Source organism: Mixophyes fleayi, chromosome 5 (genome assembly GCF_038048845.1).
Source record: "Mixophyes fleayi isolate aMixFle1 chromosome 5, aMixFle1.hap1, whole genome shotgun sequence".
NCBI classification, from domain to species: Eukaryota; Metazoa; Chordata; class Amphibia; order Anura; family Limnodynastidae; genus Mixophyes; species Mixophyes fleayi.
This window is the reverse complement of record NC_134406.1, coordinates 129,186,178-129,252,700: the sequence shown is the minus strand read 5'-3', so window position 1 is coordinate 129,252,700 and position 66,523 is coordinate 129,186,178. Positions and strand designations below refer to the sequence as shown.

Genomic DNA, 66,523 nt, shown 5'->3' with positions numbered 1-66,523 from the left:
GGGTAGTATGTTAATATAATGTGTGAGAGAAGGGGGGTTCTTAATATAATGTGGGAGGTAGGGTATTAATTTAATGGTGGATTGCAGGTGTATGCTAATTATTTATTGGGTGCTATTTTATTTGTGGAGTGATGGTGGGGCAATTTAATTTAATAGTGTTGTCTATCAATTTAAGATGGGGTGATTGGACCTATAAATTTAATGCTGGTGTGGTTTGGAAGCTCATAAATGAATGTAGGGCTGTTTGGGGATAATTAGGTCTTTTTATTAAATGTGAATATGAATTATTTAATGCAGTGGATGGTTGTGGGAAATGGTTATATTTTTTAGACATAAATGCCATTTAATTTATTGATAGGGCAGTTTGGAGGGAGGGGAATGTGTTTATATATTAAATGGGAATACTATTGTTTTAATGCTGGGGCTGGTTGGAGTTTTCAAAATTTCATATACCCATTTTTTTTTCCAAATAGGGCCTCCAACATTCCAGGATCCAGACAAGCAGCAACTGAGCTAAAGACACCAGCATTCACAGGTGGTGAAAGTGATAACAGGTAGGAGAGAGAAGGACAGTCTGCCAATTGTCCTGAATCTGGTCCGGCAGTCCTGAACTCGTATGTGTCTCGCGTAGTCAGGATTGGGTCCGACTACAAGGACGGTTGGGAGGTATGTCCCGCTTCACAACATACTGCCTGTAAAGACAGAGCTGCGTGTACCTAACAGTAGTGCACACAGTATTTCCTGTGAAATTGTCTAAAATAATAACCATGTTACATCATAGGGGCCCCCCTGTCTAAAGTGCCCCGGGCCCCCCAGAGCCTTAATCCAGCACTGCAGGCAGCACAGTGGCCTAGTGGTTAGCACTTCTGCCTTACAGAACTGGGGTCATGAGTTTGATTCCCGACCATGGCCTTATCTGTGTGGAGTTTGCATTGGTTTCCTTCCATACTCCAAAAAGATACTGGTAGGTTAATTGGATGCTATCAAAAATTGACCCTAGTCTGTTAGGGAATTTAGACTATAAGCTCCAATGGGGCAGGGATTGATGTGAATGAGTTCTCTGTACAGCGCTGCGGAATTAGTGGCGCTATATAAGTGATGATACTGTTAATAGGAAAATCAGCCATTAAACCTGGGTCGTATTCTCCTTTTTTATCTCATCTCTACTAGGTTCACCATAGTTTTAACCTAAGACCCAGCTATTATAGTCTATATAATTTATTGAATTGAGTATTATTTTATTGAGTTTTAGTACAAATAAAAAGGGGCATGTACAAAAAAAATTAGATAAAGAAAAAGACAAAACGTAACATTGCATAACAAGCGTCAGCCGTTTATCAGAGCCCTAGAATGAGATCACTGCGGGTATAAATGTAGATGTAGATATATAAAACAATTGGGGGATCAGCGCTTCCCACGTGAGTGTGAGATTGGGCAGCCAGGGGAACAGGGGGATAGGAGTTGGTCTAAGGCTCCTAGGTAAAGCAAAACATAATATACATGGTTCCTGAGCGCAATACAGAGTGAAAGGGATGTATTAGTAAATGATGCAAATGTTGAAATATAACTGTATTAAATGGCAAAACAGGCATAAAAACCATACATAAACAAGAAAGGCAAGAAATTTAAGAAGCAATGTTTTTATAGACAATAATCATGAGAAGTATATGATAAAACCAAATGGGGGCTAAGGTGTAGGACTAAAGTCCATAAGTCTTATGCATCCGGTATAAACACACTGACCACTGGATTCCAATTCAGGGACAACAAATAAAAGCAATTTTGATATCTCTTATCTGGGAAGGGTAGGTAGTGCACTTACCTTCCTTCCCAGGTAGCCACGTCCCGCTGCTGTCACGTAGACAGTCCCGACGTTGCTACCTGGGAAGGAAGGTAAGTGCACTACCTTTATTGTTTATGTATGGTTTTTATGCCTGTTTTGCCATTTAATAGTTATATTTCAACATTCGCATCGTTTACTACTACATCCCTTTCACTCTGTATTGCGCTGAGGAACCATGTATATTATATAAATGTAGAAAATATAAATGATATAAAATTATATGAAATGGCCCTGCAATCCTACATCTGGTTTATTGCCCGGATGGAACAGATTACATACCACCTGCATGATAAGGATGATAAATTTCACCAGGTTTGGGCTCCTTGGCTTTACTTATAAGCCCTTACCTCCTGTACCATCTCCTTCCTCCTAAAAAGACTCCCTAGGTTCATAGGTGGCCTGACTCTTGACTCTCGATGCGGTTTCCCTTCCCAGAGAATCTAAGTAGTAATCTCCTCTGAAACTTTTATTGCCCCTCTTCTATTTATTTGCTTCTCCTCTTAAAAAGGAAAGATATGGTTAAGGAACTATGTGGATAATTAGGAAGAATGTTCTTTTTCTTTCAGTCTTGGTGGTGACCAGTGCCCCCCTCCCCCTCCCACATTATATTGTTATAAAATGTTAGTTTCTTGAGTATTCTGGATAACAATTGTATACTTCTGTCTATTAAATAACCTCTGGCTATTTTACATATTTACTACTCAAACATTGTCAGCTTCTTTGACTTATGCCCATCACATGTACTGTTCTGTTTTTGTCTTTTGCCCTGCAAATGTACTAATTGTTGATACTTATCTGTACATGATTGCTATTTTTCAAAATAAAGTTAAAAAAAAAAAAAAAAATTATATGAAATGAAAGGTGCAGATTCAGATTTTAAATTAGACAAATACATACAAACATGAGTGAATGCATGAATATTATGCAAATACCAGTGTCAAAGGCACCACTTGAAATTGCAAAGTTAATCAGAGCAAATTTAATAAAATTAGTATTACTTAGCCCAAACTAGACGGGACACACTAACTGTATTACCTAGAATCCTGACCCACCCTTCTCCGTCTAAGCTTAGATTCGTACCATAAGGACCATATTTCATGGCATTTGTGTTCTGCCCTTCTCAAAGTATAAGTGTATCTTTCATGGTCCACAGTATCATTTACCAAGGCCTTTCAGTTGTGGTAGTCTGGATTTACATTTGCAAGCCAATTACACGCTAAGATAACTTTTGCTAAAGTTAGTGCCAAGAAAACAAATTTGTACAGAGGTGTACTTAGGTTATCCTCTAGTGATATCTCAAATATGCACAACTTAGGTTCCAGAGGAGGGATTCCGGGTACAACCCCAACAATACATTTCCACACTCTTTTCCCGAAAGTGTGAACCACCTGACAGTCCCATAGCAAATGCTAGAAATCGCATCCTGGCTGACTACACTTAAGGCAATTAGCGTTCCGTGTCCTGTCTATTGTTGCCAATGACTATTATAGTCTATATATTTTAATAAAATATAACTACAGTATGTGCATAAGAAAAATAATATTAAGAGGGAAAGAGAAATGAAATGAACAAAAACACAATTCTGTTTTGCCCTAGTTTATCAATATGGTAAATACTGGCTATAATGTATGCATACTTACACAAATGTTAATAGAGGGTTGCCACTAGCATTTTCAAAAGCAGATAAGAATTCCCTAACTCTGCATCACTTTTTACAGTGCTTTGTGAAAATACAAAATGTAGGATGACGTTTCTGATGAACCAAAACACCAATATTTCTTTTAAATACAAAAAAGAAACAATATTAGAAGTGCACATCTGTAATACACAATTAAAAATATATTTACACAAAGTCATGTTAGAGTTGACCAAGATCACTTCACAAGTAGTTATTTTTGCATGTAAATGCCATAAGACCATTTATGACAATGTATATTTGCATAGGTGTAAAATGCTTTGTGATATACTGGAGGTGGTGTACTCTTATGTTGAGCTCTGCTTTAGCGCTCCCAATGCGATTGCTTTACACACGACTAAGATCCCTTGTAGGGAGACAGTGCAGTGAGTCTGCAAGTTATTATTTCTAAAGTTTGAATTAAGTAGTCAGTTTGCAACATATGTAAAATGTCTCTATGCTTTCTACTTATTTAAAGTAATGCCTTCAGAATACACTAAAAAAGTCACAATGCTCAATAGATCATCAATTCTTAGTTAACACAAACGTGGCATCTATAAGTCTTAACATTTCGAAAGAAATCTTGCCTTTTCTGTTTCGGTAGTTGACCATTTAGCCTAACACAATAATGCTTAACCGTAAAACAAAAGTATTACAAACTAACTTTGATTCACTTGGAGTTTAAAAGGTAGACACCCAAATTAGTACTATTTTATACGTTTTGTAAATGTCAATTAAACCCAAAATTTAGTCCTAAAGGAAAATGCACATTGTAATATTCACAAATAGATATGTAAATATACACATACATTGAGTACATAGATCGATACAGACACCCGAACATCGGACATGACAGTCTGCTAAAGAGGAGCTGCCAGCTGAGGTTGAAATTGATCGAGAGCGGGTGGCGGAGTGTAACAATAGACAGACATCCACAAATATCTGCTACACTTACTTACTTTGGGAGGATCTGCCAGATAGAGCACCATCAGAAGACTGACATAATGAGTGCGAATGATTTGATCCCTGCCTGAAGCTACTATGCAATAAAATATGTAACTATATGCGGAAAGTATTGTGCAGAAATAATAATCCGGATTATTATATATTACTTTTCTTCTGTTTGGGACACTCTTGATTATATATCTGACTGATAAAACAACATAACTATTTACCAATCTATGAAAAAAATCTGAATTGGAATATATACACGGGACTGGATAACTGATAACAGCACTACACACTGAATTTCTTGGCATTTGAAATTATCAATTCTGTTTAATAAATCATAATTGTGGGCACACATAAGCAATATACTGCAGATACTAGATCAAAAGACTGCTGATTGAATATTTCTATGTAGATTGGACCTGTTTGATCACAAGATAGCTCTACGTCAACATCTAGCTGCTGGATATGGTTTTATATATTACGATCTATACACATTTTTACATGTGAACATAAGAAGAGAGTTCTTATATTTTAACTGATGAAAAGTTATTGTTTTATACTTGTATTAGTGATTAAACAGATTTGAGGACCAAGTTTATATTTATATATTTTATTATTGTGTGTGTGTTCCATAGATTGTTCAACTTATTAGTGCTGCAGGGGCTTGTTTGTATTTTTATTCAAACACATTAATGGTTTAAAAAATTGCAGCTGTTTGTCATTGCTATCACTCTACCAGTCATTTAAGGCTCCTATAGAAGTCTAATGTGTAAGAGATAGAAAATTTTCATCATGGCTCAGGGCTACTATCGCATTTGTGTGTGTGTGTACACATGCCTTTTTTAATATTGCTAGGTTTAATATAATTTTTAACCATAAAAAAACCCCTGAAAAGCTCCACATAAAAGGTTTCCCAAAGCTGCTGAAAATTACTGGTGCTGGATGTCAATCTTTGTTACCCTACCCGTAGCAAGAGTCCCAATTTGTGCCACAAAAGCAATGCCACACACAGAACACACTGTGGCAGTTGAATACACAGACTCAAACAGTATTTTACCAGATTCAGTTTCTCCCATGTGCAAGAAACAGCAGGCCATGTTTTTTCAAAGTCATGTGTTTGTCCCTTATCCAGCTGCAAACACACAAGCTTTCCTTGTACTAAAAAAAATAAAAGCAAGATTGTGTTGAATTGTCAGTTGTGCGTTCTGAAGTACCTCTTTTAACATCCCTGTTACACCTAGTTAGATAGTTCACTGAATGTGACCAGTCTTACGCTGCACAAGTTGGGTCATGCTCTATCAGCCTCATTCAATGCTCTACCACCAACCAGAGGGCACCATTGGTCAGATGTATTTGGATGGTGTCACATTCTTAGAACACCCATGACATTGTAGGATGTGAAAACCCCAACAGTGTTTCTATTCCTAATACAATGCTGTGGAGACCAGCGTTTACTACAAATGCAACATTCAGAATAACTTGACTCTTGCTTAGACTATTCTACATCACCATTTGATGTGGTCACTTATTAAATAATAGATTGAATGGGAATAGCAGGTAAAGCGTTCCATTCAGTTAATAAATGTGAATAATATTAATAGCTCTTTCATAGTCAGCAACTTGTATTTTAAAAGTAATTGTCCATTAATATTAAATAGCGGTTTGCAATGTTGCAATAAGCCTAATCATAGCTGCTAAAGTGAACCTAGCACTCGGTGGGAGGCTTTGGTATTTTATTACAATCAATAGAACAATAAGTATTGTGGCAAACAAAAATCCTTCCCGGTGTTCTAATCCCCTCTGACTCTCCATTGTGTGGGAGAATTTCCTATTCTATTATTTTTCCTGGCTCTAAGATTATGGATGTTGTTATGATGCATCACAAGCTGTCTCATTCCATTTCTTTAGGATGTGTGTAGATTTTAGTTACTATATGGTTTTAGGATGTAAGATGTTTTGTTTGTAATGTAAAACTTGCAATAAAAAAAAAAAAGACTTGATTTGAAAAAACAAAAATCCTCCCATTCTCACTCAATTTGATACAAGGAAACAGTTTAAAGTAGCAGAGCTCACTAGGCAGGGGTGGTACAGCTCGTTGTATTAGCATAAAGTTTAATATTAGCATGCACATGTGCTAAATCGAGACACCTCATACAAATCGCTTATACCTAGTACTAACAATCCCATGGTAAAAACATATTCTACCACAAAAAACACAATACCAAAAAAACAAACAAAACATATACATACACGCTTTTTTTTTTTTTTTTTTTTTAGACCGTGTCTAAATTATTACACATATTTAATAGTTATGGTTTGTACATAAGTGATGTATAATTGAAAGACTAATGATGAGGTTTCTGTTTAAACTGAAGTCCACAGTATCCGCATGTTCCTGTTTTTGTTTCTTTATCCTGTTTGAAATAAAAGGAGATGTTATAACGGATTATAGCTAAGAATACTTGTTTCAAGATAATCACCATTGCAGCTGAAGGTATTTTGTGATACAAACCAGATATTCAGACTCATTTATCTAGTATAGTTGTGTGAAAGTTTAAACTACACATGTTCAATATTCAAACCTTATACACTACTAATGCAATGTACCGGGGAGAATAGTAGAAATTTTTAACATAATATATTGACCATGCAATGATTCATTCCAGAATGAACTCACCAAGTTAATGTAGACTTTAGGGTGACCCAAAGCTCCACCTCCTCCATCACATGACACAATTCTACTTTTAACTTCACTAACTGGTTGCTCAGCAATCAAGGTAATGGCAAACTGCTCATTGACCTGAAAAGACAATGAGTATATGCATATTTTTTTAATTTAAATAAAAAGCACACATGATCTTCTACAGGTAGGTAAAAACAATAAAAAAAATTGTATCACATAATATGGCCATTCAAATTTTAAGTGTCAGTTCAAAAAGAATAAGAAAAAACACTTTTTTTGGTACACATACATTTGCCTTGCACAGAACTAGATCTCTAAACCTAGACTTCTTACAGTATAAAAATTACTGTTATTGAAGTTAGTAAAGCCACTAAAACAGTCTCTCCATTACATTAAATGCAGCACTGCAACTCAAGTAGCTTCCGTTTGCTGAGCATATGTCTTTCTGTCTCCTTATGGGGTATTCTTAATAGGTGCATTAAAATGATGTACTGTTTCCATCTGCTCGTGCTGATGGATAAGACGGCTAACCGCACATAGGCTGTGTTACAGTTTAAAGTAATGTGATGTCTCAGTGACTGACAACACAAATACCTTCCAGGTTACTCTGGCAGACATCAAGGCACCGACTGTGGCAGCTGAAAGACCCCATCTACCTACTTTGTGGGATGGCCATGCGATGCCTTGACACTTCTGAATGACAAAAAGGCCATACTGCTGTCACTTAATGCACGGCTCTCAAGGCATGGATGACCTTATTATTAATGCTTGGTCTCTGAAAATCAATCCTACTGCAGAATTACGCACACGCTCTTTCTAGTGGATAAATGAACGGATGGAAAATAAAACATTTGCTGTGTTTCCAGAAAAGTACAAAGTGGACAACAATTAGAACTGCACAGTCTATGCATTGTGATAAAGCAGCATCAGTTATCAGTTTCTGCTTTGGTCTTTTAGTTTGGGTTTCAGGCCTTGCAATATTTGTTGATAATGATCAACGTACTTACAACTATTACTTGAAGCAGTGCGGCAATGGAAACTGAAATGTCAGGAAAAAACAAACCACAAATGCAAAACAAATCATTTTCAGTTACAGCACCATTCAAAAAAACAAAATAAGTGAAAAATAAAAATGTAAAATACAATCTAAAAAAAAAAAATTAAATGTAAGGAAAGAATAAAAAAAAAAAAAAAAAAACGCCTGCCTTACCTTGGCCAACATTCAAATGATTAACTGACAATTGGACAAAAAAAACCCCAATCTATTCAAAACCTTGCATAGAATAAAAACAACACTTTATTAGACAAAATATGTTAAAAGTCTTGAGATGGCACACTCATCTACCATGTTATAAAAGACACTTTGTTCCAGACTGAAGACAGACTATATGCCATTGCAGTAAAACTCACTTCTAGCAGTCAGACTCCAAGCCTCTCAGCTAAATGTGAACTGTTGGCAACGGTGTTTGGTACCACTCTGACTCTGGCTTTACATGCCTCTACTTACATACTGTACTTTGAGGCCAAATTTATCTGAGCACTATTTCAAATATAGTCTGGGGCATCTAAAATATATTGGTCTTTTATCCATTAGAATTGGATGGCGTTATGTGTCATAATACATTTTTTCACGTAAATGCTAAAATATGTATGATCAGTGTTCCCTCACATTGAGTCAAAACTACATTTTTACACCCTCGATGTCACAATATAAACCATCACTGCTCCCTCATGCCCATTATGCAAGGGTGTTAATGAAAAGCCATGTACCAGTACTAGCCAAGTATTTACACGTGAAAGCAACTCAAGTCGGAACCATGAGCTTGTGGGCCCAATATTATAAAAACAAACAAAACAAAAACAGTGCGATATACAGGTCAGTCTACCGAGAGCAAGTGGAGTTTAAAAAGCCATGGAAGACAAAGATATGACTTACAGGACACCAATGGACAACCTTGCCACATATTAACAGTGGATACATCTTCAGCTCATCAACAAAGAGTGCACAATCAGCTTATCAGGTTGAAAAGCCCACCCTATTTCTCATACTAGATGGCAAAAGGCTGGAGGTGTGACTGCTAGACGTCAAGGTCTCTCTAACAAAGTCATGCCATGTTTAATGACAGCTTCACAAAACAAGCAGGGTCAGGGTAGCCAAAAGATTTTGCAGGTAGGTAAGTCCAATAAATAAAGTTATTATAAGGGTTATAGGGGAGCTAAATCCAGTCGATAGGTGTACATAATTATGGTTGGAGAACATTTCTAACACTTTATCACTTTGTCCAGTGAACTACAAACCACTACACAGGCCCTCAGTGCACTTGAATAATAACTTCATTATTAGAAGGGGAATCAAGGGTGTTTTCATTGAGTAAAGATTAACTGTAATGAGTGATCACCATTTCTGTAACACCCCCAATTCAATTAACACCAGGATATATCACAGATATTTGGAGGGACAATTGGATAACTAGCTTGTACTGTTTGGAAAAGGTAAGTAGATTGGACCATGTTGCTGCTCTGCAAACCTGTTTTATAGAAAACAGACATGTCATCTGCCTACCAAGTAAATACACCAGGAGTGTTTACCAAGTAAACAATCCTCTTAGGAGGAGTCTTCTTCACATTCATAGCTGATACATAGGACATGCCTAATCCATCTGCCAATCATCATCTTAGATGGAAAGCTTCATAATTTTTTTCCATTGAACTGAATAACTGATCTTGCTTACTCCAGTGTTCCACAAACATTAGATATATTAGATATTGTAGGCTTCTCCTAAAACCAAGTTACTGGAAAGACCTTTCTGCAATTTGTGATTAGTAAAAAAACTAATACAAAAAGTAAGATAGGATCACCTTCTTGGCTCTATTGAAATCAGAGATCTCACTTTTGGGAGGAAAAATGGTTCTAACCTAAGTACAATTCTATCATGCAAAATTGTAAGGCATGTGTGACTGGAAGAAAAGGCCTGTGTCACGTTCTGTCTGCTATTTGCGCAGCCATGCGAGGAGGTGCGGAGTCTAACGCACCCAACGGTGTTCACCAGAGATCCCCGCTAGGGAGTTTGGGCTTCGCTGCAAGGCGTGCGCAGGTCGCGGTTCTCCAAGACGGCCACTAGCGTAGGAACAGAGTGGATGAAGCATAGTCAATCCAACCGGGTCAGAACCAATGAGCTGCGAGGTACAAAAGGAGAATCCAAACAATAGTCAGGGACAGGCCAATATCAGGAATCCGGAGCTGCAGGCGAGGTACAAAGGAAATCCAATAGGAAGGTCAGAGAAAAGCCAGTTAAGAACAATATCAGGAACAGTGCAGGTAAACGCTGGAGCAGGGTGAAACCAATACTCTGGGTCTCTCCTGATAGGAGGCAGAGTTGCGGCAGTTAGGGACACTGAGCGCCGGAACCGCGAATGCGTGCGCTGCAACCCAGAAGTAGGGGAAAGCGTCCCGTTGCTTAGACAGGCGGCAGGAAAAGGCGACCGTCTCTCGCACCAGTCAGTGCGGAGGCGAGGCCTGGCAGCCTGGTTTTTCATACTCAACTAGTAAATGATTTCCAGAAGGGAGGCGGTTTTGACTGAGAGCAGTTTAGTGGGGATGTTCAATGTAAGAGTCATCAATCAAGGCGGCGGGTTCCGTTTACATAGTGAAACTGGCTGTATTAAAAATATCTGGATCCAGCTAACTAGCCATAAAAATCTCTCAGAACTGCAGTACGAATCTTTAAAATATAAAAAAATGAGTCCAAAAAACAGATTTCGAAAGTAGAACAGATTCCAAAAAATAGAAATAAGCAGGTTTCTTCTGTATAAAGACTATTCTCCCTCTGTTAATAAAATCACAAGAAATAGAAAGGTAATCAGCATGACAAATGAAATCTATCCCTCCAAAAACAACATGTGAAGAATCCTTCGGCTTCCAAGAAGATAGTCCCCTCAATCTCTGTATTCCTCATATATTAAGGAATGATTCCTAATCACAGGCAATCTTTGTACTCTCTGGAACCGGAGGTGTGCATAAAAATTAAAGAAGCACAGAAGCAGTATATGCATTTGATTCTAATAAGATGTACAGAAAATGCAGAGAAGAAGGGATGGACATGTGATATTGGGCACATGAAGATGAAGTGAATATATTGTCTGAAAACTTTGGAGGCCTTAATCAAGAATTTGAGCTGAAGTGGCTTTTGGGCGAGTTAATTCACAGTGGGTGAAATAAGTATTCAACATTTTTCTCAGTAAATATATATTTAATGTGGCTATTGTAATGAAATTTACACCAAATGTAAGCAACAAGTCTTGCAATCCACACATGCAAAGAAATCAAACCATAGATGTCCATAATTTAAGTTTAGAGTAATAATGTGAAATGACATAGGGAAAAAGTATTGAACAAGCTTCCTGAAATTTATTTAATACTTTGTACAAAAGCCTTTGTTGGTAATGACAGCTTCAAGACGCCTCCTGTATGGAGAAACTAGTCGCATGCATTGCTCAGGTGTGATTTTGCTCCATTCTTCAACGTAAATAGTCTTCAAATATTAAAGGTTCCGTAGGCTTCTTCTATGAAATCTTTAGTTCTTTCCATAGATTTTCAATTGGCTTCAAGTCAGGTGATTGGCTGGCCATCCTAGCAGCTTTATTTTCGCTCTCTGAAACCAACTGAGAGTGTCCTTGGCTTTGTGTTTGGGATCATTGTCTTGCTGAAATGTCCACCCTCGTTTCATCTTCAGCATCCTGGTAGATGGCAGCAGATTATTATCAAGAATGTCTCGGTACAATTTTCCATTCATGCTTCCTTCAACCATATGCAGTATGCAAGTACCGTGTGCAGAAAAACAGCCCCACACCACGATGTTCCCACTTCCAAACTTCACCCCAAGAACACCATACCAACAGTGATGTGCAGTGCCATTTCTCCTCCAAACATGGTGTGTATTATGGCATCCAAAGAGTTCAATTTTGCTCTCATCTGACCACACTATATTCTCCAAGTATTTCACAGGCTTGTCCAAATGTTGTGCAGCTAACTTTAAACGAGTTTCAACATGTTTTTTCTTCAGCAAAAGAGTCTTGCGTGGTGAGAGTGCATACAGGCCATAGCGGTTGAGTGCATTACTTATTGTTTTCCTTGAAACAATTGCACCTGCTAATTACAGGCCTTTCTGAATCTCTCCACAAGTGGTCCTTGGTTCTTGGACAACTCTTCTGATAATTTTTTTCACTCCTCTGTTAGAAATCTTGCGAGGTGCACCTGGTCGTGGCCGGTTTATGGTGAAATGATGTTCTTTCCACTTCTGGATTATGGCCCAAACAGTGCTCACTAGTACATTTAGCAGTTTAGATATACTTCTGTAACCAATGCCATCAGTATGTTTTACAACAATAAGGTAGCAAATGTCTTTAGAAAGCTCTTTGCTTTTACCCATCATGAGATGTTTCTTGTGTGACACCTTCGCAATGAGACACCTGGTAGGATTGCTTTCTAATTACTGATAGATTTCAGCTGGTGTATTGGCTTTTCATGCCTTTTTGTACCTCCCTATATTCATGTGTTCAATACTTTTTTACCTGTGTCATTTCACATTACACAAAATGATTTATTTGCATGTGTGGATTGCAAGAGTTCTTGCTTACATTTGGTGTAAATTTCATTACAATAGCCATATTAAATATATATTTACTGAGAAAAATGTTGATGTGTTCAATATTCATTTCACTACTGTATGTGGTTTTGAAGACAAAAATGAGAAATATTTGCATTATCCTTCGGTAAGCAGCGTCTCCATTTGGGTACAATAAGACAACAACTCTGGCCACTAATGTATGTTAGTATATATGGGTTTAAGTTACAGAGTATATGACTTTGTTATCACAGCACACGAAGGGCTTGAGATATGGTTTGGGACAGATTTGTCCTTATTTGCCGCATTAATATGACTGTCTATTAGCATTACTTTGGTTTTCGCTAGGAAGTGCTATTTTTCTTACATGTATGTACAAACAAGCTTTTGGGGTTAATGTTACCTTTTTATATATTACTGTGAGACAGTATGTCATTAAGACACTACTGTGCTCCTCCGATGCCCAACTTTATTGGTTAGATTCCATTTATCTCAAGTTTGTCTATTCATATGTATTCATTCAATTACGATATTAGTTCCTATATTTAGGAGACAACGTTTGTTTCCCTTTTTAATACATTTGCATGGATTTGTTTCGGTTTAAAACATAAGAGGGTCATGGTGACTAATTAGTAACTGCTGTGATGGAAGCTTTCTATAAAATCGTTCATTTAACAAGTTAAGATAACTTAAATCAGCTTTTTATATTGTGGAACTGTCTGGTGTTATAGAGAAGGTCATGGAATGGAATAATTTAATATGTGGATATAATATCCAGATGATACAGCTCGTGCCACTGTCTCCTTGAGAAAGACTATTTAGTTAAAATGCACTGTTGGATTTAAGGGGGAGCAATCCTAATCAGATTAGACTCCCTAATTTAGGACATATATATATATATAAAATTAGTTGTAGGTTTTTATCTTTGCACAATTTATCAGTAGAGAGCAGCAGCCTGATCCATTTTTAATATTGGTTATAGTCCATTACAGTCTGTTGTGGCTGTTTTAGGTGTCCAGGCTGCACTCATTGTGCCATTTGGGTATATTTCTTTGTTTTTGGTCATAGAATCTTTAAAATGCTGGGTTTGGGACCTTTAACCAACAGTGTTAGTACGGTCTGATAGGTTACTTATAGTCTTACCAAATAGACAGACAAAATTCCCAAGTAGGTTTTGAATGTAACAGATTTTCTGCTGTTAAAAGTACTGTTGGAATGACCTTACCTAGAAGGCCATTTACTTTAAAAGCCACCTTTCAAAAATCCAGGAAGGTAAATTGAGTTTACTTACAGATGCAGTATCAGTCTCAAAAACAAGAGATCCCCATCGGCTAGGAGTATCCACAGGTCTCTCCGTTAATTGCATTGGAAGAGCAAACCACACTCTCTCTTTGACCAGAATGATGCCGTCAATATGATCCTTCCTCGTCTTCCCTTATTTTCCACAGTACTCTTGTCATGGTGGCTAGTGGAGGAAATAAGCTAGTGAATGACTCCACTTCTGTAGTAGTTTCCTCTGAGATTTAGGGAGCCGAATCAGTGCACAGCTGATGCATAGTGGTATTTGTCTCCTCTTTCAGATTAACTGCAAATGTTAATATGATATACTCTGCCTCACTGAATATTTTCACGGTGAGATTTACTAAAAGGAGGCCTTCTGGTGCCTTCCCCTACTTGTTCAGATGAGCTACTATTACTGTTTTACCTTTTGCAAGGCCTTCCAGAATGCTACAAAATCACTGTAGTTTAAGGACCAACCTGTCTGCTCCTCTGTACTTGGCCTTTAAGTTGGAGGAGCTTCAGAAAGCCTGGACAAACAGACGGTCTACACCATCTTGCGTACAGGTTAGTTTAAGCCAATGTCTTGCTTCAAAATTGAAAATGGGCCTCAAGACGACTTGACATTACATTAATAGGACTCCCATTTAGGGAGGAATTCAATTGCCCCCAATGTTCCTCGGTACACAAACAACCCCCCCCACCATCACCACATAAAACAGGGGCACAGTGGCTGCTACAAAATCAGCGAGGATTCCCCCTCTGCTCCTCTCAAAATGTACCCCCCCAATCCCCTTCTCCACATACCTCTAGCAACTCTCCTCCTTGTTTTGAAATTATTTAATTACATTTAAAGCTTCTCTTCCTTACTTTTTTTCAGTCTGCTGCTTCTTTCTTCTTGTCATCTCCTGTGCATAAGCTTAACGTTTGCTTATGCCTGCTATTCTATTACTTCTTATCCTCTTGGCTCCTTTTCACTGACAGAGTTGAAACATAAGCAATGCTGCAGGTAGCCTGATCCGGGCGCCATTTATTATGTCCATGTGTGCCCTTTCATATATGCAGATGCTGATCTGCGGTGGTGCTGCCTTGAAGCATGCACTGCATTCATTTGTACCTGGGGGGCTGGGTGCTTGAGCTTGGGAAAACATTGGGTCGGCTATTATAAATGCACCGCCTCATTATGGCCCTGCCCTGAAGTCATTCAGAGACAGGATATTTTGTTTCCTCAGATGTGGAGATGCTTGACGTGATGCTACATAAAGAGTTCTTCATTAGTAGCAGATGTCACATCCAGAAGATTATGCTTTGTGAAAGCGAGATAATCAGCTACGATGTTCTGATCGCCTGCAATGTGAAGCGCAGAGAGAGACAACAAACTGCCTTATGTCAAAAAATTGACTGTCAATACTTATGACATAGTCCTGCTCCTGGTGCTTCCTTGGTGGTTTAAAAAGACTATGGTAGGGCTTTTAGAAAATATTTTGAGATGTTTGTGTTGTAAAAGAGGATGAAAATGCTGTATTGCATTTCACAATGGCCTCATTTCCAGAATGTTTGCATGCAACCTTTTTTCATTCTGGGACCAAGTACCCTGCCTGAGAAGATCCAAATGAAGGTCCTACTTTGCCCAAGGGAGACCTGCCTTTGGTGGAGAACACCCTCACCGCTACCAAGGACAAGTCCTCATTGGCATTTGGTTTTGAGTCTGAACTCAGTGCATTAGACATTGGATACTGGTAAGTCTTTCTTCTGTTGAAGACACTGTATTTTGCAGTATCTATCTGTAAACCAAAGAAGGTTGCCAAGAAGGCACCAAATGACTCATATTTTTGAGCCTTGTTCCTCAATAAACTAAATTACCTGAGCTCTCCAGACTCTCTTTGTAGCAAGGCCAAAGTGAAGGTGGGTGAACTGAAACTGGCCAAGAACAAAGAACCTGAAGCATTGCTGGTGTTGAGCTACAACCGAGATATGAAAATAAACCTCCTGAAGATCATACGGACACACCTTGTGTGAATAAACAGAATCCAAGATGGTTTGAAAATCCATTCAGGAAGCTTTTCCTGGTAAGGAAATCCTCAAGGGATTATCTTGGAAGCCTTCACGGCTGAAGGAACAAGGGAGATTACCTGAGCGTTCTGCAACACTTGCAGATTGATATATAATGCTTCCAATTCCACTGTAGAGAATGGAATTTAGGATTTGACAAAAAAGTTTTATCAGGGTCTATGATCTTTTATCCACTGTTGACAATATGATTCATCATCATCATCATCAATTTATATAGCGCCACTAATTCCGCAGCGCTGACAGAGAACTCATTCACATCAGTCCCTGTCTTATTGGAGCTTACAATCTAAATTCCCTAATATAGACACACGCTCACACACAGACACAGACAGACAGAGAGGGAGAGACTAAGGTGAATGTTGATAACATATTTAACCCAACAATCTTGGGTAATGTGTGTTCATGTTTCTACATAGTCTGCAATTCTGCCACCCAAAGGAATTAATGTGGGTCAAGTTGGAGATTCCACTGAGAAGCCTTCCTTCTATAGCTCTGAAAGCCCAAGTCTACAGCTCTTGCTTTGCTTGAAATTAAGTACTCTGTATTGATCTGTAATTTAATAGAAAATGTGGATGCATATATATTTAATATTTCCACTTCCTGTTCTTTCAGGCAGGTCTATGACCTGGAGGTGCTAGCATGAAGATGTGTCACAGAAAAATAAAGCATTAACAAAACAAAAAGAAAAACAAACACACATAATCATTTCATTCCAATTCTAGAAATTTCCAGCAGGTCTGGGCACATTAGGAGCCATTCATTTTCTAATTAAAAATTAATTCTCACATATTTGTATATTAGGAGCTCATCAAAAAAGTAACAATAGTTAAATAATTGTTGTAAATGCGAAGTCTAACTTCAGTGCCTTGATATAGGGCTATAAAATTGCAAACTATTCCTTATTTTTATTCTACCCTGTAAGGAATAAACAATCGCTACTTGAACTCAGCGGGGGAAAATGGAATACAAGGAAATGCACCTGCACCTGTAAATAAATGCTGTCAAATTGTTGCTGCATAACTAATAGATGTCAATATCATTTTAACATACAAATTTAAAAAAGTGCAAACATACACAGGACCAGATATCCTACCACTGGGGGACACTGCGTTACATTGGGGTATAGTAGGTGGGACTGGAGTTAGGCACTTATAAACTTGTTTGTTACCCTGACTCCTCCCCCACTATGCCCCTCCTCTGTAGCTGACTTCAGTTGTTGTAAGTGCCTTCTGGATAAAGGTCACTTCTGTATAGGCTCCTTCCTATACTTAGTTTAGCAGTAGGTTTTCCCGTTTTTATTTTTCTTTCCTTTTCAGGTGCATCGCTGGACTCGTTGAAAAGACCCAGAGGAGTTAATAGTTCCGGGGATTCCTTCACTCTGAGTTCCAGCGCAGGTAAGCAGCTCTTCAGCACGCTTCCCTCGCACCTCTGCCGGCAGTCTTCCCCTACAGAGAACGAATGGGCCATGTTTTATTTGCTTTAACTATGCCTTCAAAGGCGACCTTTTCATTTGGGGCATAATTTAATATATATTCGGCCATATAGACGGCCGCGGCCACAATCAGACATGCGGGCGGGAGTGAAGGTGTCTCAGCCTCTCTGCCCGCAGACTTGCCGGCAGCCTCCCCCCCTTCTCCGCCCCTAGACAATGAGCAGTGGGGGAGAAGGACAAGCATCGTGCTCTGTGGAGGCGATGAAGCCGTCGGTGAGACTGCACGCACCCTGGGCATGGCATCACGGTGGTTCTCATTTTCCCCGGCTGTAGCCATATTCTGTATATGGGCTGAGCAGAGGCGGACATGTTAAGGGAGGGGAGTACACCTCCCCCTCTCTCTCCCCCTAATGGCGCGGATGGCGGCCATCTTGGATCCGGAGGACACACATCAGTGCATGCTGTTCCCGACTCTCTCTTCACCTGGTAATGTTGGATTGTTTTTAATTCTATTTATAAACGATTGTCAGCCTGCTTGCCACACAGTCAGGACTTTTATTTCAGGATCCTGTGACTGATGTATATATCATAGGATTACCTATTTGACAATATTGGTAGTTTCCTATCCTCCTGTGACATATTTTGCTTTTCAGGCAGATATACATAGATATGGGAATACATATCTGTATATTATTCCATATGGTGACTGTGGATGGACTTTTTCCATAAGTCTGGTAAAGGGCGTTCCGTATATATACAATCCCTTTTTCTACGTATAGCCTGTGTTCCAAAGTATTGTGGCTGGTTAACTTTTATACAGTTTTCCAGATATGCGGTATGTCTCAGGAATTACCTAAGGGGTAATAAACACGCTGTTTTATATGCTCTACATTATTTATGTGGCACAAAATGAATATACAGAGTTATCCCGTGGTAGGCTGGTTGGTCTGTATTGCAATGTGTATATGTGTGCGTAAATGTATATATGTATGTGTACATCAGGAGCTGTGGCTCAACTGATATATACACTGTTTTGAATACATGGTGTTGTGGGTTCAGTTTCCCTAATAGCACATATATATTACCTGTTTAAAAGACAGATTTATTCTGTGTCTTTTTTCTTGATGTTGTATCAGGTTACATTAGGTGAGTCTTCCAGGAGTAGAATACTCGCTGGTTGGCACACTCAAAATATATATAAATATATATATATATATATGTCTTCAAAATAATTGTTACTTTGCCTATCATTTCCTTCTGTTTTCTAACGGATCAACTGTAAAATAGGAGTGACATTATATATGTGTGAACTGTAATTTTTAAATTATCTTTTCCACAGCCTAGCCCGAATGCCTCGGCACAGACTGCGGGGCTAGGGTCTACAAACAGGGTGCTCCCATTTCGGTGTCAGCTGTTTTGCAGAAACAGGTGTGGTCTAGATCACTGTTGCTTCTGGTGGCCAAACACATAAAGGTGATTTTTAAGTTGGAAATGGTACGTGAGTATACCCTTTTTCATGGTTCTACACATGTTTACACAGTGCTGGTTAAGCTCCCACACAGCTTATATCTGTCCGCTAACACAGAAGCGGCATTACGCTGTTCAGGGATAAAACCATCCGGACAAAGATGCTGTTGTTCACCATCTTCCACAGATGGACAGGATTTTATCTTTGACTGTTGTCATAGTCAGAATAAGGATGTAGTTCATTCCTCGCCAGAGGATGTCTATCTCCATCTTGTTTTACTATCAAGAGGAGTATTCTTGCTGATTACACTCACGGGGTGGATAATCCCAGCTTAAACTGTACACTGTTTTCGCATTTGCAAAACAACAGTCTATACTTGGTTTTCAATTTTCAACCTAAGCCTTAGTGACACCCTAGTTGGGAAAATGTTTTTCCTCATATCTTAGACTCAGTGTCTGTCTTTTGACAAAGACCAGGTAAACAGTAATAGACTGGCTATATTTTCACCTCCCCTAACTCTCCAGAGTCAATACAAGGGAAGTAATTCCTGTTGGTGACAATCCTGTGGCTCTTCAGTTCTCTTATTCTGCTGTCCCCGGCAGGAGCAGACAAAGAAGTCCTCCTACACAGAGCACGGGCTGGTAAAGGGTTTTATCTAGCGGCTCTCGGACAGAAGAAGCGCTCTAGCCTTTATTTACATTAAGGGTTAATGAGGTGATTTGTATTCACCCAGCAGCGTCATAGCTGGTAGGCATACAGCTTTTCAGCTATGATAGCAATAGTTAGCCACATACTTACAGGACTACGTTCCAATATCGGAACTCTCAATTTGCACTATTACAAATGAGTATCCAAAGGCTTCTGGCGGTAGGTGTGCTTTCTTTTGTTTAGGTCAACGATATCAGGCCATGATGTTTACGTGTTCAATCCGTTCATCCTCTCTGTTGATCTGAGGTCAGGGTGCCACATCCCGAGTCAGGCTTAGCCTTACAAGAGTATAACCACCCTTATTACATAAAAGTTTATGTACAGTGGCAGTTAGGTAAACATTCATAGGTCTGGGGACATTCCCCGGAGGTGGAAGTTATTTATTACTCCCAACGCTTAGCTTACAGCTAGACGTTTTCAGCCAGAATATTATACTTGCAGCTTCTCAGCAAGCAGTAGGACTGCATTATTGGGTTCTCAGGTGGTCCCTTTGAGCCTATCCAGCTCTTCGCTTATTCTACCACACTAGAAGCTTGGCTTTTGCCTTATCTTCTAGATTGGAGTTGTCAGTATCTTCCTACCGAAGAACATGCTCAGCTCTCTTCTACACAGTTACAAAATGCTCCTCCAGAATTTCCTTTCCGTAACAGGAGTTTCTGTTTTGCAAAATAGGATACCAAGGTTCTAGTTGTATCTTTGGCTCTCCTTATTCGGAATATCTCCCATGTCTCTACAGGGAGATTCTCATCAAGGGAAGCTGCTTTCCTTGTTTTGGACGTGCATAGCATCCCTCTGCCCCGATTCACTAGTTTACCTTTCTGGTGGTGCTTAGTCACAATGATTTTTTAGTGGGTCAGTTGTCCTTCTTGTACAGGGGGTCAGAAAACCTGTAGAGATTCGGTCTCCTAATGCAGGGCTGTTGCATATTTGTAGCACTTATGGAATACCAATATCCTAATTGCAGGATAGGGGTCGACCTGTGTATGGTTGGAGGGGTGTGCCTTGTGCCATACTATGGGCCAAGTTACTCCAAAGTATTATTATTGAGGGCCGAATGCCTTAGCAATCAGTCATTTACCAGGTAAAGTGGATCTCTTCAGGGTAATACCTTTGTGCCCTCCTGGTTAGGTCATAGGGCTCTCTGAGAGGGAGCCCAGGTTCTTTTCACATGTTAACCTGTTTTCTCTATCGGCTCTCAATCTAATTACCCTCAGGTGGATTTGTGCATAGCCAAGTCGGGTCTACCTACAACTTAGGGGATGTACAGGTGATTTACAGGTCCAATTTCCTCGTGGGGGTTCAAGAGTTTCTAGGAGGGGGCGCATCCCAGCTAGTCTGGTGGTCCGCCGTGTGTCTCGCAAAGCAGTGTTCTACTGGTTTAGGGGACTAGAGTTGTCGTCCCTCTTTTCCAGGTTCCAGAGCGGCCTCATCTCGTAGTTCGCCTCTTTTTGTTTTCATCATCTAGTTTGACGCTGTGGCGTCGGATGGCTAACCTTTTCGGCTAGAGAATCCTTGCAGGGAGATGGTTGCTACCTTCAATTCAGTCATAGAGCTTCTTACTCAGCTGTTTTCTTTGGCCTAGAAACTATATTCGGTTGGTGTAAATTCACAGAATTTCACACATCCCACTCAGGAATCTTTAATGGGTTTTCTTTACCAGCTGTCTTCGATTGGGTCTCCGCCCTACTTTCTTCAGCGTGCAGCTTCCGTGGCTCTCTGTCTAGCTCAGCGGAAGGTTGTTTTGCTTAAGGGGTTTCTTTAGGCTCAGCCCACCTTTGGTTGGTTGTAGATTTCCAGGGAGTCTAGTTCTTGTCATCAGGGGGCTTGCTTTGGCCTCCGGTGACTCTCTGAATTATTTAAGCTGTTAGCTCATGATATGAGTGCTTCCTGGTATATAAGTCGGTCTTATGTTGTTAGCTCTCTATACGAGTGCTCCCTTAGATATCGCTGAGTTAGTTAAGCCGTTTAGCTCATGGAATGAGTGCTCCCTTAGATATCGTTGAGTGGCTTAAGCTGTTGCATCAGTGTATATGGTGATCCTTTGGAGATCACTGAGTGGATTAAGTTTTTAGCTCAATGCAGGCTGCTCCCTTGGATGTCACATCTCGTAGGGGATCTGGGGCGAGAGTGTGTATGGCTCTTCCTCATTTTATTTACCAGAAACTTAGTGGCGCGTTGTACGAGACATTATTGGTTATGACAATTAGTGCCTGCATTCCACTGACACAGAGATTGCAGTTTATCATTCTTGTGCCTCTTCTTTTTGTGTAACGTTTCTCCGACGGTAGATAGTTTGTGCTCTTGTTCGCACAGTTCCTGTTTACGAATTGCATGCCCCTTTAGCGCTAAAGAGCGTAGGAGGCGGGGCAGGATCCAGGTGGTCTCTTGCCACTGCGTCACGACTAACATTCTGTCTGTACCCCTCTGCAGGTTCCAATGACTTTTACAGTGCACTTTCCAGGAGGGTTGCAGCTTTTTGTACGCCACAACAGCGTCATTCAATGGCGCAGTTGTACAGAGTGGCAGCGGCTGTTTCTGCTGCATATTGGTTTTTTTGTTGCATGCCTTTGCATTCACAAATGCAGGGTTTTGGACACAAAACATTGCGCACAGCTGTTTCAGAGCATTCCCGCCCTTGGACACAGCTTTGGTAGCTCCCCAATGTAACGCAGTGTCCCCCAGTGGTAGGATAGAGAAAAGAGGATTTTTACTCACCGTAAAATCAATTTTTCTTACTACACTGGGGGACACTGCGCGCCCTCCCTTGCTCTGAAAGTAGTGCTGTCTTTGGTGTTGCTTTCTGAATTGCTTTTTCTCTCTTCCTGGCTTGGTTATACAAAACTGAAGTCAGCTACAGAGGAGGGGCATAGTGGGGGAGGAGTCAGGGAATCAAACAAGTTTATAAGTGCCTAACTCCAGTCCCATCTACTATACCCCAATGTAACACAGTGTCCCCCAGTGTAGTAAGAGAAATTGATTTTACGGTGAGTAAAAATCCTCTTTTCAAAACTGTTTGTACAGAAAAAACAGTTGCAGACATATTTAAAAACATTTAATGTGGAAAAGAGAGAGACAAACAATGCCAAATATGCACAGCCAGTGTCTTTTAACCAAAACAAAAAAATTAGCCAGGCAATGCGGAATCTACTAAACTGTAGCTCAGAGTCACCATGCTGTATTGGCAAGCATGTGTTTAAGCCCAATAGAATGCATGCAAGACACTTATTTGGAAATGGACATATCCTTTAAGCCATGTAAAAGGTTTACAGACTTAGAATACAATATGCTTCGTACATTAACATGGAAACCTTTACCCTGAACATCACTATTGTAGAAAACAACTTTTGGGAGTTTGTATCTTGGAGACAGCAACGGTCTTAGGAAAAGGTTTTCCAGCATGCTGTTAAACTGGAGGAATGAAAGTCTTTTGTAAAAACCCTTCTTTAAAATGTGGATATCTCAGTTTATAAAACTGCACATTTTTTAGTTGGAGCATACACAGTAATAAACTCTTGTAATGAAAAACAGTATTTTAATGACAGCCTGTAAAAGTACCGGAGACTAGCAAGTATTTCACCCAATGTACACAACGCTATTTACAAACTCACCTCCTTCTGTTTTCCAACAAATCTTATTTTCCTGTAGTCATCTTCATCAAATGCCTAAAAATAATGGAGATATTTTACATTTTTAAAACTAGCACCAATTAATAAAAAATAGACATATTTGTATATAGGTAGAGACAGGTTCTCTTTAATCAATTAAACCTACTTGGTTACATTTTATCTCTCCTGCCATAACAGTTTGGTTATTCCATAGGTAACAGATCAAATACGCTTGAAAGATCCAATAACACAAAAAATGGAAATTACATACACTGATCAACCACAACATTAAAGCCACTGACAAGGGAAGAGAATAACATTGATTATCTTGTTACAATGTCATCAGTCAGGAGTGGGCAAGGATCTGAGCGACTTTGACAAGGGACAAATTGTGACAGCTAGACGTCTGTGTCAGAGCATCCCCAAATTTGCAGATCTTGTGGGGTGTTTCCGGTATGGAGTGGTTAGTACCTACCAAAAGAGGTCCAGGGAAGGACAACTAGTGAACCGGCGACAAGGTCAGGGACACCCAAGGCTCACTGATGCGAGTGGGGAGTGAAGGCAAGCCTATCTGGTCCAATCTCACAGAAGAGCTACTGTAGCACAAATTGCTGAAAAAGTTAATGTTGGCTATGATAGAAAGATGTCAGAACTTATAGCTTGCTGCGTATGGGGCTGCGCGGCCGCATTCCAGTCACATTTATATATATAATTATTTTTTTCTGTTAATATTTTAAACCATTCTTTTTCTTTCACGTTCGTAGAACTGAAAGCCCAACTCTTTCAGTTACATAGCGCATGTGCAAGCCAGCTCACACTCTGTGGAGTGAGTCACTGGAGTGTGGATCAGCTTTCTATGACCCACCTCACCTCTGGGATCCATAGCAGCTGCACCAGGTACAATGGTGATAGTTTCACCACTGTACAGTCCTACTGTCATTTTTAAATTAAACCGGATAACCAATGTAACCTGAGGTTTGCTAAACCATAAAATACACCATATACTTTAAAATAATGAAAAAGTAGAAGTTATAAAAGCATGTTCATTTTGTTTCAGCTGGAGTTTGAATTATGGAAAACTAAGTATTGTGGTAGTTAATTATTCTCGGTCGTAAAAAGGAAAAATATAGAATCTCTACCAATGAGGCACAACATTAGGTATATTTAAACAATATATGACATGACCTGTCCCGTGTGGGTGACCTTCTCCGTAGTGTTGGACACCAGCGCGCTGCGATGCCTCCCGGTTTGTATAGTCGCAAGTGCTAATGGGCACGGGTGGGTGAAACAGCGTGTGTAATTACCAATCAATCCATTACCCCCACTAACACGGGCACAAGAACGTCCTAATGTAAACCAGGAGGTCGCCATGTTTAATGTCACCTCCCTTAATTTTGACTGAACACCGGAAGTAATACTTTTAAACGACGCAGATATGCAGGAAACAGAAAAGCGCTACACTAGTATCAGATTCCGGTACTGCCAATGGGATAAAGGAAAATGCGTCACGTGTGCCGTGCAGGCTGTCGTAGTTCTGTTCTGGTAGGCTATCCATGTTCGCATACGTTTTGTGATCGGTCTTCTCAGGTCAGTACTCGGTGTTCTGGTTCGGTATCGAGTTTCCAAGCTGCGGTTTGTAAGAGAACACAACACTATACTCGTGCACAGACCCGTAATCTCAATAGTGGCGCTTGAACCAGAGTAGCAGTGGGCCATTTGGAAAAGTAAAATCACGTGGTTCTTTACTCAGTAATTTTAAACGTTTATAGCAGCACTCATGTCTGTTATCATATGCTGATCACTGTATTAGTTAACTACATGTTTAGGTTTCATAGGTAATGAATCATTTGCTAAAATTATTTCAGTCTGGTTTCTTGTGTTTCGACCAGACAATGTATACTAGCCTATGACTTTCGACTAGTGTTTTGTTTTAAAGGAGCCATAGCTGTTTTGAGAATTTCATGGACTCAACTGCTGTTAAGCTATGCCTGTGGACTACCAATAAAGAGTAGTAGACTATTTAGGGGCACATTTATCAATATTCACATAAAGTGAAAAGTAGTTTTCAATCCTTATCGCAATGATAAGGATTGAACTACTTCTCACATTTATGTACAGCCCTGCACAGAAAAACTGCTGTTTCAATGATAAAAAAAATCATACTTACCCCCCTCTTTGGAAGCGCTGTCTTCGGGTCTTCTCTTCACTCTTCAATTGCGCATGTCCAGTTCCAAGAACTGGACATGCGCACACAGATCCCCTCTCTGTCGTTGCAGAGAGAAAGAGAGCGCTGAGTGACGGAGGGATCATGTGATACCTCCACACATGCGCTGTCCAGCTCTGCTCTTCGGAGCAGAGCTGACAGCATTAGATTTCTTCAATTCGGATGATGTACGCCGTACATTAACATGACAAGTTCCCGAAAAAAATGTTTTTTCGGGACTTGTTAGATTGCGGCCAGGAGCAGTCGCCATTCTGTTGAATGGTGACTGCTCCCAAAAACGAAGAGGAATGCAAAGCAGCAGATATCCATGATATCTGCTGCGATGCCCCCTTTATAAATTTGCGGAGGAAACTGTGGGACCTTAATGACCCGTTAAAAGCACTATCGTGTTTTATTAAATATGCCCCTTAGAGCGCTCGTTTTTCCGGCGGCCGGAGGAACAATTGAATACCCCCCTATGTGACTGTGTTTGAGTACTTGTACAATCGCTATACCTGTTCTGTTATAGCAAATTAAAATCATTTTGAAAATGCATCTTCACCCAGCCTCTGACTTTCACTTTATTCTTACCAGGGTTTAGTTTTAGGTTATAATAGTCAGTTTTATTAAATCTATTTATCTAAACTGCTGCAAACAATGACATTTCATAAACTGAGGCTGATGTAATCTAACACGATTTTCTAATCTTTTTTTATAGCTTTGATAATGGTATCACTTTTACTGAGGAGTGTGTTGTTTTCTTGGTCGAAATCTCTGTCATTTTTGGGCAAGAATCCTGTGCATTGTTGTTCCATGGCTTTCAGTGCCTGCATACGGTATACTATTCCAAAGAACAGTATGGCCTTCAGAAGTTCTCTGTTTCTCACCAGCAATCGCCTCCTGCCAACACAGCCGTTCTCAGGGTTCAAAACAAAAAGTGTCCTCAAGAAACGATGCAAAGACTGTTACATGGTGAAAAGGCGAGGAAGGTTTTATGTGTACTGCAAGAGCAATGCAAAACACAAGCAAAGACAATTATAGCTGAATGTCTGTAATGATCATATCAAGAACCTTCAATTGGACACTTGTTTAGTACCTTCACTTTCTTGAATTATAATAAACAAATAGATTAACAAAAGTATTGTAGATGTGTATGTCAGAGGTTGCATTAGGTTCAAATTTCAGTATGTGTGTACATGTTTTTCTTGGTGTATTATGCATTTTAGTGAAACTATTTTTTTTTTTTTTTCCTTTTTAACACCTATGTGCAGTGAGGTGACTGAAATCCTCAAATTCCATGAAGTAGTTTAAAATAAAAAAGGGGGACGGGGGAACCCCTTGTGGTGCCACACTGTAGACATCGTTTACAAATGTGTCCATGGATATGGGAAGAATTTATTTATTTTTTTAAACTGGCAAGACCTTTGAAAGTAAAATTTAGGCTGTCCATTATGGTAGATCATTCATGGCATTGAGATGTTAAACTAGACATATCAAGTTGCTCAAACCTCATTTGATTCTGTCTATGTACATGATTTTGGATAGATCCTGGACAAATCATGTATTTTATTATTTTCAGGCGAGTTTACTCTGTTGAGCAAAATCTAAGTTACTCCCCTTGATTTGAATTGGCAATGCATTTTAATGGATACAAAAAGCATGTGAATGTATTGACCATATAGAATGAAGAGGAAAAGCTCAGCCAATCACAAGTAATGTGTTAATGCTGGCCTTTTGTGATCAGCTTAAGCTGGGTACACATCAAAGAATTTTTCCGACCGACGTGCTATCTCAAACGATTATACCTAAGACTGAAGGTCCGATCAGTCTGGCGATTCATGCAAACACACTGACACGTTTTTACCTTCAGATCTGTGTTCTTCATCTGATCCTTTATCTGGTCCTCTAGTCCAGAGAATGACAGCACAAATATTCATTAATTTACTACGGTCACATTCACACTAATTAAAACTGCCTCGTTATAACCATCCACATGTCCTAACGAATATTATTAGCTTCTGTGACTCTGAAACAAAATATTCTGTCTCGGAACGAACAAATGAATTATTCCTTCTACAGCACTCTCTACATTTATTCACTCTGACATTCAGTGCTAACATCAGCTGAAAAGAGCCCGACTCTATAAACTCTATGGAGATACTCAGCATTAGTGCATACACACTACATAATCGTTAGGTGATTGAACGGTACGACCAACCAAATGAGGCGACAAACATCCATTTGGGCAGACTTTCGACCATCGTGTCACTACACACAATGGCCCACCTTTCGAACGAGTGGTCGTATGTCGGCTGGTTGAGACGATTATTGGACAAAAACCCTCTAGTGCAGTAGATCCCAAACTTTTTCAGTTCAAGGCACCCTTAGGCGCACAGTTTGGGAACCACTGCTGTAGTGTGTACCCAGCTTTAGAAGGTACTGAACTTCAGCCCAATTGATAACATTGGGACAAGAAGTAAAGCGATTAAATACTATTGTGGGACTGTTCTATCAAGCCCTGGCTCCCAGAATGTACTGGTACTTGTAGTTCCACAGTAGTATTTTGATTTTTAAGCATATTTACTTAATGGAGCATTTACACATTTATTTCAACTAGCAGTCCACTACTATGGCCTTCCTGCACCCTTTGAAATGAATGGGAAATCTCACTCCTGTCACTTTTTTTTCATTCAGTCTCCACTGTCTGAACCCAATGAAATTATTTTTGCAGATTTTCATAGAGATTTTTAATTAATTTAATTATCTTTCCTCTATAGTTCACAATACAGAAATTGTGGGAAGATTAGGAGACTTGCAAATCACCATGTATATGAATTAAGAAATAGGAGATTTAGTCAATATCTATCTTAGATAGATATCCTGCTATGTCATGAATCTACACATGCCTGATGCAGAACCGATGCATTACAGGCCTTTGGGGGAACGTTAAAGAACTATAATGCCTTGTAAAAGGAGAACTGAGTGGTCTGTTTATCAAACATTTTCCTACTGAAAAAAATGTGTAATGAGCTTTACTCAGCTGTCCCAAAACAATAATATTTACTTACTGCTTTGCTTGCATGAGCCTTCGGTTGAAAATTAAAGAAAATAATATACACAGTGGTACTTCACCTTAACACAGTTTTAGCTAGGAAAGCTGCTAGATCCCTTAGATGGGTTCAACCGTTTTTAAGAGAAAAGTGATTAGGTGGATTCGCACCTTGTCTGGAGTCTTAGGCAGAGGTGTGCATGTAATACAATCTCTTCCATTAAAAGTTCAGATGGCCTGACTCTTTATCGCCCCAACTTGATTGCCTAGAAATTTCTACTCTTTTAACTTTAAGATTCCTCCCACCCCACTCCCTCTGACCTGGAACAGGTGATTGTATGAATGCAGGGACTCAATTAATCTCCCAAAGTACTCCATAGATGACATTTTGTTCCCACTAGGCATCACACTATCTTTCCACATGTGTGTGATGCCTATTAAAGGAACTGTGGCTTGTCAGGCTCTTTCTGCATATCTGGTGGAGCTGTCCTAAACTTCACTCCTTTTGGTTAGAAGTCATCTTCATAGCTCTACTGTTTTAGGTTTGCAAAAACCACTTGATCCTAAATATATTCTGATTCCCTTGCCTGTCCCGGATTTCCCTGTGCATTCTCATAAGTTTCTCAGACATATCATAAGTGCCAAAGAGCAGCCTCTTGAAAGACTCTTCACCTCCTGTCATCCTCTCTGTATGGCACCTATATCAAATGGAGCATATAACGAACATCCTGATGCTCCTCTGCATTCTTTCACAAGGTATGAGCCCCATGAATCTCCTACCGAAATCAACCACTCTTTAATCTGTAAGATGAAGCTTAAAACTTCCTCAGCAAATCAATGCCCTCATCTTAAATCCCTTTCCACTTACCCCACCCCCACCTGTTTCTTTTTTTTTTTTTCTTATCACCTGACCCACCTAACCCCCACCATTCCCCCTTTCCATGTATTACTAGTGAAAAAATGTACATTGCAGTTTCTTGTTTATAATTATTTCTTGTTATAATCGAATAACTATCCCTGGTTATGTATTTCCTTTTGTTTCTTGATTGTTTCCTTTTATGTGTGCTGTGTGCGATTTTCTTAACTTTATTCCAAGAATAGAGCATTTTGTGAATGCTTCTGCAATGCCTCAAAGCAGTGCCAACACTGCTGTGATATTTAATAGCCTAGCACTACTTTGCTCATTTAGATTGTTTCTAATTCCTTATAATTTGTTTAACTATTACAATTCAGTGCCTAAAAGTATTTTGCCACAATAAAAGCCATATGGCATCAGTAATCTGGTGGTGTGTTAATATGAGAAAAATAATACTTTTTATACCTAACCACTAGCTTACTCACCTTTGCTAAAAAGGGACATACTAAAATCTGGTCCGCTTGTGGCTGCTGTGAACTAAAGTTGAGAAGAATACCCTTAATGGGAACCACTAGATTATCACATCCAGACCTAATATAATATAGTGAATTTGTTAATGTGGTTGTACATAATTGCTTAAGGATGTTGAAAAAAAAAAAGTTAATGCAAAATGTTTCTTTTGGTTTCTACAAACATGTTAAAATTACATTTCCAAGGAGCAGTATTAGTAACAGTGATCCTGCCTCATTTAACTCACATGACATGGTGCCTCAGCTGCAGCCCCTAATGTGCTGATACAAAAAACAAATTGCGATTTGACTTTTTTTCTCTATACGAGACATTATCTAGTCCTAGCAGGGCCGCCATCAGGGTGGTACAGGGGGTACCCTTGTACCGGGCCTGGGCTCACCAGGGGGCATGGCGGCACACTCTTACCAGGGGGCCAGCTATCTTCAGCCTGGCTGTCACTGTGATAGCCAGGCTGAAGACAGCAGCGAAGACGCCGGGACTGAAGGACAGCGGGCAGAGCCGTGACTGTACTTTCAGCCTTAACTCCCGCAGTGGAACGCACATGCGTTCCACCAACAGGAAGTTCGGCATTTGGAACGCAAGTTTGCGAACTTCCTGTTGGTGAAACGAGGGAGTTAAGGCTGAAAGTACAGTCACGGCTCTGCCCGCTGTCCTTCAGTCCCTGATTTCTCTCTCTCCCTCCCTCTCCCCTAATACTAATATATATATATATATATATATATATATATATATATGTGTATATATAATTAGGGCCCTCTTAACTTACCTTTCAATCGCCTAAGTCTGACCCCCTTCATGGAAGAGAGGACCAGGGAGGGAGCCGGATCGTAACCACAAAAAGTAAGGTTTTTTTCATTGCCTTGGACCCCCTTTCTCCCTGGGCTCCCTTTCCCCCTGGGCCCCCAGGCACCTCCTCATCATGCCCAGTCGGAAAGATGGCCCTGGTTCATCGGGGTAGAGGATGGCTATCGGGGGGGGGGAGGGGCCTGCCTGCCTGCTTCATTGTACTGGGCCCTACGATTCCTGATGGCGGCCCTGAGTCCTAGTATACATATTGTGCTCTTTTACTGTTAATGGTATATATGACACATTATATTGCTTCAATATTCACTCCCCTGTACCCGTGTGAGTTCAAATCTATTTTTCTTTTTCATATATTATATAAATGCAGTTTTATTGGTAAAACACACATTCCTGTTTTGCTTGGAGATAAAGATTTCAAAATAACGGTAACTTACCAGCACTAGGATTTCTTTTTACATTTTTATTTATAAGACTGTTGAGACATTTTATTTTGTAAGGAAATGTATTAGATAATATAGCACCAATTACCAGGTAAGCCATATACCATTTAATTTAACGAACAAGAAAAATTTTACTAAAACTGGCAGTATTAAGATTACCTCCATATATATTTCTGTATGCTACTCATAGGCACGGTGAAATGACTGAGAAACATTTACTTTTATTTCATGCTTTTTTTTCTGGCGGCTGCTGCCTTTTTCCTTTTTTCACATATGTTGATAATAATGTGCCAATAAGCACTACTCTTACACGCGTCTGTCCCCTAGCAGGGCCTTTCCAAAATATTATATTTTATTTTTCAATAGATACAATAAACTTAATTGGTATGTATATTCTGTTTGTAATTGGCATATCTTTAATATAACTCTGTGTTGAATGGTCACTATACATAACATTAACGGCTTATTGATTTGCACCCGAACACAATACAACAGTGTGTCAATCTAAATGCAGAACACATGACAAAATGCTGTCTCAAGTATAAAGAGACAACACTAAAAACTCAGTAAGGGGTTGATTTATTAAAGGACAAAAAAACTATTTTTGGCATAGGAAAATGGACTGGTTTTGTTTCGCCCAGTCAATTAATTGGCACTAAGGGGAGAATTCAATTGACCGCAAGTTAATTCATTTTAACGCTTTTTTTTGTATAATTTTCGAGCGGGTTAACTTTACCCGCTATTCAATTCCATTTTTAATGCTAATGAGTTTTTTCTATAGATGATTCTATAGTAAAAATAGTGAAATAAAAAAATATGCTAAAGAAAGTACTGTAATGTAGATATTTGCAGATAGAATGGTTGTGTAATACAATCAAATGTATGCCAATCCTTTTTTTTTTTTTTATACATGACCGTGTTAAACACTCACTTTCACTCTCATAAAAACTCGCAAAACACCAATGATTAACGCGCAGGGGCAGCGTTCCCTCTTTTTCAATTAAATTGCAAAGTTTTAATGCGTTAACTACAAACGGTCGCTATAGCAGTTAAAAACCAGCGTGTGATATTTTTTTTTTTTTTTTAATGCTGCGGGGGAAAAAAAAAAACTTGCGGTCAATTGAATTCCCCCCTAAGTGTAACTGGTGATAGTCCCCCTATTAATGCAATTTACTACAGAATGGAAACATTAAAAAAAATTAGAATAATTACAAATAACATTTCTGAATACAGTACTGCTTACATTACTTTAATAAACATTTTCTTTATAAAAATAAATTAAAAATAGCAAAGGTAACACCCTCTCTGGTGTTGTTATTCACACCACCCAGTGACTGAGTGTGTGGCCTGGCACTAGGACTGAGAGTAGACACCCTGGGAATGTTGCTTGGCAACAGTAGGCTGGTATGAGCTGAGGGGACCTGAACGTGTGGGGGAGAGAGTGGGATGGGAGAGAGATATCGCCCCAGCAGAGGAAGGGTGCGTGAACACTGAGAGAAGAGATGAGAGTGAGCTAGAGAGCCACCATTTTGAATGTGACTGCCCAATTGATATTCTGTCCATGTAGCCTTTAAGAACTGTGGAAGAGGAGATGAGATGTATATAGGAACTGTATATATTTATAACTAACAGTTTAAGAATGTAGAAGGTGTGTAAATAAAGAGTTTATTTTGCCACATAGAGATGGTCTGGCGCCCAAATTATTGAGACATCTAATTGCACTACACACCCAGTTACATCACCTGTGTCCCAACATCTTTACATAGACTATAAAAATAACCTGCATGTGTGGGTACTCTCTGGTCATCTAGATCCATGCCAGGAGCTAGCCAGGGCTGAGAAGGAGGTAGACTGACTAAACTGTGCACTTTAAGACTACACACAGTGAAACATAGATAAGTAAAATATGATATATAATATTGGTTGTGTATATGTTTGTCATGGTAAGACCGACTGGGCTTGTGTGAAGGGGTTAATCAAAATAAAACCATCTGTCTGTCTGAAAATTACTATAATCCCAAAATTATATCTTACACTATTAAATACAAAGTCCTGTCACAGCTAATATTTAGTTCAAGAGCTGACACTCTTAGGTAGTCCTTGGCTACTTACTGACTGATGCCATAATTTTATCACAACCTAATGTAAACAGAGTTACTGTAAACCAAACAATTCCCTGCATATATACGTAACATAATAAAAAAAAATCAAGCCTATTTAACACATTTGTTAAGAACACAGAATGGTATTAAATGGGATTTAATTTGACAGAAAGTCACAATACTTATTAAATAAAATGGTGATAAATTGACATACAGAAATATTAATGCAAAAAGTTTCTTGAAAATAAAGCAGAAATCAAACACAGAAATTGAAGAATTACACTTACATGCTTTTTAGCATAATCTGCCGTATGGGGAAGAAGGTAGAAGGCTAAGCCCCAAAAACTGACTGCCCAAACACCTCTTCTCTGTGACATCACTGCAAGAGGTGTGTTGGTATGACTTTAATTCTTACAATTGATTTAATGCCCTTTTTAGAACAATTCTAATAATGGGTTCTACATACATAACTTTCTGTTGGCATGATTGTTGCCACATATGAAACATTATTATTTTGTAATGATTATCTGGGGAGTTACTTTACCTCTATATGTCTGTCAGGACCAGTGGTGTCTGTGATGGTGACATGTCCATCTCTATTCTGGACATGCTGCACCTTGCCTGCTAGGGAAGCCACCTCAAGACTTGTCCGTCTGTATCCTTCTAGCACCTTTGCAATGCTGGCCCAACTCCTCCGACAGACCCTGCACAATCTTTGTCCTGGGTTGTCTTGCAACATACTTTGCCATCCTGCGCGTGCGCAGATCCCTGGATCTTTTGCTGTACATTGCTGACCTCATCAAACAGCACTAGATCTGAACTATAAAAGGACTGATCATCATCACAGCAATTTCTAGGTAATTGTGTTAAACTTTATCTAGCTCCTTGAACCCTCTGCTAATATTTTTGCCTCTGTGTATTGAGCTGGCTTTTGACTACTGGACTTGTTTGCTTAACCCTTTGACTTTTGATTACTGCACCTTGCTTGCACCATATTGCTAATTTGTGTACTGACCTGGCCTGAATCTTGGATACTGCTCCTTGCAATAAATAACCCTTTGGAACCCTGTTTGTACCATACTGCTACTCTGTGTACCGACCAGGCGGGGGGTTACATTACTGTTGACCTTTTAAACTTTATTACAATTATTGTTTCTCTGTGTATTCTAACTGGCTTGATCAAGAATGCCTCTACTCTCCACTGTACCACCTCTCCAGGTTTAAGTAGGCATATGTACGTACCGTAATGACACAAATCTGCATATGGCCACTTTTATGAGCATGTGCAGAGTAATTTCACACAGAATACGTTAAGCAAACTGGCATGGTAATTACATTCTGCATTTGCCCCAATGTTTGTAAGACTAAGCTTAAGTAAACCATGAGCTGATCTCCTCCATTTCCCTTGTTAATCCAATGCTGGTCTGTGACATTTCTTTCAAGGGTGTCAGAGATAGCCTCTATTGGGTCCTTTCTCTCGAGCCCTGGCACCTGTCTTAAGTGGGTATCGATCGATAGAGAGACAGACAAAGTTCAGTTGTAAGGCTGAAACTCGATCTGGTTCTGACCAGCCCCCAGTCAGAGTAGCTTTATTTATACACAGAAGATGGCATAAAAAGATGTATGGTTACACAACAAAACAGCAGTTTGACATTTAGGATCAGCAGATGTTCCTGTTTCAGTCGCGCAAACCTGAGGCGGAAATGGCTGCGGTTTCAATGGTGTGGGGTTTTCACAGGAAACTGCTAGATGTGCAGACTTCTTGAGAACATGTGAAACAAAGCAGAAGAACAAGAAGTCAAGTATCGGTTACATGGTAATGGTCTGCAGAGCCCTGCAGACTATTGCTCAAACATTAATTATACAAAATGTATTATTCTTCAGAAATTGATTAAATGGATATCTCTCACAAGGGCAACAAGAAAATTAGCATAAGGAGAACTGGGAGAGAATCAATTGGATCCTAGAAGCGGCAAAGATTTACATGTAAGATTTTTTTTTTGTTTTTCATTCTTTATTAATTCAATACAAGTAACCAAAGGTATTACATGGTTGCACATAAATATGCAGTAAAGATGTGGCATGTAATCAGCAATTATACAAAATGAACAACCATTTGATATAAAAGCATATTTAACTCACTACTCATTAATTTTGAAAGCAACGGTAAACAGAACATCAAGTACACTCCCAAAAAAGAAGGGATACACATAGGGAAAGAGAGAGAGAGTAAGTGAAGAAAGAACACAATAGGAGGGGGGGAGTGGTAGTTAGGGTGAGGGAAATGCTGGTACGACTGCTCTAGCTGCATTGTTGAGGTGTTTTAATAAGGATTTTTTTACTTAGAGGGTTGAATGGAGGAAAAGGATAACAACCAGAAACGTGAGTCAGTGGGTACTTTATTCCCTACAATAATACTAGAGATTCTAATAAATATGCTCCAGAATGGAGTATGTATTAATGATCCCATAGCATGGGAAAATCTCCAACAGGAGGAGGACAGTTGAGGGTTAAATTTGTGTTGCACTGTAGGGCATCTGTACCATCTGGTCAAAAGTTTTTAGTGAGTCTCGATTACAGCAATGCTTAAAGAGCAAGTGTGAGTATTAGTATATATCTTTTGCCATGAGGCTGAAGTTATGTGGAGCTAGGTCACGTTCCCATGCAAAGGAAGGCGGAGTTCTGAATTGGTCCTCTATCAAAAGTTTATATATCCCAGATATGACATGGGTCGGAGCGGATTTAGATAAACAGATTTTCATATGAGGATGGAGGTCTGTTGAGATATCTGGCCCCTCCAATAGTACCAATGTAATGTAGCACCTGGGCATATCTCCAATATTCGGTTGAGGGCAAAGAGAAAGATGGCTGAAGGTCCATAAAGGAGCGAGGTTTACCATTCACCACCAGCTGGCCGAGGCCTGTGATCCCTAGACCAAATTCTAAAGCCAATACTCTATAGACCAGGAGGGAAATCCGGATTGAACACAAAGGGAGTGATAGGTGACGGAAAAGCTGAAATACTTTCCCCATAGCGAATTTTCTCCCACACCTTCAAGGTAGAATCTATGGTAGAGTGGTGAATTCTGGGAATCTTGGACAGCCAAGGTATAACACTGGAACATCGGTAACTGAGCACCACCTTGATGTTTTCATCTGTATAGAATGCTTAAAGCAGGGTCTCCTCCCCTCCCTCCCAAACAAAGTCGTGTACCAAACGCTGGAGACTATCAAGGAACCTCTGCGAAATCAAAATGGGAATGCTTGCATAATGTAAAGGACTTTGGAAAGGATATTCGTTTTTATAATATTCATTTTTCCTAGCCATGAGAATTTAGAAGACGACCAGGTAGCCAAGTCCCTTTTAATTTTAGATAATAGAGGGGAGTAGGATAAGTGGTTGATGGATCTCACGATGGAGCCCCCAAGATAACGAATATGTGCCATTTAAATGGAAACGCTGTCTTGAGACCATCTATCATTTGATCTGGAGACAAAATATTAATGGTATTTGACTTAGAAAAGTTTATTTTAAAGTTAGAGAGTGTACCAAGCTCAGAAAATTCTGACATCAGGTTAGGTAATGAGGTAATTGGGTTGGTGATAATAGCTAATAGAGGGGATACTGTTTGCTCTAACCTTGGCAGTTGGGGACCTTTTCAAGGCCAGAATTTTTTGGAAACATGAGGGACCGAGACCCATATGGAGAAGAATCCATTTCATAAAACTCCAGTCCACCCTGTCGACTGCTTCCTCAGCATCGGTAGACAGGAAGACTGTAGGTGAAGCTATTAAAGTAATTCTATCGTTTTCAAATAAGCATTGCCCAAGCGATTGTATTGTTTCCAAAGCACAAAGTAATTTATTTTAGCAGATGTAAAATGTAACAGTTCAATACATAGTTATAATACAGTACAGCTAATACCAAAAAGATACATACATACCGCGCCCGCATGCACTCGCTAAGCTGCGCTCTCACTGGTACCAGCGTCCAGTACTTCACTCCAGAATACTGTGGTCAGAGAATACTGAAACCAGTGCCAGTTAGGGCTGTATTATATACACTCAGTGTTACAGAGAAAACAATGCAGATGGTGTGGCTTGCATCTATTTGTCCAGGTATCAGGAAGGTCCAGAGTGCTGCAGGTCATAGGCCAGTTCAAACCAAAACATCCAAAGGTGGGGGTAATCTCTTCAGGGATTATGCTCTGACTTTCCCGCCAAGAATCCAGTTACAACTAGTCTATTAGCATTTTATAGTCAGTATTTCTTCAAACATTTATTCCCTCACATCGCTAACTAGAGTATGCAATGTGTGGTCTCTTCGGCAAAGCAACCGGACAACTGCTGATGAATAGGGGATTAAAATGATACCAGACATGACACTTTCCTGTAACCTGAACCTTAAATAACACTAAAGTGTACATATAATCATAATATATAAACTAATAATAAACTAAATACTATCTGCTCACAAATCACTGTGGAATGGAATCAATATAAATATGAAATGTATAAATAACTAAATGTTGTAGTGCGAGTGTGTGCGTGCATATTTTACCGCATGATCACGCCATGCCACGTGTTGCATGGCATACCGATCGCGATCGCACGGTAAAACAATATTAACCAATATACTTTTGTTCATCCAATTATACGACGTCGACAAAGCAAAAAAGGAGACATGATGTATTAGGCCTACAATCTTGGTAGTATTAGCTTTTGCTTCTCTGCCTGGAATAAACCCCACTTGATCATTAGTAATCAGTTAAGGGAGAAGAATCTTTAATCTATTAGAAATCAATATCGCAAACAGTTTAATATCTATATTCAAAAGAGAAATTGGGCTATAACTAGGGCATAATGCTGGATCCTTTCCCTCCTTAGGAATAACTGTTATATGTGCCTCCAGCGACTGGGGTGAAAATCCATTCGTGTCAGATACTTTGTTAAAGGCATCTAGTAGGATGCGACATAGCTTCTCCATGTACGTTTTGTAATATGAGATGGAGAACCCATCTGGGCCCGGGCTCTTTCCAAGAGGGGAAGATTTGATAGCCTCATTCAGTTCAGCAAGAGAAAAGGGGGATGGCTTCGGCAATAGACCTATCAGTGTGCCTTATAGTTCCTCTGGTATCTTGGATACTATGTATATAGGAGCGGGTGCGTTGAGAACGTAGAGCTCTGGCTAAGAGACGTCCAAGTTTATAACCCCACTGATAAAATTTGTTTCTGCAACAACGCCATGCCTTTTCATACGGTCGTTTAACAGGGCATTAAGCGATGACCGTTTATTGTGTAATCCCACCAGAGTTTCTGGGGACATGGTGCCTTTATGACTGGTTTCTAATTTCTTAATGTCCGATAAGAGTGCGTCTCGAACGGCCTCCTTCTGCTTCTTAAGGTTTGAGCCTAGCTGGATACATTTCCCTTGTATTACACATTTGTGAGCTTCCGAGACTAACAACTTGGACGTCTCTCCGTTATCATTAATAGATAAGTATTCATCAATCGCAGCACTCAATTGTGATTTACAGTATGGGTCCTGTAATAACAGTTCATTGAGTCTCCAAGACCACTGTCTAGGGGAAGGGGAGACCAGCCTAATAGTCATGTATATCGGGGCGTGGTCAGAGTCAGTTATTTGACTTATCCAAGAGTCCTCTACAAGGTCCAGGTACCTATGATTTATAAAGAGGTAGTCTATGCGCGAATAAGAGGAGTGAGGGTATGATATAAAAGTATAATCCCTGTCTGAGGGATGGAAGATTTGCCATGCGTCGGCCAGCTGGTGGTCATGAAATTCCCTCCTAACCTTGCGGGCGTCTCTAAGAGATGTCCTAGGGGCACCAGTGGAGGAATCATTCTGGGGAAGTAAGGCCCAATTCAGATCTCCACCCAGAACTACCACCCCTTCAAGTTGATCCTAAATCTGTGACAGAGTTTTAGATAGAAAGGAAACCTGAGAACTATTGGGGGCGTAGATATTAACCAGTGAGAATTGTTGGTCAAAAATCTTAACTTTAATAAGCAAAACTCTAACCTCTACAACTACACTTGAATAAATTTCAGAAAGGCAGAGATGCTTGGCAAATAAGATCGCAACACCCCTAGATTTAGTAATCGAATAGTTGCTAAAGAAACCCGTAGGATAATAATGATTGGAACGCGAAGGGGCATGGCCATTTTTAAAGTGAGTTTCCTGAATGAATGCTACATCAACCTTATCTATGTGTAACGTGTATAAAAGGCGAGAGCGTTTTTGTGGGACATTTAGACCTCTAACATTAGTAGAAATAAATTTCAACTTATCCATTAAAGACCGAGTCGGTAGCGAAGTCGATCATAACCAGATCATCCGGAATATGCAGAGATGAACCAGGAGGCGGTGTTCAAACTTCCGGCCTTGTGAGCATTAAAGTGGGAGGGTGAGACAGTATGGGTAGAGATAGAAAGAGAGAAAAAACAAATGAGAAAACATTCGCAAGTAGTACTTAGAAAGTAATATAGGAAACCACCATCACGAAGACCAGGGGGGAAAATACTATCCCCATGGCAAATCTAACAGGACGTAAAAACCGAGGTTAGACGGGTGTTGTCGGGGCTACCCCAGCCTAGAATAAAGTGTTAATTTATAACTATAACTAAAACTATAACCAATGCATCTATGTAAACTAGAGATGTGCGGGCTCGGTTCCCCGAGATCCGAACCCGCCCGAACTTTGGGTATCCAAGTACCGAGCCGTTTCGGAATCCAAATCAAGGCCGAAAGTCATTGTGACGTCGTCGGATCTCTGTGCTCGGTTCTCGCGATACTTGAAGATTATAAATACACGCCTCCACAGCAATCCATTGCCATTTGACAGAGGGAGAGAGCAGGGTGTAGTCACAGGCTGATTAGAGCAGGGACAGAGAATACAATATTCTGAATCCAATTGCGCTAACAAAAATCGCTGTAGAAGAGAGGAGGATAGAGGAGTTGTTTTTTTTTCAATATTTGGCACTCAAAGTGTTTTTTGGGTGTCCCACATTATTTTGCCTAAATATTTCTGGCTGTCAAAATCACTATCTGTCAGCAGTATCTACCAAATTCATTTTTAGCACTCTCCAGTGCTTTTGGGGTGTCCCCCATAATTGTGCATAAATATTTCTGGCTGTCAAAATCACTATCTGTCAGCAGTATCTTACCAAAATAATTTTTAGCACTCCACAGTGCTTTTGGGGTGTCCACCATAATTGTGCATAAATATTTCTGGCTGTCAAAATTACTATCTGTCAGCAGTATCTACCAAATTCATTTTTAGCACTCTCCAGTGCTTTTGGGGTGTCCCCCATAATTGTGCATAAATATTTCTGGCTGTCAAAATCACTATCTGTCAGCAGTATCTTACCAAAATAATTTTTAGCACTCCACAGTGCTTTTGGGGTGTCCCCCATAATTGTGCATAAATATTTCTGGCTGTCAAAATTACTATCTGTCAGCAGTACCTTACCAAATAATTTTTAGCACTCCCCAGTGCTTTTTGGGTTTCCCCCATAATTGTGCATAAATATTTCTGGCTGTCAAAATTACTATCTGTCAGCAGTATCTACCAAATAATTTTTAGCACTCCACAGTGCTTTGGGCTCAGAATGGATTCAAAGCAGTCCACATATGATTAGAATGAGCAACCAGGTTCTGTCACCAGTCCTGATGTTAGTGTTCCCAGTACGTCATTTGGGCAAGGCGATGTCAAACTACACAGTGTTTCGAAATCAGTTTGAAAAACCAAAACCAAAAAAAAAAAATACTGTGTTGAAGCGAAAAAGAAGTGTTACTGAGCAAAAGTTAAGTGCCGATAAAAAAAAAATTGCCAACATGCCATTCTACACACGCAGTGGCAGAGAGAATGAGGCCTACAATTGGTGCACAACTACTGTTATGCGTCAAAGCCGAGCTGCAAGATAACAGTAAGGCATTAGAGGATAATGTTTGCTCTGATTCAGAAATGACACCAATCCTTGTGGAGAGTCCATCCAACAGTGGGATGTCTAATCGTGAGCATTCTGCCGATGTGTGCTTTAATAGACCGAGTGTAGCCGGTGATGCACAAATTGAGGATGCCACTTTGGAATTAGAAGAGGATGAGGGGGAGATTTGTGTAGGTGACAAGGGCGCTAATGAGGATGTTGATGAGGATGAGGTTGTTTGTGTAAGTCCTGTACCAGTGGCAGCAGTTCTGACACGTGACAAGAAAAAGGCCATTGTCGTGCCTGGGCATAAAACAAAAAAAATCCACTTCTTATGTGTGGAATTATTTCTACCCAAATCCAGGCAACAATTGTATAGCCATTTGTAGTGTATGTCAAGCCACAGTCAGTCGAGGGAGGGACCTTAACCATCTTGGAACCTCGTCTATGTTACGCCATTTAACGAGAGTTCATGGCAAAGTGTTGGGAAAAGCTGAAAGTTCTTCCCAAAAAATTACAAGCACTCCATCATCAGCTAAGACCCTCCGCTCACCGACATCCCGACGGCTACAAAATACACCCACCACACCATCCTCATCAATATCCTCAGTAGCGCTCGGAGTTAGCCCAGCATCCCACTTATTAAGGTTGGATGACTCCTGCACTATTATTGATTCCTCTGAAGAAAGCGTTAGTTCCACTGCTGCTGCTGCTGCTGCTGAGGGTGAATCGTCAGCCCAGAGGCAGGTCAAGAAAATGAGCAGTCCTACATTTCAGCAATTAACTGTGAAACAATCATTTGCTAGGGGAAGCAAATATGACAGCAGTCACCCAGTCGTTAAGCGAATCACAGACGCCATGGCTGCAATGTTAGTGTTAGATCTGCGTCCAATCTCCACAATAAACGCAGCTGGTTTTTCACAGTTAATTGAGGTTTTGTGTCCTCGTTACAGAATTCCATCGCGACACCATTTCTCCCGTAAAGCAATTCCACAACTATACCAAAAAGTGTGTAAAAATGAAGAGATTGCGCTGAAAAATGCCATTCTGCCCACCGTCCACTTAACCACAGATATGTGGACAAGTGGAAGTGGCCAAACCAAAGACTATATGACTGTGACAGCCCACTGGGTTGGTCATTCACCTTCACCAGCAGGAACAGAAGCAGCATGTACACCTCTACGTAACATTTGTCACAAGCAGGCCACTCTTTGTATCACCGGCTTCACTAACAGGCATACAGCTGACAATTTGTTACGCAAACTGAGAGATGTGATTGATACATGGCTTATACCACTTGGACTCTCTCCAGGGTATGTCATTTCTGATAACACCAACAATATAGTGCGAGCATTACAGCTGGGTGATTTTCAACACATTCCCTGTTTTGCTCACACCATCAACTTGGTGGTGTAGAGCTTCCTACGAAATAACCATGAGGTGCAGGAGATGCTTTCGGTGGCCCCTAAAATTTCAGGCCATTTCAGGCATTCAGCCACAGCATGTAGGAGATTACAGCAGCTCCAAGAGCAGTTTAACTTGCCCTGCCAGGATGGAGGAACAGCGCAAAGCCATCCAAGCATATTGCACAAGCCATGACATTGGGAAAAGAGGGGGGATGTATTTCACTCTTGCACAGTGGGGAATCCTTTCAGTGCTGTGCAAGGTGCTGAAACCATTTTAATTTGTGACGTTTGAGGTGAGTGAAGACTCTGCTAGTTTGAGCCAAGTCATTTCTTTAATTAGACTATTGGAAAAGCAGCTTGAGAAACTGAAGGAGGAGCTGAAAGCAAGCAATTCAGCAAAGTATGTTGGCCTTGTCGATCAAGTACTTCATTCGCTTCACAATGATCCTCGAGTTATTAAGATCTTGAACTCGGATCAGTACATTTTGGCCACTGTGCTTGATCCAAGGTTTAAGACCTACATTGAGTCTTTACTTGTAAATGAGCGAGATGTGAACTTTTGCAAGGAGCTATTGCTCAGCAAGTTGGCCGATGAACTGGGCCTCGGCTTGACGACATGTCCTCCTTCACTTTCTCAAGCTGCTGCTGCTCGTAAAAAATTAAATTTTCCACAAAGAAGCAGGGAAGACGCAGGGGGCAGACCAGAACATTTTAACATCTGGGCTGGTTTGAAGGATTTTTCAAAAAAAATGTGTGACTTTGCCCATAACTCCATCCAATACAAGTATAAACATGCAAAGGATGGTGGAGGATTACTTTCAAGAGGTAGTTGATATGGAAATGTCAGACAGTCCCTTTCCTTACTGGGAAGAAAAGCAGGCCATTTGGAAACCCATGTACAAACTTGCTTTGCAATACTTAAGCTGCCCACCCTCCAGTGTGTACTCTGAACGAGTGTTCAGCACAGCAGGGAACTTAGTCAGTGATCGCCGTAGAAGGTCACTTCCCAAAAATGTGGAAAAAATGATGTTTATAAAAATGAACTACATCTTCCACGAGGAAGGCCTTCACCATCCAAGACATCCAAGCACTGACTATTCCTTAATGGCAGATTCAAACGGCGATGAATTGATAGTCTGTGATGATGACGTACACACTGATGAGGATGAAGCCGAAGATGATGACGATAACATCTTTTTAAAACTTTCTATGTAAGTGTATGGTGCAATCTACCCCCAAAGAGGAAAGGGACTTGTGGCATTTCCATATCACGTACCGTCTTGAAAGGCTGCTGTTTGGGCAATACTATAGCGTCTATAACGGCTGAATATTTTGGTTTTTTCAACAAGTGGAGGAGGGCCTATAGAGACAGAAAGCAAACTGCCTTTTTCCATTTCTTTACATATTTAACTATAAGTGTAGGGTGTAATATACATCCAAAGACGATGGCTGCATTGCCAATATGCATAGATGGAGAGGAAGACAATCTGGTTTGTGTGTAGAATAAATGAAGGCCTACCTACCAGGAATGAAACCGTTTTTTTTTGATAATTTATTATTTTTACAATTAGATTACTTATCCATGAAACAGGTGGAGCACTAAATTGGGTTATTTTAGGCCCAAAAACATTGATTTTCCAACAAAATAGCAAAACAAAACCAAAACACGCAATGGTGGTTTTGCAAAACCAAAACACAACCGTAATCCAGATCCAAAACCGAATACAAAACCAAAACACGGGGGTCAGTGACCATCTCTAATGTAAACCAAAAAGGCTCAACGAGGAAGGACATGGATGGAAAGATCCATCCATTTAATAGTATGTGTAACAAGGTAAATGTAAGAATAGACATATCTAATACAAAGCATATCTATTAATAATGTGACACATCAGGATAGGGGCAAACGGCATGTTCAATTTCAACATTTAACATGGAATAGTGTTGCAAAATTTTAATCAAACAATTGAAGCATATATAAGAGAATGATACTCAAAACGCACAGCACATTAAGATCAGGTCACACTCTTGGCTCAAGACGGGTTCAGTGGTCGTCTCTCCTGCCGATTCTTGAGACCTTGTGCCATCCTTCCCTATTAGATGAGGGAAATGGGAGTTGCATCGAGGCTGGATTGTCCCAATCCGGTATCTGTAATTTATGGAGGTTTAGGTTTTCGCAAAATGTCCCAATGTCAGAATGGTTGGGGAGCGCACACAGCTTTTCCCTCATGGTTGACCTGAATGCTCTGCGGGAATCCCGAACGGAAGCGAATGGAACGTTGTTAGAGCTCATCCATGAGGGGTTTCAGAACACGCCTTTGTTGCAGAGTATACCAAGACAAGTCCTGGAATATTTGTACCTCATGACCGTTGAAATCCAGGCTTGTCAAGCCACGAGCTTATCTAAGAATCGCTTATTTAACCGAGTAGTAATGAAGCCTGCAAATAATATTGCGTGGTTTATCGAGCTGAGGACTCTTGGGGCGGAGAGCTCTATGGGCGCTATCGAAAATGATTTGGTTGTTAGGATCAGCTTCAAGAAGCTCATTTAATATCTTGTTAAGCGCGTCTATGATCCCAAGGGGGGGGGGGGGACATCTTCTGGGATACTTCTTATTCTCAGGTTATTACGACGGCCTTTATTGTCGAGGTCATCCAATCTTTTGCGGATTTCGGTAGATTCTTTGGATTGCTGCGTGACCAGATTATGGATACTATCACCTAGTCCAAAGTCTCCGAGTGGTCTTCTATGGAGACAATTCTTTCAGACATCTGAGAGAGTTCTGATTGAAGTGAAGCAATTTGTGACTAAAGTCTATTGAATCCAAGTCTCAAGAGCCTGAAAGTCCGTTTTAGTTGGAAGTGTTTTCAGATGAGATAAGATTTCCACTAAGTCTTCCCTCTCTGACATGATGGTAGTAGATGTTAGGGGTTGTGGATTGCGATGAAACTGATAGATCTTGTGCAGGTGGGTGTGATGGCGCAGATGAGGATGATCCAGATGTGCTGTTGGCAAAAGTTCAATGAATGGCACCTCGTGGAGTGGGTTTTCTAGTTTTCTTCGGTGCTTTTTGTGCGGGAGTTTCCTTGTCTTTCCCCATTTAACCAACTGCTACAAATACCATGCCATCCTTGGATACATATGTTATCTCACATGTCCGAACCTGGCTGAGAGACACACTGAACCCCCCCCCCCTAATTATGTATTAGACAAGACATGTTCAAAAACACATCAGCATGGTTGTGTGTGTGACGCCTTCTAGGCTCCCACCAGCCATCTGGCTGTTGGTATGTCAGAGGGTTAACCTTTGTGTACTCGTAGGGGCATCCAAAGAGCAGATAGTTAGTGCCCAGGCTGCCAGAGGAACAGAGCCCCGAGTTAGCGCCACTCAATAGGTCTGTTGACCACCCTGTAGTGCAATATTTGATAGGAATCCTTATTCCTCTTTTCTTTGAGTAGGATAAGCCCCTGGTGGGTGTTATGTGCTGGGTGCTTGTAGGGAAATTGCTGCAGTTTGCCCGATTTTATATAGCGGCTTTTAAATCATAATATTATTATTATTATTATTATTATTATTATTATTATTATTATTATTATTATTATTTCTTTATAAGGCTCCACAAGGTTTCCGTAGCGCCGAACACAGTACAAACAATGGACAGTACAGGGAATAACAGTACAGAACAATAAACAACTAGTACCAAAACTTCAGAGGCTCCAGGCAAAGCAGATGTAATGGAGTAGGAGCAGAAGAGAAGGTAGAGAGACAGGAGGGAGAAGGGCACTGCTCATAAGAGCTTACATCCTAAAGGGAGGGGAAACAGACGGCCGGCACAAAGGGAGTCAGAGGGGGGGGAGCAAGCGCGCACCCCAACAGAGGAGGAACAAGGGGATGGGAGCGAGCATGGAGAGAGGGTTAGGTGGAAGGCTGGTAGGCTTTAGGGAAGAGATGGGTTTTGAGTGCCCGTTTGAAGGAGCACAAGTTAGGGGACAAACGGATGGAGCGTGGGAGGTCATTCCAGTGGAGGGGGCAGCTCGGGAGAAGTCTTGAATTCTAGAGTGGGATGAGGTGATCAGAGTGGACGAAAGGCGACGGTCATTGGCCGAACGCAGAGACCGGGCGGGAGTGTGGAGATATAGGGGGCAGTAGAGTGGGAGAGGGCCTTGTAGGTGAGGGTAAGAAGTTTGAAAAGGATGCGGTAGGGGAAGGGGAGCCAGTGAAGGGCAAGGCAGAGAGGTGAGGCAGAAGAGGAGTGGCGAGAAAGGAAGATGAGCCTCGCAGCTGCATTGAGTCCCTCAGGGCCTCACTTCTGGGTCCTCAAAAACTGCATAGATGGGTCGGGGATAGCACACTTACCCCTCCAGTTGGATTACAGTGTGACCGAGCGATACTTGTGACCGGAAGTCCAGTGCCGAAAACAGGAAGTTCGGCCAGTCAGGTTTGAGACCACGGCTGGCCTGCAGTTGTTAAAGTATTTGGCCAGGATGGGTCCCCAGACCAGAGAGGTAACTTGAGTGGGCTGTGAGTTGGACAGGCCGAGCTGCCGAGTGCACCGGCGGTTTCAAACCTCACGGAAATCTGGGGAATAAAGTCTGCAACAGGGGGGCTCCAACAAAATACCCATTGATAGGTGTACAGGAGAAATATAAGCGGGGTCAGGCGTGTATGGTAGGATGGCAGCGCCACTCCAGGTAGGCCGAAGCCTCTTTTGTATGTATGAGGTTTGCGCTGGAGTCCCGTCGGCAGCCAAAACAAGTTCCGCGGCCCTCTAGGTTAGGTGAGGATTCGTTACCTCAAGGAGTTAGATGGAAGATACTCAGAGCTCTTGTGAAGCACGACCATTCAGCATGGCGTCCAAACCATGCCCCAGATTTTTATTATTTTTAACATTTATTTAAATAGCACAAGCATATTCCATAGGGCATTACAACTGGAAACAAATACAGTAATAAAACAAGACTAGGTATTACAGAAAGGTAAGAGGGTCCTGCTCACATACTCAGTCTATATCTACAATATATAGGACAATATGAGTTTGATATATGAGTTTAAGTGTTACGTATTGCCTATTGGTCCAGCCAGATTACAAAGGCAAAAGTGCTCAATGAACAATATGATCCAATTAGGCAGCAATGTTGGTCTGGGAGTTGGGGGTTTTTTTGAATATAGAAAGAGAATAGGGTATTGGCTAAAGAATTAGAACACATGTAAGTTTTGTGTGAGCTGTGTAGAGGGGTGGTAATAGGGTAGAATAACATAGAGGGAGGTTAAACTGGTAGAATGTCCTAGAGTAAATAAGAGGGCGGTACAAGAATTTGATAAAAGTGCCGGAAAGGGTGAGTTTTTAGAGAATGCTTGAAAGTTTATAAAAAAGTATGTGGGAGGGAGGGCATTCCACAGAGAGGGTGCAACAAAGTTCTGTACCCTGGGAATGGGAGCAGGTAATGAATTTTGATGCGAGAGAGCGGAGAGGTCCATTTGGAAGATATTTTGAGACAAGTAAAGAGATCTGTGGACGTGCTTTTTTATGGCCTTAAATGTTATTAGAAGTAATTTATATTGTATTCAGTAAAGTACAGACAGACAATGTAGGAACTGACAGAGGGGAGAAGCAGTAGAAGAACATGTTGCGAGGAAAAACAGTAAAGTTACGTGAGAAGAGGTACCAAGCGCCACAGAGGAACTTACCTTGACATCAGGACACAGGTAGCGATTGCTCATCGTCTTCTAGACATGGCCCAAGCGAATGTGTGAAGATTTACTTTGGTTCTGTTTAGCCATTGTGAGTGGCAAAGTCAGTATGACAGTGAAGGTACCCAGGAGGAGCTCTGGAGACAGGCTGGCAAGATCAAGATAGAAGATGGCAGCAGGCAGCAGAGAGTCAGCACCACCTGGAGCAAGAAAGAAGACCGTGGCTGCTCATTAAGGATGGCATAGAGATGGTAAAGAGGTGGTAATCACAGTTCCCTCCTGCTGACGTCAAAAGCTACCAGGCCTGCACCTTCTTTTCAGATACACATTTGGGCATGTGGGCATGTGACAGAATATCCAAGATGAAATGGCAGAAATACATACAGTAACGTTGTCAAACACAGATAGTGAGTGATCTGGAAAGGATAGGTAGATTTGTGTATCATTCACTTAGAGCTGATAAGCTTTGATAAGTAGGATGGGAACTAGGATAGGACAGTCTCCTGAAGACCTAGGGATGGTAGCGTTTTTATGAGAAGAGGGTGGTAAAATGCATCAGAGAAGTCCAGGAGAATTAGAAGGGAGTAGTGACCTTTAGATTTAGCAGTGATATTAGAACTCAAGGACAGGCACTGAAACTGGAGAGTAGTAGGTTCAGTCGAAATTTGATAAAAAAAACTACTTCACAAAAGGGTAGTTGATAAGTAGAATAGCGTCCCATCAAATGTGGTAGAGGCTAATACAGTAGAGTAATTGATACATGCTTGGGATAGACATAAGGATATCCTTACAAAGTTTAAAGGATCAAATAGGTTTTAAGGTTACCATAGATAAAAAATTGGGCAAACTAGGTGGGCCAAGCGGTTCTTGTCTGCCGTCAAATTCTATGTTTCTATTATGTCTTTTTTGTTTCTATCACCTCCATCTCTGGAGTCTCTGTATAGTGTTGGAAATGAGAGCCTGACTGAAGAAGGTCCATAATTTTGTGTGAGGAAAGAAAGCATTTGAGGTGATTGTAGGCAAGTCTCTCAAGAAGCTTGCAGAGGCCTGGGAGCTGAAAGATGGGATAGTAATTTGAGAGAGAGATTAGGTCAGAATTTTGTTTTTTTAGAATAGGAATAATCACTTATGCTTGAACAATAATGAAACGTACCATTAGAGAGGAAGATATTACAGTTTTTAAATTAAGGTTCTGCTGAACAAAGGAGATGGATTAAATAATTTGTGAGGGTTTAGGATCAAAAGAACAGATAGAATACAAAGATAAAAAGATTATAGATAATTTCTCTTCATTTGTGGGATAAAATGAAGAGAATGTACCAAAGGGCAAGGAATTGAGCAGGTTGTTGGTCGAGGAAGAGAATACTATTTCATGTACTTAAATTAGGAAACAAGATCCTGAGCACTGATAGTAGTTGAGGGGTTTGGTGTGGAAGGATTGAGAAGAGATTTAGGGCTAGATTTACTAAACTGTGGGCTTGAAAAAGTGGGAATGTTGCATATAGCAACCAATCAGATTCTAGCTTTCATTTATTTAGTGCTTTCTAAAAAATGACAGCTAGAATCTGATTGGTTGCTATAGGCAAAATCCCCACTTTTTCAAACCCGCAGCTTAGTAAATCTAGCCCTTAATGTTTAAAAAGGCATATTGGGTTAGAGACCAGAGCATAAATGGGAGATTGGAAGTATGTTGGTTTAGCAGAGTCTAGAGAGAATATTAATAGGAGTAATAGATAGCAGTATATGTGAGGAAGTCATTTGAAGTAGGATATTGAAGCCAATTATGTTTGCAATAAAGTTTTTGAATCTGTTGCCATTAGTGTGCCAAGGCTGACATTGAAGTCAACGTGGAGTGTGAAAAGTAGCTGGGGCCACTTAAACAAGGGCTATTGCTAGGGTTTAATTAATAGGTTAGGATTTCTGAAAGTATGATGCGTCTTGCTAGAGTTCAACTACAGATAGGTTAAAGTAATGGAGAAGAGCTTGCAGGTGATAAGGAAATGATCCGAGAGAGAGAAATGAGTGTTAAGTAAATCAGAAACTGAGCATTGTGTAAAAATTATGATCAAGGTAGTGGCCATCCAGATGAGTAGAAGCGTCAAACCACTGCGATAGTCCAAGGGAGTAAGTTATATAGAGTAGTTTGAGGGCACAATCACCCATGGCGATGTTGGGTGATGGTGATGTCAGACGATAGGAAATTAGGGAGCCAGATAGAGAAATGTTCAATAAATTGTTGGGGGAGTCCAGGGGGACAGTAGATCACAGCAATATGCAGAGAGAATAGATTGAAAATCCAGATAGCATGCACTTCAAAAGATGGTAGAACTATGAATGTGGGGAAAGTAGTGGTCCAATCCCACCTCCTTATCTGCTTCTAAATGAAAATCACACCTGTATTTTAAATGTTGGTTAAACATTTCCTTTACCATTTAGGACACTTTTGGCCCAAAGGGGTTTGGGGGTCATTTTGGGATTTACACCACTTTCATTTGTGGAGGAATCCTAAAAGTATTTGCAATCAACTTATTAGGTTCAGCTGCTTCTCTGTGTTGTACCTGCATACTATTTGAGTTGGCAATTATTATTACCAACACAAGGTTTAAGGTGCAATCAAGTACTACACCTAGACACACACACAAAAATGACTGGTTTTCGAAACCTGCAGATCTGTAAATACTAAAATAGGAACAATGAATGATCGCAAATGGGATTCTTACGCCGATTGATTAGCATTTGCGTACTTTACTTTACTTTTATTAATTGTGTGGAAACTTACGGATGGGTCTTATTAGCACTTTGTACCAAAGATTGACTTGTTGCCTCGAACTTCAGATCTTAGCATTGATGGTTTGAATACCTAACCACCACACTATCGTCTACATCAAATGGCAAATATGTTCTCTTGCATACCTTTAAAATGTACACTCATTAAACCATGATCTTTGAACAACACAAACAGCTAAGTTCATTTGTCAAATATGTGATTAATCGTTACAAAATACACTTACCATACTTTGAATACACTTTGCAAACATGACAGATAGCTTTTCAAACCAAACACACTCAGCCACTCGGAACGCACCTGTGTGCTCATAATGCCGGCCGGCGTACTCACCGGCATATAATTCACTAATCACAGTGGTATTTAAAAACGCCTTTTTAGGAATTCAGTGCTGTTGGGAGTTTCAGTGGTCTTGGGTGAGTATACTGCAGATGGGCAATGCTGGTTAAAGATGTTTGCCACAGTACCTTTGTCAACCTTCAGTATGTTTAATTACTTATCAAAGCATTGCTATGTGTTTGAGAGCTAGAAAGGCCATTCATACTATATGTTTTATGCAACTTCACTTGGTGCTGAAAGGGGTTAACAAACTTTGTTAGAGATTGACTTTTGGATGTTAGAAGTAAAGTGTTTGTTTACATTTGGAGTTAGATACATTCCTGCACTTTGTATACTTTGATGAGGGACTGCATACAGACTTCTATAATGTAGTGATTCCTCTTCCTGCCTTTATTTGTTACCTGCTCACCCTCCCCCACAGATTTTGGTTGCAGAGTCCTGCTTTGCGTGTGAAACAAAAAAAACTTTGCGTCTGTGTGTGTGGTAAGTATTGAGTGGCACCCTTTTTTTTCTTCAAAAATTGTATTGGGTTTGGCACTATTAAGGGGCATGTGGTATTTTACGTGGTGTTTTAGTGTGTTTTCAATGGTTTTTTGTTTTACTGTTTTTTTCCCAAAAATCTTTTTTTCTAACACTATTTGCTTAACTATCTGTATTTGGTGTTTCACAATCCATAACTGATTGTACCTTACCAAATTTTATGTAACTAATGTGATTTGCAAAAGGTGATTTGCCTCTGGTAAGTATCACTTTTGCACGCACTTCGGTGGTGTTTCTATATGGGGAGGTGGTGTTTGCTCATTCAATAGGGCTGGAGTTTTTTAAAAAGTTTTATGTTTTATTTTCTTTTTATGTAAAATTCCATAAATATGGACTGTACTTTGCAACAAAAAGCAGGAAGATGAATTGACACTATATTGTATGTATTGGTTGCATCATTTGTGGCAAAGTTGAAAAAAGCAAGGTGGAAATGTATCACATACTTTTTTGTTTGTTAACTCTGGCTTTTGCAACACATACAGTGTTGAGAAGTGCACATTTGAGACACTTTTTTTGTGTTTTTTATATATACAAGCTGTTTCATCCATCAGGCCTATTGTGCTGGCCTCAGTGCCATAGCACTTTCCATTGGAGTTGGTGGATGTGGCCATGGTGAAGGCTGTTGACAATTGTAAGTATAATGTTTTCATCACTAAAATGTAACTGTCAAGTGTGTGTGCTGCATACAATATTGACCTTTGTAAGCATTAAATGTGTGGGTCTGCTAAGTCAATGTATTGCCATGTGCTATATATGTTACTTATGGGTTTGGGGTTACTTTCCTGTCAAATAGAACACTCTGAAACCAAGATATAGCTCAAACACACAAGCCAGTATTAGAGAATACTGTGTAGAACCTTACCAGACCTGTTGAACATTACAATACAATGGCCACCTTCTAGTGCACCAAGGCATTAACTAGGTACCTAAATGCAAGTTAGTTGTGACCTAATATTGCCTTAGTAAATGTTTGTTTCATATTCAACAGGGCACGTTGGCCTGGATTTTGGAGTTGTGCATTTCACGTATCCCTACATTTTGAAGTATTTCTCCAATGCTCCAAGCCTGCTTATGTATTTCTTCACTTTGGCCAGATTGTCAGCTCTTCATCCAAGGAACTTTGACACACAGACCACTGACTTCTTTGCTATGTTTTTTGAAGCAAGTTTGCATTCATCTATGTAATAAATAAATCTTAGCCTGCAATAGTGTCACCAATCTGTCCCAATGAAGTATTTGCTTATTACTGTACTGCAGTGCTTCGTCTTGGCATACACAACAATCCATACATAGTGCTTTGGAGCCCATTTCGGAACATGTCTACTTGTACAATATATTGAATGCATGTGTGGTTATTTTGTCCTTTGCCACAGACACACCGTAGCCTACAAACCCACTCTCTGGAGTGGTTTGAAACTAATAGACATTATGGTTTGTTAGGAGGTTTCTATGTGTGGTTGCTTGTTTACTAGGGAATTTTTAGTCTTTTCTCTGCTTGAAGGCCAACATGGTATGTGTACACAAACCTCTTAATTTAATACTCAGTACAAAAATGTCCCTTAAATGTTAGAAGAGTTGCCTCAAACACTACAAAGCTTTGGATCTTTCCCAAACAACAGGGCTAAATGTTAGGATCCCCGCTAGCCGGCACAACACAACCCGGAGTCTACTCTACCAGTCAGGTATTCACTGGAGCCCCTGATGGTGGGGACAGACTGGGCTGCAGACTGGCAGAGGGTCGTGAAGTGTGCATCGGCTAGGGAGAACCCAGGCCAGCGGAGTGGAGTCCAAGCAGAGGTCAGAGGCCGGCAGCAGACAACGGTATCAAGGAACAAGCTGAGGTCAGAGGTCACAAGCAGACAGGGAGGTAAGTATTCAAGCCAGAGGTCAGGGTCACGAGATTCACAAGCACGGTCCAAATTCAAGCCAAGGGTCATACACGGGTAAGCAGTAACAGGGTCCAATAGACAGGAACGAGCAGGCTAGCAGACTGGATACAGAACTATAACCGGCAATGAGGCAGCAGACCTCATTGCCTTAAATACCCAGCTGAACCAATCACAGGTTGAACACACTCCTGCAGGTTAATAAAGCAGTAACCAGCAGAGCCAATCAGGGCTTGCCCCTGGCCTGCACAGTTGCATGCTAATGCCTGTAATTGCCTCCCATATTCAGCCCATATTAATTAGCCCACAGGCTGTAGAATGAACGTTGCGCCCGGCCTCCTCTTATTGCCGGGACGCAGCGCTGAAGCGTCTCCTAGTTGCCCCGGCAACGGCCGGGTTATGGCCGGAAGTGACGTCCCGGTCGCCATAGCAACGGCCGGGACGCGGGTGAGTGAGTCGCGGCGGCTGGGCACCGCCGCGGCTCGTAACACCAAAATAGACTTCTGCCCCAATTGCCACTTTGTTTACAAGGGAGCCCACACCCAAATGCCAACCACAAAGCCCACACAAACAATCAAGGTAAACGCGTTTGTGTCAGACGCTAGTTGAGCATCTTTTGGAGGCCGTATCCACCATACCTGTAAACTACATTATAAGCTATTTGTGATATGTTAAACATTACCTTTATTGTTCATTGGTCCAGCCATGCAATGTTCCATTCCAGGCCCACACAGATACTCCTTTTTTACTCAACTAAAATGTGTATTAATACACACATTGTTAGCCAGCTCACACTGGACATGTTTTGTGCCCTTCACAATGTGTGCTCCAAATTTGACAATGGATCGTGGTGTAAAAATGTGTCATTGCTTGGCAATACCATTTACAATGCTAATGGCCTCTGAAAGGGTCAAGCCGCCAAATTAAGCCACAATCTGTTAGGAACCCCTCCAGCCGGCACAGCACAACCCGGAATCTACTCTGCCAATCAGGTGTTCACTGGAGCCCCTGATGGTGGGGACAGACTGGGCCGCAGACTGACAGAGGGTCGTGAAGTGTGTACCGGCTGGGGAGAACCCAGGCAAGAAGAGTTGGGTCCACGCAGAGGTCAAGGGCCGACAGCAGACAACCGTATCGGTGAACAAGCTGAGGTCAGGGGTCACAGGCGAATAGCAGAACCGGTAAACAGGCCAGAGATCAGGGTCACAGGAAACACGAGCGAAGTCCAATTCAAAGCCAAGGGTCATACACGGGGAGTCAGTAGTGGTATCAGAATACAGGAACAGGAACTAGCAGGTCAGCAGACTGGAGCACAGAAGCTATAACCGGCAATGAGGTAGCAGACCTCATTGCCTTAAATAGTGAGGACAGCCAATCAGAGCCTGGCTCTGATAATACCCAGCCCTCTGCACCTAAATTCATTAGCCCGCAGGCTAGTAATATTGATGGGCGCATGCGCCCGGCTTCTCATTGCCGGGACGCAGCGCTGAAGCGTCCCTCCGTTGCCCCGGCAACGGCCTGGTCATAGGCGGAAGTGATGTCCCGGTCGCCATAGCGACGGCCGGGACGCAGGTAGGAGAGTCGCGGCGGCTGGGCACCGCTGCGGCTCGTAACAGTACCCCCCCTTGAGGAGGGGTCGAGGGACCCTGACATCCAGGTTTTCTTGGGAATCTGTTGAAAAACTCCTTCAATAGCTTAGGGGCATGGAGTTGTCTCCGCGGAACCCAAGACCGCTCTTCTAACCCACGGTTCCTCCACTGTGCCAGGAAGTGGACCTGCCCTTGCACTATTTTGGAATCCAGGATCCTTTGGACCACATATCTCCGTGGTCCATTCGAATTTCTCCCAGGCACACTTGGAGATTGGCTCGGATACAGTACAGACTTCAACAATGAAATGTGTTGTGGATCCTTAACGAAACCGGAATTTTTAACCTGAATGCTACGGAATTAACCTTCTTGATAATGGAGAATGGTCCAATTAACTTAGGGCCCAACTTTTTGCAAGGCTGTCTGAGCCTGATATCTTTTGTAGAGAGCCATACCTTCTGACCCACCTTGAGAGAGCAGATGGTACGGTGGCGGTTAGTGGAATGAAATGTGCCATTTTGCTGAAGCAATCTACCATGACCCAAATGGTATTGTGTCCCGCAGCGACGATAAAGTCCATGGATAAATGTGTCCAAGGCTTTGCAGGAGCGGCCAACGGAACCAACTGACCTACCGGGCGAGTCCTGGGAACTTTGTTCCTGGCACAAACTTCACAAGACAAGACGTGACTCTTGACATCAGCAGACAGTGATGGCCACCATACAGTACGGGAAAGGATTTCCAATGTTTTGAAGACTCCAGGGTGTCCAGCAGACTGACTATTGTGTGCTTCAGTAAGGACTGCCTTTCTTAGATGAACAGGAACAAACAAGCATCCTACCGGAGTATTATCAGGAACCAACCTCTGGATCCTTTGTAAGGTGCAGCTCAAATCTTGAGTTAATCCGGCGTGGATCATAGACACAGGAACAATAGGTTCTGGGTTAGTGACCGGAGCATGATGTGCCAGGAAACTTCTGGACAGGGCGTCCGCTTGAATATTTTTAGAACCAGGACGATAGGTAATAATAAAGTTAAACCGAGTGAAGAACAGCGACCAACGAGCCTGTCGGGGGTTCAGACGTTTGGCTGACTGAATATATACTGCAGATTCTTATGATCCGTTATGACGGAGATCTGGTGTGCAGCGCCTTCCAACCAGTGTCGCCATTCCTCAAAGGCCCATTTAATTGCCAACAATTCTCGGTTTCCCACGTCATAGTTGGTTTCCGCTGAGGAGAACTGATGGGAAAAAAAGGCACATGGATGCAAGCGGTGGGTTTGAGGATCTTTTTGTGACAAGATGGCTCCAGCACCGACGTCAGAGGCATCTACCTCAAGAATAAACGGTACCTTAGGGTCCGGGTGTCTAAGGACCTGAGCGGACACAAATGCTTTCTTCAGGGTTTTGAATGCAGTTATTGCCTGTTGTGACCAAACAGCTGGATCACCTTCTTTGCGGGTCAAGGTGACGATAGGAGCCATGATGTCAGCGAAACCGCCAATAAATCTCCTGTAATAATTGGTGAATCCCAGGAATCTCTGGACCGCCTTGAGGTTATTGGGTTGTACCCAATCCAGGATTGCCTGGACCTTGGTTGGGGCCATGGAGAAACCTTCTGAGGAGATTATATTGCCCAAGAAGGATACCTTCTGAACCTCGAACTCGCATTTCTCGAGTTTAGCGTAGAGGTGATGTTCCCGCAATTTCTGTAAGACTTGTCTGACATGACCCTGGTGCACAGACAATGATTTGGAATATATGAGAATGTCATCTAAGTAGACAACAACAAAGTGTCCCAGGAACTCACGTAACACCTCATTAATCAAATCCTGGAATACAGCAGGAGCATTATTAAGGCCAAACGGCATGACCAGATATTCGTAGTGGCCCGAGAGCGTGTTGAATGCCATCTTCCACTCATCACCTGCTCTAATACGTATGAGATTATAAGCACCACGAAGATCAATTTTTGTGAAGATCGTTGCCCCTCTCAGTTGATCAAAAAGTACGGAGATGAGGGGAAGGGGATAGGTGTTCTTAACCGTAATAAGGTTCAGCCCTCGATAATCGATACAGGGTCTGAGTCAGCCGTCCTTCTTGGACACAAAGAAGCACCCTGCCCCTACTGGGGACTTGGATGGCCTGATGAAGCCTTTCTCCAAGTTTTCATCAATATACTCTTGCATGGATTTGGTCTCAGGACCGGAGAGAGAGAGTACAAGCGTCCCTTGGGTAATTTAGAGCACGGAATGAGCTCAATTGCACAGTCCAAATCCCGGTGCGGTGGTAGAGTATCAGCAGCATTTTTAGAGAAAACATCCCGGTAGTCATGATACTGTGAAGGGAGCTGCTCCGGAGTAGACTGAACCATAAGCAGAGGTAGTGTCAAGCAAGACTGTGTACAATGAGGGCTCCACTGGACAATTTCTCCTTCTACCCAATCCATGACGGAGTTATGACGGGATAGCCAGGGTGGCCTAGAATTAAAGGAACTGATGGACATTCGATAAGACGGAAGACTATGGATTCCGAATGGAGAGCGCCAATGTTCAACTGTAGTGGTGGGGTCTCCCAAGTAATCTTGCCGCCTGGCAACGGACTACCGTCTAAACCACATACCATAATGGCAGATTGGAGTTTAATCCGCGGAATCCCAGCAGAACGGGCAAACTCGATGTCAAGGAAGTTGCCAGCAGCTCCACTGTGGATGAAGGCCGATAGTTTCACAGAACGGGCACTGAAGGTGAGCTGTGCAGGAATCAAAACAGCATTTTTCGGGGAAACAATCTGCAGACCTAGGTGAACTCTTCCCTTGTTCCATAGACATGCTCTTTTCCCGGCTTATTTGGGCAGGAACGGGAGAAGTGGCCTTTTGTGTCACTATAGAGACATAGGCCTTGTGATTGTCTCCTGACTCTTTCCTCAGGGGAAAGACGATATGCCCCTAATTGCATCGGTTCCTCACCATCCGTGGAAACATGAACGAAGGCAGATGGAGATGATGATGTCTCCTTTTCGGTTTTCCGCTCTTTAAACCTCCTGTCGATTTTAATGGAGAGGTGCATCAGATCCTCCAGAGATGTAGGAGATGGGTATTGCACCAAAGTGTCTTTGATCTGTTCCGATAAGCCGAGACGGAACTGACTACGTAAGGCGAAATCATTCCATCCACTATCAGGTGACCATCTACGGAATTTAGCACAGTATTCTTCTGCCGACCGCCGGCCTTGTTTCAAGGCCCGTAGGTGAGCTTCTGCGGAGGCCACTCGATCTGGGTCATCATATAGTAGACCCAATACCTCAAAGAAAGCGTCTACGGACTGCATGGCAGGACTGGTCTGTGGCAAAGAAAAGGCCCAGGACTGGGAGTCACCTTGTAGGAGGGAAATGATAATCCCGACTCTTTGATGCTCTGACCCGGAGGAGTGGTGTCTCAACCGGAAATAGAGCTTGCAGCTCTCCCTGAAATTCCGAAACAGGGACCTATTTCCAGAGAAGCGATCCGGCAAATTCATCTCAGGTTCACAGACGAAACTTGGAGTGGGTTGTGAAATTTTTGTGGCTTCTTCTTGAACAGACAGACGCTCAGCCAATCCCTGGATCATCTGATACAAGGACTCAACATGGGCTGCTAGGGCTTGTGCCGGAGGCGGTGTGGATCCACTTGCATCCATTCCAACCTCGTCTCCGTGAGTGGGCCGGTTATAATGTTAGGAACCCCTCTAGCCGGCACAACAAAACCCGGAATCTACTCTGCCAATCAGGTGTTCACTGGAGCCCCTGATGGTGGGGACAGACTGGGCCGCAGACTGACAGAGGGTCGTGAACGATCAGAAACGATATCAGAAGGAAGTCCATGGAGACGGAAAATATGCTGTATGAATAGAGTGGCTAGATCTCGAGCAGTAGGAAGTCGGGTTAGTGGAATGAAATGTGCCATTTTGCTGAAGCGATCTACCATGACCCAAATGGTATTGTGTCCCGCAGCGACGATAAAGTCCATGGATAAATGTGTCCAAGGCTTTGCAGGAGCGGCCAACGGAACCAACTGACCTACCGGGCGAGTCCTGGGAACTTTGTTCCTGGCACAAACTTCACAAGACAAGACGTGACTCTTGACATCAGCAGACAGTGATGGCCACCATACAGTACGGGAAAGGATTTCCAATGTTTTGAAGACTCCAGGGTGTCCAGCAGACTGACTATTGTGTGCTTCAGTAAGGACTGCCTTTCTTAGATGAACAGGAACAAACAAGCATCCTACCGGAGTATTATCAGGAACCAACCTCTGGATCCTTTGTAAGGTGCAGCTCAAATCTTGAGTTAATCCGGCGTGGATCATAGACACAGGAACAATAGGTTCTGGGTTAGTGACCGGAGCATGATGTGCCAGGAAACTTCTGGACAGGGCGTCCGCTTGAATATTTTTAGAACCAGGACGATAGGTGATAATAAAGTTAAACCGAGTGAAGAACAGCGACCAACGAGCCTGTCGGGGGTTCAGACGTTTGGCTGACTGAATATATACTGCAGATTCTTATGATCCGTTATGACGGAGATCTGGTGTGCAGCGCCTTCCAACCAGTGTCGCCATTCCTCAAAGGCCCATTTAATTGCCAACAATTCTCGGTTTCCCACGTCATAGTTGGTTTCCGCTGAGGAGAACTGATGGGAAAAAAAGGCACATGGATGCAAGCGGTGGGTTTGAGGATCTTTTTGTGACAAGATGGCTCCAGCACCGACGTCAGAGGCATCTACCTCAAGAATAAACGGTACCTTAGGGTCCGGGTGTCTAAGGACCTGAGCGGACACAAATGCTTTCTTCAGGGTTTTGAATGCAGTTATTGCCTGTTGTGACCAAACAGCTGGATCACCTTCTTTGCGGGTCAAGGTGACGATAGGAGCCATGATGTCAGCGAAACCGCCAATAAATCTCCTGTAATAATTGGCGAATCCCAGGAATCTCTGGACCGCCTTGAGGTTATTGGGTTGTACCCAATCCAGGATTGCCTGGACCTTGGTTGGGTCCATGGAGAAACCTTCTGAGGAGATTATATTGCCCAAGAAGGATACCTTCTGAACCTCGAACTCGCATTTCTCGAGTTTAGCGTAGAGGTGATGTTCCCGCAATTTCTGTAAGACTTGTCTGACATGACCCTGGTGCACAGACAATGATTTGGAATATATGAGAATGTCATCTAAGTAGACAACAACAAAGTGTCCCAGGAACTCACGTAACACCTCATTAATCAAATCCTGGAATACAGCAGGAGCATTATTAAGGCCAAACGGCATGACCAGATATTCGTAGTGGCCCGAGAGCGTGTTGAATGCCATCTTCCACTCATCACCTGCTCTAATACGTATGAGATTATAAGCACCACGAAGATCAATTTTTGTGAAGATCGTTGCCCCTCTCAGTTGATCAAAAAGTACGGAGATGAGGGGAAGGGGATAGGTGTTCTTAACCGTAATAAGGTTCAGCCCTCGATAATCGATACAGGGTCTGAGTCAGCCGTCCTTCTTGGACACAAAGAAGCACCCTGCCCCTACTGGGGACTTGGATGGCCTGATGAAGCCTTTCTCCAAGTTTTCATCAATATACTCTTGCATGGATTTGGTCTCAGGACCGGAGAGAGAGAGTACAAGCGTCCCTTGGGTAATTTAGAGCACGGAATGAGCTCAATTGCACAGTCCAAATCCCGGTGCGGTGGTAGAGTATCAGCAGCATTTTTAGAGAAAACATCCCGGTAGTCATGATACTGTGAAGGGAGCTGCTCCGGAGTAGACTGAACCATAAGCAGAGGTAGTGTCAAGCAAGACTGTGTACAATGAGGGCTCCACTGGACAATTTCTCCTTCTACCCAATCCATGACGGAGTTATGACGGGATAGCCAGGGTGGCCTAGAATTAAAGGAACTGATGGACATTCGATAAGACGGAAGACTATGGATTCCGAATGGAGAGCGCCAATGTTCAACTGTAGTGGTGGGGTCTCCCAAGTAATCTTGCCGCCTGGCAACGGACTACCGTCTAAACCACATACCATAATGGCAGATTGGAGTTTAATCCGCGGAATCCCAGCAGAACGGGCAAACTCGATGTCAAGGAAGTTGCCAGCAGCTCCACTGTGGATGAAGGCCGATAGTTTCACAGAACGGGCACTGAAGGTGAGCTGTGCAGGAATCAAAACAGCATTTTTCGGGGAAACAATCTGCAGACCTAGGTGAACTCTTCCCTTGTTCCATAGACATGCTCTTTTCCCGGCTTATTTGGGCAGGAACGGGAGAAGTGGCCTTTTGTGTCACTATAGAGACATAGGCCTTGTGATTGTCTCCTGACTCTTTCCTCAGGGGAAAGACGATATGCCCCTAATTGCATCGGTTCCTCACCATCCGTGGAAACATGAACGAAGGCAGATGGAGATGATGATGTCTCCTTTTCGGTTTTCCGCTCTTTAAACCTCCTGTCGATTTTAATGGAGAGGTGCATCAGATCCTCCAGAGATGTAGGAGATGGGTATTGCACCAAAGTGTCTTTGATCTGTTCCGATAAGCCGAGACGGAACTGACTACGTAAGGCGAAATCATTCCATCCACTATCAGGTGACCATCTACGGAATTTAGCACAGTATTCTTCTGCCGACCGCCGGCCTTGTTTCAAGGCCCGTAGGTGAGCTTCTGCGGAGGCCACTCGATCTGGGTCATCATATAGTAGACCCAATACCTCAAAGAAAGCGTCTACGGACTGCATGGCAGGACTGGTCTGTGGCAAAGAAAAGGCCCAGGACTGGGAGTCACCTTGTAGGAGGGAAATGATAATCCCGACTCTTTGATGCTCTGACCCGGAGGAGTGGTGTCTCAACCGGAAATAGAGCTTGCAGCTCTCCCTGAAATTCCGAAACAGGGACCTATTTCCAGAGAAGCGATCCGGCAAATTCATCTCAGGTTCACAGACGAAACTTGGAGTGGGTTGTGAAATTTTTGTGGCTTCTTCTTGAACAGACAGACGCTCAGCCAATCCCTGGATCATCTGATACAAGGACTCAACATGGGCTGCTAGGGCTTGTGCCGGAGGCGGTGTGGATCCACTTGCATCCATTCCAACCTCGTCTCCGTGAGTGGGCCGGTTATAATGTTAGGAACCCCTCTAGCCGGCACAACAAAACCCGGAATCTACTCTGCCAATCAGGTGTTCACTGGAGCCCCTGATGGTGGGGACAGACTGGGCCGCAGACTGACAGAGGGTCGTGAAGTGTGTACCGGCTGGGGAGAACCCAGGCAAGAAGAGTCGGGTCCACGCAGAGGTCAAGCGCCGGCAGCAGACAACCGTATCGGTGAACAAGCTGAGGTCAGGGGTCACAGGCGAATAGCAGAACCAGTAAACAGGCCAGAGATCAGGGTCACAGGAAACACGAGCGAAGTCCAATTCAAAGCCAAGGGTCATACATGGGGAGTCAGTAGTGGTATCAGAATACAGGAACAGGAACTAGCAGGTCAGCAGACTGGAGCACAGAAGCTATAACCGGCAATGAGGTAGCAGACCTCATTGCCTTAAATAGTGAGGACAGCCAATCAGAGCCTGGCTCTGATAATACCCAGCCCCCTGCACCTAAATTCATTAGCCCACAGGCTAGAAATATTGATGGGCGCATGCGCCCGGCTTCTCATTGCCGGGACGCAGCGCTGAAACGTCCCTCCGTTGTCCCGGCAATGGCCGGGTCATAGGCGGAAGTGATGTCCCGGTCGCCATAGCGACGGCCGGGACGCAGGTAGGAGAGTCGCGGCGGCTGGGCACCGCTGCGGCTCGTAACACAATCGGAATGGGATTATCTTCAAGTCTGATATGTCAGAGTGTGTGTGTGTGTGTGTGTAAAGAATCTTTAGGGATGCATAGTAACAACAACGCCTGTTTCAACATGAGTGCAAATGTAAGGAAATCACCAGTACTTTCAAAGTGTTACACATCACATTACTCTAACATAAGTTAAATAATGACTCTTTTTTCATGAGGCACACAAATACTTGATACCTTATTTGTACACTGAAAAGAAAAGTTGCTATTTGTGTGCGTCATGATAAAACAGTTAGTATGTAACTTATGTGCAAAACCGATAACTCATTTGCACCTCTTACATTATAACATGGTTTTGGCCTGGAAACTTATTTTAAAAACTTCTTAATTTAAGTTCCTTTATTATTGAGGCCCCATGTAAGTTGTTCTTTGGGTCCCCATCTCATCAATAGTCCTGTGAATGTTTAATATCTGGGTGATAATGTATTAATGGTATTGTGAGGCTTCATAGTTTATAGTTTCATAGTTTAGGCTTCTGCTAAATGGGTAACTGTCTGTGTATTATCAAACATTAAAAACGTACATAAAGAAAAGTTTTTTGGGTTTGGCCCTAATTTCAATTACCATGACCAAGCTTAAATGAAAGCAACTACTGTAGGGGAGCTTCAGCCTACTGACCTGGGCTTTGTAAAAGTGTATACATGCAAGTGTTCAGAAGCAAACAAACACAATGGCCAGATTCGGTCAAAAAGCCATACAGACTGACGTTTTGTATATATTTTGTCTGTTTGGGCCGGTTCAGACCATTGTGATTTATTACATCACTAGTTCAGTTATTGAGACAAATGAGCTCTTGGACATCCATCACTAGTCAAAGTAGATAATGTGTTGTCTACTTACTAGGATAACAGGTTGTGGTTCTTCGTCCGAGATAATAATTACCAATCGTCCCTGTGTCTTTTATTACTAAACATTAATATCCAGACACACAGCAAACAGCTCACACAACACTACAGCCTTAGGTTGTTAGCAAAAAATATGTGCCTATTGCAATAAGGATAGGAATGACCATTGATCTAAGTTGTTTGGTGAAGCACTGGCGGGGTGCCAGCCACTGTGCATTAGCACTATCATAAAAGACTAAGGCCTTCGTATATATTGTAAATGTGCCCATAATCATTCCGGAACATATTTGAAGTTAAGAATCATTACCTTGGTGCATACCTAGAATGGATTAAACGAGTCCATTAGTTGCATTTGAACCTGTGATTGGTGTCACATTATTGAGAGCTAACATATTAAAATAGGTAAATATCTATGGCTGAAGGTGTTAAATGCTTTGCTAGGCACCATTTATTCACACAAATCAAGAGACACTGCAACTGGTGTAAACTATGTCTGCATTTGGAAGCCATTACCCAGTATGAGATATGTTAAAAATGCACCTATTATGGCTGCCATTCACATGACGCTAGTTTAAATTTTAGAGAATTAAAAACCTGATTAGTGATGTACATGTGTGCTGACATTTAGAACTTTAATCTGCAGATCCAAACCATGTTTACATACAGTATTTAGCAACTGTTAGGAACCCCTCCAGTCAGCACAACAAAACCTGAAGTCTGCTCCGAAGTCTGGTGTTCACTGGAGCCCCTAGTGGTGGGGACAGACTTGGCTGTAGAGGAACGGAGGGTTGTGAAATGTGCACTGACTGGGGAGAACCCAGGGGTAGCATGAAGTAGTACACAGCAGCGTGAGATCCAAGCAAAGGTCAAGGGCCAGCAGCAGACAATGATACCAGGTAACGAGCCGAGGTCAGGGGTCACAGGCAATACGACAAGGTCCAGAGACAAGCCAGGGGTCATACACGGGAAATCCAAACTAGAGTACAGCACAGGAGCAGGGAAACAAGGAACAGGAGCCTAGCTACACTGGGAGCTATAACTGGCAGTGAGGCTCTTTCCTCACTGCCTTAAGTAGTGAGAGGAACCAATCAGGGTAGTGTGCAGCGAGACTCCCCCCATGCAATCAGCCAATCCATATTAAACAGGCTAACTAGCCTGAATAAACAGTGGTGGCTCTTGGACATAAGTGTCCATAAATATTACTATCCTGCCTCCCACAATCGCTACTAACAGTAGCCTAAGTATAATTTTGTTAAATTTCATCTGTGCGCATGCGCCCGGCTGTAGGACAGCTGGCCGGGCGCTGCGGCAGTAGAGGCAGAGCGTCCCGGTTGTTGCCCAGGCAACCAGGACGCGGAGGGCGGAAATGACGTCCCGGTCATCAACGAGACGGCCGGGATGTCTGCATGACCCAGAAGTGAGCCGCGGCGGCCCGTTGGGGAGCTGCGGCTCGTAACAGTACCCCCCCTTGAGGAGGGGTCAAGGCACCCCGACCACCAGGTTTCCCAGGGTACCTTTTAAAAAAGTCCTTAATTAGTTTATTAGCATGGAGATGTTTTTGTGGTACCCAAGACCGTTCCTCCGGGCCATAGCCTTTCCAGTGGACCAAAAAGTGAATTTGGCTTTGCACTTTTTTGGAGTCCAGGATTTTCTCGACAATGAACTCTTAATGTCCTGTAACTGAAACGGGACCGGGTCTGTAAACTCGGTGTGGCCTGAATTTATGCGACCATGTGACCGCTTTCAACAAGAAGCAATGAAAAGTATTAGGGATCTTGAGCGAAGGAGGAAGTTTTAACCTAAACGCCACAGGGTTAACCTATCCAATAATGGAGAAGGGCCCAATGAACCTGGGACCTAACTTCTTACAAGGTTGCTTGAGTTTAATATTGCGTGTCGAAAGCCACACCCTGTCCCCGACTTTGAAAGGACATGGTCAGCGGTATCGATCAGCATAATGCTTCGATTTAAATGAAGCCTGTTTGAGGGCAATGTGAACTTTCCTCCATATCCGGAAGAGATGAGAAATAGGAGAACGAGACATAGATTGGTTCGGAGTTTCTGGAGTAGACAGAGAGTTGGACCGAGGATGAAAGCCAAGGTTGCAGAAGAATGGGGACGTCAGTGTAGAAGAATGGCATGAGTTGTTGTAGGCAAACTCTGCCCATGAAAGCAGAGCAGCCCAGTCATTATGGCATTTGGTTAGATATAACCGGAGGTATTGCTCATGGGACTGGTTGACCCTTTCTGTTTGTCCGTTGGACTGTGGGTGATACCCAGAAGACAGACAAATTTTGATTCCCAATT

At 41.8% G+C, this 66,523-nt stretch overlaps 1 protein-coding gene and 1 long non-coding RNA gene across 2 annotated transcripts; one reads left to right on the top strand and one right to left on the bottom strand.

Annotated features, from left to right (window-relative positions):
- Window positions 1–6,550: 6,550 nt before the first annotated feature.
- Window positions 6,551–24,761, bottom strand: NDUFS6 (NADH:ubiquinone oxidoreductase subunit S6). Its single transcript, XM_075212823.1, has 4 exons — window positions 24,526–24,761; window positions 23,344–23,397; window positions 7,147–7,269; window positions 6,551–6,883 (listed from the first exon to the last, which is right to left on the bottom strand). The coding sequence occupies exons 1-4, from the start codon at window positions 24,709–24,711 to the stop codon at window positions 6,815–6,817; spliced, it is 432 nt and encodes a 143-aa protein (XP_075068924.1). The 5' UTR covers window positions 24,712–24,761; the 3' UTR covers window positions 6,551–6,814.
- Window positions 24,762–35,229: 10,468 nt separating this feature from the next.
- Window positions 35,230–53,316, top strand: LOC142158649 (uncharacterized). The gene is made up of 3 exons (XR_012692838.1): window positions 35,230–35,311; window positions 51,920–52,669; window positions 53,027–53,316. It is a non-coding gene; the product is annotated as an uncharacterized LOC142158649 (long non-coding RNA).
- Window positions 53,317–66,523: the final 13,207 nt, after the last annotated feature.

What these genes read in the sequence shown, in the direction of transcription:
- NDUFS6 (XM_075212823.1), bottom strand. Translation starts at nt 24,711, where the DNA reads ATGGCGACCTCCTGGTTTACATTAGGACGTTCTTGTGCCCGTGTTAGT. An exon ending in AGGTCACCCACACGGGACAG is followed by an intron (nt 23,398 to 24,525) that starts GTCATGTCATAT and finishes CATTATTTTTAG; the next exon opens with GCATTTGATGAAGATGACTA. An exon ending in TTGTTGGAAAACAGAAGGAG is followed by an intron (nt 7,270 to 23,343) that starts GTGAGTTTGTAA and finishes TTGTCTTTTCAG; the next exon opens with GTCAATGAGCAGTTTGCCAT.